At 31.7% G+C, this 72089-nt stretch overlaps 1 protein-coding gene and 1 long non-coding RNA gene across 5 annotated transcripts; one reads left to right on the top strand and one right to left on the bottom strand.

Moving 5' to 3' along the window:
- Nucleotides 1-29097: 29097 nt before the first annotated feature.
- LOC100788267 (IAA-amino acid hydrolase ILR1-like 4) lies at nt 29098-45207 on the bottom strand. Its single transcript, XM_006602303.4, has 6 exons — nt 45085-45207; nt 31855-32313; nt 30762-30887; nt 30357-30671; nt 30081-30209; nt 29098-29558 (listed from the first exon to the last, which is right to left on the bottom strand). Exons 1-6 carry the CDS (start codon nt 45205-45207, stop codon nt 29178-29180), a joined length of 1533 nt encoding a protein of 510 aa, XP_006602366.2. The 3' UTR covers nt 29098-29177.
- Nucleotides 45208-60034: 14827 nt separating this feature from the next.
- Nucleotides 60035-63742, top strand: LOC100787723 (uncharacterized). Of its 4 annotated transcripts, none has more exons than XR_005889506.1 (5): nt 60035-61111; nt 61260-61539; nt 61665-61723; nt 61864-63144; nt 63521-63742. It is a non-coding gene; the product is annotated as an uncharacterized lncRNA (long non-coding RNA). The 4 variants fall into 4 exon arrangements; XR_419466.4 differs by having other exon boundaries at nt 60060-61111; nt 61864-62167; XR_005889505.1 differs by having other exon boundaries at nt 61260-61723.
- Nucleotides 63743-72089: the final 8347 nt, after the last annotated feature.

Raw genomic sequence — 72089 nt, 5'->3', positions numbered from 1 at the left:
CTCTGACACACACCTCACATTGGCAGATTTCTAGACAAATAATGCTTGGAATTTGAACCACTTGAATCAGCTCCTACCTTCCCAGTATGTTCATCTAATAAAGGATATAATGGTTCCCCTTAACCTAGCAGGGAAAAACACAATTTGTTGGAAGAGGAACAGATCTAGGATTTATTCCTCTGGATTTGCCTATAGCTGGGTCATGTAGTTAGATTCAACTACCTCAGACCCTCTCTGGAGGAGGATTTGGCGTGCCCTCGTGCTCGAAAAGCTTTGTTTCTTTACGTGGAAAAATTCTCCAGAATGCACTGCCTACTAATGTGAAGAGAGTTACTTGTCATTTGGCTCAAAAAGCCTCGTGTCCCAGGTTCTCGGTTGACAGTGAAACCATTTTTCATGTGCTTCGGGATTTCTTGCACTCACGGGAGATTTGGCTATGTATTGGTGTGGCGTATCAACCTATCATGAACTATTACCATCTTAACAACTGGATTTACAAAGTGTTGTATCATGAAGAAGTTGAAACATGATTAAGGTTTGCTGGTGGGCATGGCGTTGGAGGTGTAATATTATCTTTAACTCCCAACAATGTTTTATTTCGCATGTGTGTAGTATGATCCAATCTAGTGTGGCAAAGCATTCTTGGTTTGTTGGAAAAGATGTATCCAAGAATTAGATACATTGGAAATGCCTCGACTCTCCACTAGTGAAGTTGAATATGCATGGGAGTCACATGAATAATTGCATGGACGCTAGAAGGGTTTTTCGAGATTATAAAAGATCGTGGATGGGAGGATTTTAGAAATCATTTCCTGATGGGGACTCAGATAGGGCAGAGCTACTCGCGATTAAGGAAGGTTTATGCTTGGAATTATGGGCATCGACAAATTATTTGTGAGACTGATTGTAATGAAGCCTCTAAAGTCATCCAACCAAGAGATACTAGCTAAAAATTGTAGAGCACATCTTCATTATGATGTTGTTCAAGAGATAGTGTCATTGATAATGCAGAATTTAGACTTTCAAGTGATTATGAGACAAACAAATGGTGTGGGGCATGCACTTGCGGGATGGGGTTCTTCAGCACCCCCAATGACAAATTTATAGTTTAAGACCCCAACTGGGGTTCTAGTTCTTCTTGAGCTTGATTTTCTTTTTTTGTAATCTTGTTTTCTTTTGTTTTCTACTCTACAAAAAAAAAAGGTAATATATATAGTCTTATTTATTAATGAGTTTTTAATATATATTTTTGTTCAAAAATTGGTAAAAAAATCATATTTTAATATTTACAATTATAAACTAAATTCTGGTGGCTAAATATAATCATAAATTGTCAATATATTATTATTTGTTTAGCGCACACTCATGAGAAGGACTAAAGTTAAGGATCAATTTTAAAAATTAAGGTACTAAAAAAAGGAAATTTAAATTTGGGGAACTAAAGAAAACAAGGCTCCCAATTTGAGGAATTAAAGCAATAATTAAGTCTTTTTTATTTTAAAAATAAAAAATAATTATTAGGTTAATTAAGTTTTTAGTCCCTTAAATTTTCAGATTTCAATTTTTAGTCCCTTAATTTTTTTTGACTAGTTTTAGTTCTCCATTAATTATTTGTTAGTATTTTTAGTTTGTCTAAAAAAATGTTCATTTTTAGTTCTTCCAATATTTTTATTGCTCAAAATTGATTCATGTTTTTGTCCCTTTTTAGTATCTCGTTTTTTTTATTTTATATTTGAGACTAATTTTGGGTAATAAAAATAAATGAGGGAATAAGAATAGACAAAAAATTTAAAAAGATTAAAAATGTTGATAAAAATTAATAGAGAACTAAAAGCCATGGAGATTTTTATGGAATTAGAATCTGAAAAAGTTGAGGAATAAAATTTTAATTAACTTATTATTTTTTAATTTTTTTTTATCTCATTGTATATTTTCATTACAAGAAGTGAGACTCTTAAAATAAATGACAAGGAGTGAGAAAATATTAATGAATCGAAAGAGTAATTTAATCAAATATTTAATTTATCTAAAATTAAACATACTAATAACTCTATTTAATCTTTCTACAAAACTTTATACAAAAATTATTTTAAGAATTTAATTAAAATATATTAATAATATAAATATTTATATATTATCATTTAATAAAGAATTATCATATAATTAAATATTAATAAATTTTATGATAATTACTTTAAAAATTAATCTATCTTAGATGAGTAAACATGGTAAACAAGGCGGATTGAGGTTGGTTTTCCTAGTCCTTAGCCTCCTGAAAAGTGAGGTGAGTTTTAGTTTAAGAAAGATGGATCTGAAAAATTTAAACTCAACCTCATCCTCATTGAGTTTAGGAAAATACACTTCAATTTCCTAAATTTAATTAGATCATATAATAATTATGTTGAAAGGAAAATATACATAAAAAATAATAAACAACAAAAATATTAAATATTAACAGATTTTTTTTAATTTTTTATATTTATTGATTTGTTTGTACTGTATATAAACAAATAGATAAATATAAACAAACTATAATTTAAAATAATTAAAGTAAAAAATATAATTTGTATAGTTTATTACCCGAACACAAGCACTGATATATTTTTATTTATGAATTCACATGCTTTACATATTCATGTATTTTATTTATGGATTTGTTAACTTATAAAATAACTATTGAACTTATACTTAATTGCGATAGATACACTCATACACATCTGGGTAAAAGTAGGTGTTTGAGAGTTAACATAGATAATCAAAGCTTGTTAAACAAGATTTTCATCAACGAGTCAAGACATGAAAAAAGCCTGACGAGTAAATCTTTGTTTAGAAGTACAAATGTGGGATGAGTTTACCAGTGTTAGCTATGTTATGACTCTAAATAATTAAGTTTTGTTAGTTTATTGTACTTTTTTGGTTCATTTATTGTAATAAAAAATCTAAATTACTTTAAATTAGATCGGTTTGAATTAAATAATAACTAATTAGATAATAAAATATAAAATCCAATCAATAACGTAAGACTTGAATAATTTTTATTGTCTAATAACGATAATAAGATTTCAACTTAAGATTTATTTAAATTCCTCACTATATTAAGTCATTAAGTCGACTCTATTGAATGTAAAGACTTAAACAATTTGCATGAAGTCATAATTAATACAAATCTACATATAAATGAATAAAATTAGATTAGACGATTTTTTTTTCTCTCAAATCAATTTAGGACCTCTTTCATTAAGTTCTTTTAAGTAACTTATAATAAAAATTCTTAAAAAAAAAATAGAAATGTTTTCCTAAATTTTTTATTTTTTTTGCTTTTTTCTTTCTGTTTTGAAAATTTCCTGTAATTCTTATAATTTTTTAATATACTTATAAGTTATAATTAACTAAAAAACATTAATTTTTTTATATCTCAAAACCACCCTCAATTCAATCCATATGCATGAGGCAGGTACAAGCTAATTAAGACTTGGTATGGCAGCTTCTCCTTACTAGTGAAAGACACATGGTCATCTAAAACGGACGAGCATGCATGGATGGACACCACAGAAAGACATATGTACAAAAATTCAAATTAATGAATGGCCTTATTATATACAGACAATAGATAAGGGGATACGTAGTTTCTCTGCTTTGAAAAGGTAAAGAATCTATCTGGAGATCGGGTGTCAGAACTGCCCCATTTCCTGATTCACCATCCGTGCGGTCCATTTACAAATGGCTAGGTGGCTATGCCCCGAATTTGGGGGGAGTCACACCTCACAAGATTAATTGTAACCTTAGTTGTCTTTAGGGTTTTTAAAACTTTGAGAAATACGTAAAGTAATACTCTGTCTATGAACCAAAATGACTGATTGATTTTAATTCTTGAAAAAAATTTAAATTGGTTAATATTTTTATTTTTTAATAAGATATTTAAATATTTATTTTAATTGTATCTTCTAATAAATAGTATTCTTTTGAAAGACTTAATGATATATTTATTAAAATTAAAAGAAAAAACAAAGACATTTTAATAAAATTATTTACCAATAAATGTTAATTCCCTTAAAATATTTATTTTTTTACCTATCTCAAAAATACCTTAAATATCAATCATTTTTAGACAAAGAAAGCATCATTAAAGTGAGATTCAATACTTTACCACTTACGGTTAAAATAATTTATTTAGTCTCGTTTACTGGTGCACTATAATATATATAATTTTTTCTTACAGAATGCACTATAATATTTGAAATCCCTATTATTTAGCCATATTAACATACCAGTAGTCCCTCATAAAAAAATAAATAAACACAAATCATGGCTAGTACAAAAAATATGACTTTTAGTGACAAAATTATAATTAAACAATAATTATATTTCATTTGTGACTAATTTTTAGTTTGTCACAATTATTATTCATAACAGTGACTAAATTATAAATCGTCACTGTAATTTCATCAATAGTAACAAAAGTATACAATCATAAATAATTTTTCACTAATATAAAATATTAATGATGAATTTGTGTCTTTTATTATAAGTTCTAGCGTTAATTTTCATGAATGTTATATCATATTAGTAATTATTGCAAAAATAATAACTTATTTTTACTAGTGATAAATTTTTTGTCATTAATTATTTGAGATATATTTATTTATTAATTTATAACAAATATTTAATACAATTATTATAATGATGAAATCTAATTTCATTATATTAGAAATAATTGTTTATTTTATATTAGTTGACAATTTCATTGTATTAATAGTTTGTAAAATTCTTTTGAACTAACACTAGTGATGTATGACGAAGCCAGATTAATCGTTGACTTAAAAAAATACTTATAATCTCTAACGCATGACAAAATAAAATATTTAAAATAGATTTTAAACAATTTGTACCTATCAACTTTTATATATATATATATATATATATATATATATATATATTTCATGCTTGTATATTATTTAATGTTTTATATAATTTTTTATACTTTATATGAAATTCAAATTAAATGTCTAATTTATGAGTATCTTTATCAAATATGATTTAAATTGAAAAGTTTATGTTATCAATCTTTTTTTAAAATTGTACAAATAATATTATGTTGTTTTTGGTAACTATCACATCGGTACTAAGTATTCATCTGCTTTTTGTAATGACTAATCTTTCTGTACTCTTGATCCATGTTTGAAACTACAAAACATTAATATATATATATATATATATATATATATATATATATATATATATATATATATATATATATATATATATATAAAGATATCTAATATCGAAGACAAGACAAACAGGTATATTTAATATTTAAATATACTAAATAACGTAAGAGTAAATTAAAAAAATATAATAATATTTGTATTTTTATTGACATTTTATTTTGATATTAAAAACTACTGTTATTTGCATTAAAAATTAATAAAAAGTAACATTATCAAATAAATATTTTTAGAATATTTTTTTACTTCAAATATTTTCAAAATATAAACTTATCCAACAATTTAAAAGTATACAAAATATTTAGTTAATAGTAACAAACTTACAAACAAACTGCTATATTTTTTAAAAAAATATAAATTTATATAAATTAAAATTAAACTTTTATAAAACCAACAGTTAAAACCCATGTAATCCACTTTCTTCATCCAATATTAGGCGTCCATACCCATATCTGGCGTTACAGATTTTTACGTTAAAAAAAATTGGGATAACTTCTGTTTCCAACTCTGATTCACCCAGCGTGTTGTTCTATGATCTGCCTCTCTGGCATTAAGTTCTAGTTATGTTGCGACTCTGATCTCTATCGTTTCAAGGTTTGATTTTCTGTTCTTGTAATGTCAATTCAATTTTTTTTTTTGGCATTTCCTACTCTCAAATTATTTGTTTGAAAGCTTCGCTTGTATCTGGGGATTGGGTTCTGTTTTCTTGCATGTCACTGTGGTTAGGCTGATGGCACGCACAAAGTTGATATTGTAAGTTAGTTGTGAATGATCATGCGCCTCATCTGTTCAAGATTTTGATGTATAATATAAGTATAAATTATTGATATTATAATGAATTTTTAATAAGTGGATATAAATATTATATTAAAGAAATATCGTTTATAACTATAGACTGTGTTGTTTCAACCTAGTGTTCAACATGATATATTCAGTGCGCATCCACTTTTGTGTACTCTTGTGCATGACACGTTGTCATAAGCTAAATCCATGCATCCAGTCTCAAGGATTGAGTATCACGAAAAAGGAAAGTGCACATATGTTGTTTTATTCAAATTTCATTTGTCTCTATTATATCGAAATAACTAACATTTGAATTCAAGAAAATGACAACATAGGATAGACTAGAAGACGTTCGAGGAATATCTCTTGAAAGGTCACTCTCAGAAAGGTCAAAAAGCACATAGCGTTGTCTGTCCTTCATATAAATCCTCACCATTAAGAGCTTGACACGTCGACCAATTCCTATATGTGAGACAACAGTCCTTTCAAGATAATGACACAAATCCTGCAACGGATATCTCACTGAAGTCAATAAAAAGAATTCTCCCTCAACGAAGCAACTAACAAAAAATGAGAAAAAGAAAGAACAATAGCGCAAGAAAAATACTTGAGGCGAAACTTTGTTATTATTCTTTGCAAAGCAAAGTAGTTTATAATTGTGCTTAATTGTATAGTCACTCTCTGAGTGTTAAAAATATTTGTAAAGTCAGGAGCTGTTTATTCTCAGTGGACGACCAGTGTTTGTCTCTGTATTACCTATATTATCCCTGCTATTGTGAAAAGTTTTAATCTTTGGTATACACACTATTCAACCCCCTCCTTTTAATGTGTTTCTTGCGGTTTCAGTTATTCTTTTCCGGGTCTATGTTTTGATAAATGTCATGAACACTACGTACCTTGGTCACATATAACACTTCTGCGAAGGGGTAACATGTAACAATGGATTATTCTCTTGTTGGGTTTTCGGAAAAAGGATTTGGAATGCTGGTTTTTATGCATTCTATTTCAGTATGTAGCTTGCATTGTATTTCCTTGTTAATTGAGCATTTATTATGCTATTACTAAACCTGTAAATAAAATCTTTGGTTAATTAATCCAAAAAACAAAAAAACATGATGGTTGATTGTTCACTGAAGTAGATATTGTTCGTTGTTGTTGTGGCTTCCACTAGTATTGCATACATTTTATATGATTGTAATAGAAGTATTTCTTTTTATTAAATGTAGGTAAAATATTTCTTAATTTATTTTGTATCTATGTTCATCTTCCCATTCTGTCCCACAGTCTCTCTCGTTATATTTTGTTTTAAGTTTATGTTTCTACTTATTTTCATTTTGAAGGTTTCCCTATTTCTTTTTTTTTTTCTCCTAGAGTTTATAGTATAGGACTATTACGTTGTCATGTGTGCTTTGGTGCCCCAAGACAAACCTTGTAATGTATTTTTTTAGTATGCTACTCATAGGATTGATTAAAGTTATTTCACTTTGCATTGTATCTAGTTTCCTATTTTAAGTTTTTTTTAAGGAACCTATTTTATGTTTGTTAAATTACATTGATTTCTGCAATTTATATTATTCTTATGCTTTAAGTTGTGGAGGCATGAGGAGTCTTTACATAGGATGGTACTTTTGATCTTTTATTTTATTTTTTGCTTGTACTGTATAACTAAATCAATTGTTAGAACTTTAGTTATTATTGCTCCAAAATTTCCATATGAAATCATATTGAAGACTGTAGAGGAAATGCATGCTTGATGTGTTTCATACACAACTACAAAAAAGTCATTTAACGACGGTTAAAAATGACTTTCAACGATGGTTCCAAATCGTCTTTATAATCAACATCGTTGAAAGCCAATATCATTAACGACGATTTAAAAAAAATTGTCGTAGAAAAATCAATGTTTCTAAGATGGTTGTTAGGTAACAATTGTCTTAAAAAACATATTTTTTAAGATGATTGTTATAATAACCGTCTTAGAATATACACTTTTTAAGAATTTATTACATCCAACAGATTTATGATTGTGAAATTGTATTCTTAAAGTATTAATTAACCATAAATAGAAGAATCACAAGCTAGAGTAAGATGCATATTATTTTATATAAGCTCTAGAGTAAGAGGTGAACTAGGGAAAAAGGAAACGGATCCATAAATGTCGATTTCATTAATTAATTGACTAGAACCAAACAAGACTAACCTCCAAGCACAACATAACAAAACACCATAATAACTTTTCCCGCACATGTAAGTTGTTTTTTTGAGTAATGAAACACTCATAAATAACCAGGATGCAGTAAGTAAAATAATTTGAGATGTTATCTTTGAAAGAATATGAAAATAAGTAGATATAACACATAGTGAGATAGAAATAACCTGGATTTGATTGGCACCCCTATCCAATAAGAGATCACATAATCTAAAAAGGATAATTCCTCAACAAGCATAATCATTTTCATAAAAAATGCTAATTCATAATCAAAGTTAATATTAATAACTTACAATTCTTTCTTATTGAAATCAACAGAACAGAGGTGAATAAAATTAGATAATGAAATTCCCATATTTTATAATATATCACACATAAAGGACTGCATTATTGGCAGCCACCACAACATGAACAATAAATAATCTATAATAGACTATGAAGCACCAACAGGCTTTACCAACATCCTGTAATTGTTGTCTCAATGACACTGAGTAGACTACAATAATACAAACAGGAACAATAAATTCATAATGCTTAAATTTTCCTCACAAAATGAAAAGTTAAATTTTGGCAAAGACTTTTTTACCATCACAGAGTTCAAACCAATGAGCAAATCATGCCCATCCTTAGCATCCTGATCAAATGCGTGACACACAGGATTCGAGTTACTGAAGTGAATAGACTTTATAGGGTCCTACACGCAACAAGAAACCTCTGATGAAGCAAATCCAAAATTCTTATATTAAAATTCATCAAATTCCAACTAGTTCTTTTGCTTTTCATTATATGATATACAATACTAGCTACTATATTTTTCTCTCCAAATACTTGTTTAATTTTGTATGTATTTTGCAAATTAATGATGAGGAAATAAAAGTTTACCATGCATCTTTTTGTAATTCCATGGGTTGACAGGTAGTCATATTTTTATTTTTAGCCATTTTTTAAGATATATCCATTTCCAAGATATGAACAAGAGATGTTGTTTTCATGGACTTTTTTTTCGACAATATAAATGATTGATAGTATTGCCTTAATTAAATTCATTTTCAATGTTAAAATTCTAAGAAAGATATATTTAATTTAAAGTGCAAAATACACATTAAAAGAGACAAACATCGTATCTTCACAAGTATAATTGTGAGTTTATTCTTAAGCTAGGTGGTAATTAAATGAATCTCTCAATTTTTTTATTTAATAATTAAGGGAATCATTATATATATATATATATTTTAAAAATAGTGACAATAGTAACTAGTCAAAATATTGGCATTGTATTTCTTTCCTTTTTTGGTAAAAAAAAACTCCAGGAAAGAGATTTTTTTCATATATTTTTAGTTAAATTATTTTATTATTTTATTTTAGATACAATTATTTTTTGAAAATGCATACTGAAAACAAAAATGTTTTAAACTGAAAAATAAAATTTACACACTTACAAATTGAAAGGTAGTTTCAAATTTAATTTCTTTAAATAAATAGGTGAGGTCATATCTCATTAATTAATAAATAGTAAAATATTTAGGCTATTCTATAAAAAGAAAAAAACTAAAATTTAATAATAAAGTTGGATAAAAAAATTGTTTGAAGCTTATAAGGGAACCGCTATCATGCAGGAGATTATTCAGAACTCATAAGGTTCAGAACTTGTGATGATGTATATACCTGCTAAAGTATCAAGTAGAGTTGATTTGCCACAACCAGAGGGACCCATTATTGCCAAGAGTTGCCCTGGATTAGCATAACCAGTTAGCCCTTGAAGAATTGATTTGCTGCGCCATGAATTTTTTGTACCATACCCGAAGGACATCACAGTGACTCTGGAAATATTATAGTTAATATAAGCAATTGATTTTATTAAAATATGATACTTAATAAAATAAAGAAAGATTAAAAAATTATAATATAACATTTTTATATAATGCATATATAAATTGGGGTGAATAAGAATGGTTAGAAAGAGCTAGTTGGCTAGCATCAACAGTTAATCTAATACGTAACTACAATAATTCTTCTCACCTTTGCTTGACTTAGGAGGATATTGGCTACTCTTTGCTGGTAATGAAGTGCAACATAAAACAACTTGCACCAGTAATTATGAGAAAATTAAATAAAAGCAAGATATATATATTGTGTTATGATGTTAGTGAATAAATCTCAGGCTAACATAAGAACCCTCCTCAGCTTCTTCACACTCCAAATGATTAGCTATTGTTGTGGGCCTGCCCGAAAGAAGACTATCATGTCTTGCAAGAAATTTCTGAACTTGCTCATTTAATTCAATTGCTCGAGAAACTATCCTCTCATTTCTTAAAAAAACAGAGAAAAGCAGTTGAAGGTACAAACTAAACATAGAATAAACTATCCCCTCCTTTCACAGACATACCTGTGTTCCTCTTCCGTCCAACGGGTGTATTTCCTCTTTGCATGAATGGGATTCACTTCTGCAGCTGCGTTCTCATGATTTTCGGCCATTCTTTTTGGAGTTGAAAGATCCAAATCTTTGGGTGCAGCCGGTGCATGGATGTGTTGTCTTCCTTATACAAGAAATTTGGACTCTAAGATACCTACCTATAGAAGAATGACTATCAGAATTCAAATTTCTAATTAAAACTTTATTGGACCTATTCTGCTTTGAATTTTCAACAGAATAGTATAATGTAATATATATATATATATATATATATATATATATATATATATATAGAAACAATATATACAGAAATATTGGAGGGATTAATAGTATATAACTAGAAGCAATTAGTCTCCCAATGAAACTTATAATAAACTAGAAGAAATTAATCTCCCAATGAAACATGCATCCTTACTCATACGTACAACACTACAACAAGAGATCAATGAAATTAGAAGGAGAGGTTGATTGATTGTGTCTTGGGGCTGAAAATTAAACGAGTATCATTATGTCTGCGGTAACGAATTCAATGTTTCTTATATATAAAATTTGCGTTCAATTATATATATATATATATATATATATATATATATATATATATATATATATGACCTGATTTAAAATGTATTTTATAATAAAACCTTAAAATATAAAAATTACATATATTTATAAATAATAATCATCAGCTAAGAAGAATAAATAATCAAGTTAATTGAGAAAGGATTTTTTTAATGGTATATAAAATCAAGTATTTTTAATTAAATAAATTTTAAAAATACTTAATTTAATTTATTGAATAAAATAAAATATGGTGGCAAGATTCTCGTGGTGGGGTTACATTCAAATTCCAGTTAACACATGATAGAGCAAGAAGGTACGTACCAACCAAGAGTGGCGAACGCAACGGGAAGCATGAGAACCTGGAATCCAATGTTGGAATTAAGAATATGAAAGGCTGCATAATAGGCGCAAGAAGCACTTAACAGGAGCAAGAAGCACTAGCAAGTACAACAGAGAAAATCTAGACACGAAAGTGTACCTGAAATTTAGCAACAGTGTCAGGAGTTTGAAGAATTCCTTGTGGATATTCTGCAGCTTCCTTATACTTGGTCTGAGCAAATAATTCTTGAAACCGCTTGTGATGTAAGCTCCATTTGAGCTTGTAGGCCTAGGATCTTCTTTATCAATGAATTCCTTTGCTTCTTGGAAGATGAATGGCAGCGGAATGGAGAAAGGAAGAGAGAGAGGAGACGCCACTTCAAGGAGAAGATGAGTCTAGAAGAAGCTCACCACCATAGGAGGCCATGGATAAGAGCTTGGAGGAAGAAGGAGATGAATGAAGGGAGAGGGAGAGAAGAGCACGAAATTTTGTGCTCTAAATGAGCTTTGAAATCTGAAGTTTAATATTCAAATGATCAAAGTTGAAAAAAATGCACACACAAGACCTCTATTTATAGCATAAGTGTCACACAAAATTGGAGGAAAATTTGAATTTCTATTCATATTTAGAAAATAATTAATTAAACTTGCACAGACTTAGTCACCAAGTTGGTATCTTTTTGCTAAAGAGTAAAGTATAGTTAAATTTATTATTGTACATAATTTTTTCATTCATTATATGAAATTTAATTTTTTAATTGTTATTCAAGCACTCATTCATTATTAAGGAGTATGTAAAGACATTGACTTCTGCAACAAATCTACTTGACCTTCTTTATAAGTAATTGATTGTGCTATTACTTCACTCTACTAGTTCTTTTAGTTTATTTTATTCAATTAACTGAAGAATTTATTTATTTAGATTCTCTCTGATGAAAATCTTCACCATCAACTTCACCATCAACATCCCTTAATTCCTTATTTTGTTATTTAAATTCTTGATCTCTCTCTTGTATTTAATCATGGACTAAAATTTCACTAAATAGTAATGTCACCTAAGAGAATACAAATTGAGTTTCTTCTATTTTATGTGATAAGTGTTTGCATTTATTTTATCTACCTTTAAACTCTTTGCTGACAATGCTATGAAAATCTAATCATATATCTTGGATGATGTGTTAGGCTATAAGGAAAATATCATCACCATCTTCATTTATTGTAGCTATTACTACAACAAAAAATGTCTGACACCGGTTTTGGAGGACTTTTAACATTAGTTTAGAACTGATGTTGAATAAACCGTTGTTGAAAGTGGACAACTTTCGACGATGGTTTAAAAACCGATGTTGAAAGCACCTTTTTACATCAATTGTGGCTGCAATTGATGTAGAAATTAAGCACAATTTTTTTATATTTATTTTGTTTCACAATGAACCCAACCTGCAAATTCAAAATAGACTCAGACACTTTCTACAAAAATTAGTATTCCAGGCAAACAAGTATATTTCTTTATATTAGGAGTATAAGTTTTTTATGATAAACTTCTTAACTAGTTCAAAACATAGAGATAAGACAAACAAATAAGAATGCTAAGACTTGAACCAAATTCCAGGTAAGTGTTATGACTAAGTGTATAAAAAAACATGTTTTCTACATATAGTGTTATATACATAAATTTGAACAAGGAAACTGGGAAACAGGACTACTAAGTGTATAAAGATGCTTAATTTTAAAGTTAAATATGAAAAAAGGAATATATATATATATATATATGAGATCTAGTTAATATTGGCGGCTATGCCTTTGGCACCAAAGTCAAACAATGAAAATTGTCACCATTTATCCACACATCATGAAAATTTATCCTCAACCTCTTCAAAACTAGTTTTTCTAATACCCAAGAAGGTTCTTGTTGCATGATGATGAACTTTCACTTAAATTGAAGACATTGCATCACAATGAATGAAAAAAAAATTACCAAAAAAAGGAATTAAGGCATAGACAACGCGTTTGAAATACAATAGTTTAGTCAAGTATACAGAAGATAACACAAAGAAAGTGATAATGAGTTTACATAACTTTTCCTAATTAAACAAGAAAAACAAATGGGAAAGGATTGTTCCATCTCACATTGAACTTATATAGGAAGGTTCAATCATTCTTATGTTGACAACGAGGATAATAATAACACCAAATAATACTAAAAAAGCAAGTATGAAGCACTTACGGAGTTAAAAGCTCTATAAAGAAAGGAAAACATACCATTGGTGACAAGAGTGAACACCAAAGTTCCAAGCATGACAATACCCAAAATTCTGAAAATTGTTGTGTTATCTTTTTCTTGAAAAGAAAAAGATATTCTATTGATACCGCTTATATTTGTACAAGAAGTGTTTAACCAAGCCAAACACCTTACATTAGAAATAGTACAAAGTGACCAAATAAAAGAAAGAAACAAAAGTCTAGTCCTTATGTCATTATGCAAAGAATTATATGGTCATATGCACTATGTGCAAGGTGCCCACCTATAAATTAAAGATGCCATGATGTAGGTGTATGCATTAGTCTCAATGCTTCAATGTTATGTTATCTAACAATGAATATTTGTTTGATATTTTTAAAATAGCATATTATTCATTAAAATAATGTAGTTCAATGAAAATATCAAATTGCAAAATCTTTTAGTGAAAATTACCATGCGAAACTACGTGGTTGAATCTTGTTTCATTCTTTAATTTTTTTTCTATTATTTAATTTATTAATTAAATAATGAAAAATCAATATTGAATCCGTACAATGTTGTGGGTAAATAAAGAAAATATATAATTATATTTTTTTATATTAAATTTGTATATTAGAAAATTATGATTAAAAATCATTGTTTTATTTTACTATAGCATGTAATTAAATTACTAAAATCCTTCTACAACAAGCTAGAGAGACAAAGGACCAATACATAAACTTATTTGTAGAGGCCATACAAAGTTTTGTTGAGTGAGGATGCATTTGTTAAGGTTTATGATATATATGAAATTACATTAATCATCAGATAATTTTTCATCAATCATCTTCATATTTTAACTTCTTCCTTTTTATCTTGTTAATTAGAGTCATTTCAATCAACACGATAAGAAGATTTGATTGGAAAATAGAACGAAATGGAAATAGAACTTTAGTTAATGTAAATCATGAGAGAAATCAAGCATCAAAATTCTAAAATTATTGACTAATAAATTTTTAAATATTATTGTGACAGTTAAAAAATCACACTATGTTAATTACGCGTGCTAAAACACATCCATGTTAGTAAGTATTTTTTTTGTGTTGAGTTTTGACTGTCATTATGTTAAAATTATCAACAAAATGAATTTTAAACTAATAAAAGGATCAAATTTAAAATATAAATGACTAAATATAATTTTTGAAAAGATAAAATTGAAACTATACATTAAGATAAAGGATCAAAAGTGTAACTTCTCCTAGATTATATAAAAAGTAAATTGATAATCATTTAAAGAACTCGTTAATTAATTAAAAGGATAAATTTTTTATTTTAAGATTTAAAATTATATTTTATTAGAATATGGGTCAAATCTAATTTATGAATAGTCTAATTTTATATAGAAATAAAATTAGTAATAATAAAATATTTCACGATAATATTAGTTAATTATATAAAATATGACTCATGAATTTATTTTATTAAATTAATATTTCTCTAATAGGTATATGCTATAATTTATTATAAATATAATTTTATTCAAAGTATATGATTTATTAAAAAAATTGTTAGGTTTGTATTAATTATTTAATATGATATCATTTCAAAAAATTTAAATTAGTTAAAAAATTTAATTGTGTTTTGGAAGTATCTCATTCTAAACGTAATTGTCTACCATATGTAAATTATGAATATTTCAATATTTTCTTTTATTGATCATTCAAAAATAATAAAATGAAAAATAGAGAAAAACAATGAACATAGAAATAATATATAATGAGGCTTGAAAAGAAATGTCTCTGTAGTAGACAATAAATAGTAAATTTTTTAAATAAAATTGAAGGGAAATATTTGGCTGAGAGATGGAGGATGAGAGTAGTTGTGTGGTTTCGGAAGATGATCCAAATTTGAGTACCAAAAAAGTCAAATTCAGATAGGGTGGAGAGGTTGATGAAGAGGAGATGGTTATTGATAAAGGAAAATATGAGGTGGCATATAAAGACAAGATATTGTATGTCTTTTAGTAGTGAAGGGAACAAGACATGGGGATTGGATGCAAGGGACAATCATGATTATAAGTGGAATATAAAGAAGGTTGATGGTGGGCATAAAGATTTGAATGAGTATAACAAATGTCCGAAGATCAGGGTGACTGATGAAGAACTCGTGAAGTGCGTAATTTCCATGCAGAGACAGGGGAGGGTCATGCTAAGGTGCAACAAAATTTGAAGGAGGTTTCAACGCATGCAACAAGGAATGACTTTAATAGAAATATGCCTTATCCAAAAGTAAGTGGGCCAAGTGGGGGTGCATGGTTATCAAAGATAACATGTATGAGAATAAAGAAAGTGAGGAGGAACGTAAAAATACAGGTGACATGATGTGGTATGAGTTGATAGATAAAGGCTTTATTGAAAAGACGAAACAAAAATTTCTGAAAAAGAAGGAACCAAATATGATTTTGGGTGAATTTAGCAACGTGAAGGGGGATCAAGAGGTGGCTATGTCAAATATAGGAGGATCAATGCCTCAAATATAGTAGAAGATGGAGGTTAATGCCCCTAATGCAAGTGATCTTGAAGGAAAGCAATCTGGTCTTTCATTAGCCAATTCTTCTCCCAAACTTAATGAATATTTAACGTGAAATTGTAGGGGAACTAATTCCCATGGTTTTGGAGGACTTATTAATGATATAAGTAAAGAATATGATTCTTCTCTTATGTTCCTTATAGATACTCATGCAAATAGTGAAGCAGCAGCGCAGCCTATATTTTTTCAAAATGAATTGGACTTTCATTGTAAGTTTATAGTTGATGCTCGAGGTCTTTCTAGGGGTATATGGTGCCTGTGGAGGTCATAATTCTGTCATGCACGTTGAGATTATCAACAGTGATGAGCAACTTGTTTATTTGAGGGTGGGGTAGACAAAGCAAGCTAAATATACGGTTTCTCACAGTGGTTTATGGTAGTCCCAGCTATCAGAAACAAAAATCTTTGTGTAATACTGTAGAAATGACAAATGAGGCTTGGGCGATAGTGGGTGATTTTAACACTATTCTCAACTCTCATGATCCTAGTGGAGTTTCTACTAATCCTTCTTGGAGGGGTGCACAAGATTTCCAAAGAATGATACAAGAGTGTGATCTAGTTGATGCTGGTTTCTAGGGTCCTGCTTTTACCTGAAAGATGGGTGAATTGTTAATTATAAAGACTCAAACATGCCCTTATTAATATTGATTAGCGTATCTATTTTCCAAGTGTGCTAGTTCTTTTGTCATTTTTCAAGTCTGACCATAGGACAGTGTTGATTAGAATGTCAAGCACACCATATGTGAATGAAAATAGGAGGCCTTTCAAATTTGTAGCTACTTGGATGACATATAAGGAGTTTGGTCCTTTCTTGAAAAACAAATTGGTAAAGAAATGTCGATTGGAATGTTAGGGTGCGCGAGCTCTAAAATGAATTGCGAAAGTGGAATAAAAATGTTTTAGGGGACATCTTCCAGCTCAAGCAAAAACTCATTTAAAGCATTGATTTTATTTCCCGAGACATCACTTGCCAGTTATTAGATCATCTAGAAGCACGGTAGAAAGAGATTTGGCTAGAGTATCAAGAGGTGCTCAAACAAGAGGATCTACTTTGGTTCCAAAGGTCTCGGACGAAGTGTCTCTCTTTTGGTGATCGAAACACTTGCTAGTTTCATGGAGTGCTGCGATCAAAAGAAGGAAGAACACTTCCAAAAAGCTATTCAGGATGATAATGGAAATTGAGTTATAGAGAAGGATGAAGTAGAGAGGTTAGTATTGGGTTACTTTTGTAATCTTTTTATTGATGATTCCCATTTTTATCCTTTTTGTCTTCAAGTAGCATTACCAAAGTTAGCTGATAGCCAATTGGAGACTTTTAAAATTGGATGTGACTACGGAGGAAATTCACAAGGCTTTATTTGCTATGAGAAATTTTAAAGCTCCCAGTGCAGAAGCCTACAGTCAATTTTTTACAAGATCCGATCCAGTGGACCATTGTGGGAGATTCTCTTTGCGATCTCATAAAAGATATTTTTGATGAGCCACTAAAAGTGAAGATGATCAGTGAAACTCTTGTAGCTCTTATTTCAAAGGTGTAACCGGTTACGTCTATGAAACATTTTTGTCATATTAGTCTTTATAATGTATCCTATAAGATAATTACAAAGATTATTACGACGAGACTTAGGAGAGTGATGAAAGAGTTGGCTAATTCGTGCCAGAGCAATTTTATCCCTAACGCAACACTGGGGATAATATTATTATTGCTCAGCAGGTTGTGTACACTATATGAAGAAGAAAGACAAAAGTGGTTGGATGGCAATTAAAATTGATTTGGAAAAAGCTTATGGTAATTTATCATCGACACCTTGAACGATATGATATCAATTTTCCAAGATTGAAGTGATTGAAGTGGGTGCAATGTCGTATTTCTTCTTCTCATAAGCAAGTTTTGTGGAATGCAGAAGTGCTTGGTTCTTTTCAACCAACAAGAGGGGTGAGACTAAGTGATCGTATCTTGCCTTATATTTTTATTTTGTGCATTCGAAGATTATTTCAGTTGATTAATCTTGCTGTGGAAACCTATTCAATTTTCTAGAGGTCGCCCCAAATTATCTCATTTGACTCAATTGTGTCGGGATCATGTTCAAAATGAAAAAATCAAGGCGGTTTCATTAAGGGTTTCTCACGTCGCATTGGTCATTGTTCTATCGTTCATGTAGCGCTTTGGCCTATATATCATTTTTGGGCTTTGCATGGTTGAAGAGCTATTGATAGCATTATTCAAAGTTGATTCTCTCTCAGCAATTTTGCTTATCACGTAGGGTTGTTCGAATTCATCAGTGTTTTTACATGGTGGACAAAATTAAAAGGATGAGAAGCAACTTTCATCGTTGTAGTTTTGTGCATGTTATGAGATGGGTGAATAGGATGGCAGAAAGTTTTGCTAACTTAATTTGGTGTGTCTCTTCCAACTAATTGTAAAGTGTTTGACACAACTCAAGTTTGGAATGGTTCCCTTAGTGTTTGAATGAGGAATTTTAAAATTTTATGAAATTTGAGTTGCTTAGATTTTATTTTATTTTTCATTTTTTAAATTTTTTATTTGAATAAATCAATTCAAATTTTTTTACTTTTAAATTTTGTTGTTTAGATAAGACAATTCAATTTCTTTCATATGCAAAATTTCATTTTATATTTTAAATAGATGAAAATTTAATATTAAATTTTATAGAAAATAAATATGATCTAATTTTAAAATATTTAATTAAAAAATAATTTTAAGTATTTAGTAATTTTCAAATATAAATATTAATAATTTTGATTAGGGTTTTTAAAATCAACCAAAGTCAGGGATATTTTTAGGTCAACACCAATCAGTGCTATTTTTGGCTGACATCGATTAGGATTTATTTTGTCAAAGTATGTTGTGAATATTTTTAAGCCGATATTGATCAGAACTATTTTCTACTAGCGCTATTCAGGTTTTTTAATAGATGTCGATTGATGATATTTTTCGACTAACATCAACCGAAAAAATAGTCCTTGTTATCCAGCGTTGACTAAAAAATATTCTTGGTTTATTGTATTTGAGTTTTATTGTTTGGATTGAATAATACAATTTCTACTTAATGTAAAATTTTATTTTTAAACGTGTTTTACAAATTAAATTTTGACTTTAACTTTACTAAAAATAAACATTAACCAATATTTAATCATCTAATAATTTAAAAAGTTAATTTTATATTAGATAATATTAAACAATTAGAAAAACAATATCATCCTTTCAATTTTGTTCCTGCAAGAACACATCTCAAAAAGCAAATGATGCACACAAGATTTCATGGTCAAACGTTGAAAGAGAAAACAAAAAGAAGCCTAACAAAGATGAGGTAGATGAGAAGGAACAAGAAAAGTTTGGTTTTGTGCTCATGAACTTCAATGAACATCTCCGCCGCTGCCGCGTTCAACCACAACCAGGTTCATCCATTTTTTTCAATTTCAACCAGGATCTTCTCTTCTCCGATGACGACTGTGCCACTAGTGTTCATTTGCCGATAAAGATTTTTGTCGAACATAAAGATGGTTCTCTGTCACCATTGGAGAAAGAGGCACTTCCGTGGAAGGGATTGTAATGTGATTGAAATTCACAAAAACACTGCACGAGTGAGAAAGCATGCTTTGAACCACCATGAGAGAAAGCAGAGTGAAGCTCACGAAGGTTGTGGGTGGAGTGTCAAGTTAGAGTTGCAAGATTATGGAGGCATAAATCGCAAGAGACTTGAGCAATTTCTTAGAAAACGAAATTGAAATTCATTTGATTTTGAGAGAATTTGAAATTCTAACATTTTAACTGATTAAAACATCCTATAAAAATACCATGCACAATTTAAATTTCTTTTCAAATATCCTATCCAAATAAGATATCTGAAGCAATTTAAATTCCGTAAAAAAATGAATTACCTTATTAAATATTCCCTTTCAAACACACGGACACGGTAGTGATAATTACCCAATAGTGACATTTAATAGATTTCTTGGGTTTAAGGGGTGTTGCCCCAATCCTTTCAGCCAAAAAATGCTCATTACAATTCTTGTTGACGGAGAAGGTATTCAATGGTTAAGAGATAAGGGAAGATGAGAAAAGGTCACACATTTGACCTTTACTTTTAACAAAATTACATTTATCGATAAAAAAACCTCTAATGCAAAGTACATTAAGAATTTACTTTTCTTTCCTAAAAAAAATAAAGAATTCGCTTCTATCTTTTTTTGCTCCTAATAGGTAGATATGAAAAGAGACTATAAGAAATAAGTAAACAAGAATCCATTGAAAATAAATATTGAAACCGCTAAATTTTCTAATGGACAGAACGGAACCGCCTTTAAACCAGTCAGAATGGCATATTGAGACCTTTCGATCATTTATCCTATAAGTTGTAGTTTATAAGGTAGAGATCTAATCAGCTTGCAGTGTCGTAATTAATGTAACAGCATTTATCTTATAAGAATAAATTAAATTTACCTTGTTAATTGGTTGTTTGGTATAGTCTGTATTGTGGTTGTTCTGGTTCAATATGAATGACAGTGACGAGCCAAGCATGCCAGGCATGGTAACGGGACCACCATAAGCATTATCACCGTCCTATTACTTTTTTCTATGTACTTGTTTCATGATTTCACCTGTTGTATACCTAAATGACATTAATTAGCTCCAATGTCCTATGTTGGTTGGCTGTGTTTGAACAAAAATTTTGTGCGCTTGCATTTCTCGTACCATCAAAACTTTATCCTATAGCTATTATTGCCGGAGGAATCTGGTTTGTGGTGACGTATTTATCAGTTTCCCAAGTTGATAATGATGGAAACAAGGGCTACTATTAGCATGTTTGGAACGACTTATTGGGACCATATATTCGACACCAAAATCATGTCAAACCACCCAAAGTTTACAATAAATGCTTCCAAAGGATGGGGATCGACATCAATGCAATGCAAAAGTAAACAAGCATTATATAAGCTAGGTAGCATGTATTGGATTAATGATAAGAGTTTAATTTTTTATACACTCTTACTATAAAAATAAGTTACTCTATCAACTAATGAAAACTTTTATAACCTTTGATTTCTGTCAAAGGCTTTTCCTAAATGGTAGATCTTATAATAGATGTAATATCATCTTAGAATATAATTTTCGACCTAATTTAAGCTTGTAAAATCGATTTATAAGGTGAGTTATCCCCTACTTACATATATTGTTTTGGCAATAGCCCTAGGGGGATTTCAAATTAGAAGTATAAAACATTGGAAATATAGTATTTAAACTTCTTTTTTTGGGAGGGGAGGGGGTCGAGTGGCAGAGTATTTGTGATAGCACCCTTGTCAAGCAAATTCATATGCAGCTAAAAAAGTAAAATAACCTCTCTGACAACTTCTTATATTAGAATTTTAGGGGATCTTTATAAAATACCAATAACCATTAGGAACACATTAGGTTAGATTATCAAGAAGAGTTTCAGAAATATCTAGATCCATAATGATTAATCAAACAAATACAGCGAAATCTGGAGAATAGTCACGAACAATTGGTTTAATCACCTTCCTCAACCAAATATTCTTATTCCTTATGGGACATTCATTTTCTCTTCAGATGGGGAGAGGAGAAACTATTTCTTGATTTGGTGTATTGGAGACCATAACTGTGCCTCAAGTTTTAAACCTATTAGGATTCTCATTATTCCATAATGAGGCAAATTGGTTTCCGTTCATTAAGTCCATATCAATTTTTTGTTGATAATCTAATAGGCTCACCAAATTAGATCACTTATATTGAGCCGGTAAAAAAATGTAAATAACTAATATAAATGTTATAATATAATATGTAGCCCACATTAATTAATTAATTAGGAATTATAAAATTCCTAACAATCTCCTACTTGGACTTCATATTAATTTTAGTCATTTATACTACAAAAGTCTTTAGGTGCACAACCATATGCTATTACTTTTAGACTTCCCTTAAACAATGTGGTCCATCTTATATAACAACAAAGAACCACTGTGGTTTTCATCACAGTCTAACGTGACTAAGCCACAATGATCACCGTTGTCACTTATACTTGATGACATAGATCAAATATGAATAAGTGGCATGAAAATAACATGCAATGTGATCTTATTCATGTTCATTTTCAACTAGTCCAAACTTTATTCTTTATAGATATCAATCCAAACACAACATAAATATTACAAACAAAACAAACTCAGAATGAAATGATAAACTTCAACTTTATTTCTGTAGAAAATCCAAAGAATACAAATATAAGAAAAGCATAGGATATAAAACACAAATGAGACTCCCACTAAACTAAGGTACTATTAGGAATTACACCCATATGAACAGTGTGCTCATGAAAAACTTTAGGTACCAAACCTTTAGTAAGTGGGTTAGCTAGTATGGAATCAGTCCCTATGTGTTTTATGGATTGCTTATTTTGAACTTTTTCCTTAACAACCAGAAACTTGATGTCAATGAATTTTAACTTTGTTGTACTCCTACTGTTGTTGGAGTATTGAACTGCTGATTTATTATCATGATAATTCCTCAATGGTCTTTCAATGCCATCAACCACGCACAAACCAGTGACAAAATTTCTCAGCCATATCCCACGGTTGGATGCCTTAAAACAAGAAATGAACTCACTGACCATGGTCGAAGAACCTACGAGAGTCTGTTTAGCAGACTTCCAAGAGATAGCTCCTCCAACCAACATAAATATGTATTCAGATGTGGAACATTTGCTGTCTTGACATCCAACAAAATCAAAGTTTGAGTACCCAATGATCTCCAAATTCTCAGACTTCTGATAAATGAGCATGTATCCTTATGTTCTCTTCAAGTAACGCATCACACATTTTACTGCTTTCTAATGTTGCATTCTAGGATTACTCAAATATTTGTCTAGAACTCCTACCACAAATGCTATATTAGGACGAGTGCAAACTTGAGCATACATTAGACTTCCTACTACTATCGCATAAGGAATCTTTCACATCATTGTTCTTTCAAGGTCATTATTGGGGCATTGTTTGCGACTAAATTTTTCTCCTTTGGCTATCGGGGTATTCTCCTGTTTTACTATCTTTCATACCAAATTTATCTAGGACATCATCGATATAATTCTCTTATGACAAGGTTAGGATACCTTGAGAGCGATCTCTTGGTATTTTAATACCTAACACAAAAGAGGCTTCCCCAAGATCTTTCATTACAAAAATTTTCGTCAGAAAATTTTTAGTCTCTTGTAAAAAGCCTATATTTCTGCTAGCAAACAATATATCATCGACATATAATACCAAGAATAAGTATTTACTACCACTGAACTTGTGGTATACACAACCATCAACTGCATTTTCCTCAAAACCATTTGAGGTAATAACTTGATGGAACTTGTAATACCATTGACGGGAAGCATGTTTCAAACCATAGATGGATTTGTTTAGTTTGCAAACCATAGACTTTGAGTCACATGATACAAAGTTTTCTGGTTGCACCATATAAATCATTTCTTCAATGTCACCATTTAGAAATGCAGTCTTAACATCCATCTAATGTAGCTCTAAATCATAATGAGCTACTAGTGCCATTATTGTTCTAAAAGAATCCTTTGAAGATACTAGAGAAAATGTTTCTTTATAGTCAATGTCTTCCTTTTGGGTAAAACTTTTAGCAACTAGACAGGCCTTATATCTCTCAACATTTCCCTTTGAATCCCTTTTGGTTTCAAATATCCATTTGCATCCAATAGGTTTCATACCTTTATGCAATTCGACAAGATTCCAAACATCATTATCTTGCATAGATTTGATCTCATCCTTCATGGCATCAATCCAATTTTGAGAGTTAGAACTACGCATAGCTTGGCAGAAGTTGATTGGATCATCCTCTGTTAAACCAATGTCATCCTCATGTTCTTGGAGAAAGGTAATATAATCATCTGGGATGGAACCTCTCTTCTCTCTAACAGATCTCCTTAATGACACTTCTTGAGGTTGTTGTATAGGTATTTAAGGGAGAACCTCATCGTTGTTTTGTTCTTGAACAATGGCATCAACGATAATTGGAATATTTTTTTCTATTACTAGAGTTGTTTTTTGAACAATAATAGCTATGAGGACTTGAGCACTATCAATAATTGGTTCTTCCTCAAAGAAAACATTTCTTATGTTCTTTTCCTTTCCAAACTCAACTTCCTCAAGAAATCTCATATTTCCTGTTTCAAAAAAAGATCTTAAAGTGAGATTGTAAAACTTATAACCCTAAGAGCGTTCAACATAGCCAACAAAATAACAGCTAATTATTCTTGAATCCAACTTTCTTTCGTGCGGCCTATAAGGTCGTGCCTTAGTCGGAAAACCCCAACCAAATATGCAAGTGTTTAATGCTTGGCTTTTTGCCAGTCCAAAGTTCATAAGGGGTTTTGTTAACTGCTTTACTTGGCACCCTATTAAGGATGTAAGTTGTGGTCTTTAAGGCTTTTCCCCAAAGCTACTCTGGCAAAGAAGAATGACTAACCTTACTTATCACCATATCCTTAAGAGTTTGGTTTTGTCATTTTGCTACACCATTCATGCTAGGTTTGTCTAGCATAGTGTATTACAGAACAATTCCATACTCTTTGAGAAAAAGCACAAAAGGTCTTGGACATTGTTCTCCTGATCTATCATATCTGCCATAGTACTTACTACCACGGTCAGATTTGATAGCCTTAATTTTCTTTCCAAGTTGAACTTCAACTTCAGCCTTGAAACTCTTAAAAACATCTAGGGATTGAGACTTCTCATGTATCAAATATAGGTAACCATATCTAGAGTAGTCATCTACGAACGAGATAAAATATTGTTGTCCATTCCAAGAAGGTGTTGGAAAAGGACCACAAATGTTCGTATGTACTAGTTCCAAGACATTTTTAGCTCTTTCGATACCTAATTTCCTCATGTTTGTTCATTTTCCCTTTATGCATTCAACATAAAATTCAAAGTTTGATAGATCTAAAGGTTCAACAATTTCATCTGACACAAGTCTCTGAATTCTCTGTTTAGAGATATGACCTAAGCGTTTGCGCTATAAGGTGGCTGAATTCTAATTTAATTTTCGTTCTATACCATGTGAGTTTTTTTGTCGTACTTCATTATAGGAACAAATAACATCTAGCGTATATAGATTATCAATTAAAGAACTGGAACCAATCAAATTTGAATTTTGGTAGAGACTAACTTTATTATTTCCAAATGAACAAGAAGAATCAAATTTGTCCAAACTAGAAATTGAAATCAAATTCCGTCTAAAAGACGGTACAACAAAAGTCTCAAATAAATCCAAATAAAATCCAATTTTCAATTGTATTCCAAAAGTTCATATAGCCTCCACCACAACCTTTTTTTCGTCGCCCATAAATATGAATCTTTCATCATCATTTGGCAATTGGCTCCACAGGCAACCCTGCATGGTCACACTTATGTGAGTAGTAGCATCAAAATTCACCCACCAAGTATATTTAGGTACAAAAGATAAATTAACTTTAGAACAAACAAGAGCAAAAGATTTACCTGTCTTTACACGCCATGTAGCGCACTTTGGACACTCTTTCTTCATGTCTCCAATTCTTGCAATAGTAGTAGCAAATAAATTATTCATCTTTTTTTAGAAGACCCTTCTACATCACCCTTAGTTTTCTTTTATTTTCTTATTCTAAGAGGTGGAGCTTAGATGAGGACTTTTAGATTTGTCTTTTTGCATCCTCTCTTCCTCTTGCACGCAATGAGATATAAGCTCATTAAGGGACCGTGTTTTTGGGTTTTATAGCTCACTTTGAATTGCCCAAAGTGTGCAAAAAGTGATTGAAACTAAACACACGAGCAGGTCTTCACCAAGCTTTAACTTAAGTGCTTTTGGTGATGCCAAGTAGACATGTAAACATTTTGCAGAACATAACCTTCACAAGATACCTAACACAACATTCCTAGTCTTTGGACAGAGAAATTAATTTGTAATAGGTACTCTCAACGCAATGATCAAATATTGACAATAAATTTTATCAAATAATAGTTTTTCTTTGGACCGACTATTATTCACATGAAAACACATTATAATTTCATACATTTATCATCACATGTACAATATTATTTAGCCAAATTGGGTCTTCCTTTGGACCAAACACAATTTGCATAAATAATTTCATACAAAAATCTATGTCATTTTAAACAAATCAATTTTCACAATAGGAATTACTTTGATAATATATCGTGTCAATCAATTTAATTAAAAAATTATTAGACATGCAAATAAATGGGAATGATATGTTACGGGTAAATTTACACCCAATGAAGATAGCAAAAAAAATATAAAACATTAATTACGACAAGTAAATACCATATCTTTTTATTATATTTAGCACTATCATTGATTTATACTTAAAACACAACAAGTAAATATTACATCTGTAAATAGCACTATCACAAATTTATTCTAGCATCACTAATAATCTATATCAATTAACCAATAATGCCAAAAAAAATTGAAATCCAATGCAATAATCCATAACTAAAGAAGTTTATGGCATCTTTATGTATACTTTCTTGTTTTAGTAATTCCCAGACTTTACAATAATAAAAAACAATTCATGTAATTGTGATGCAGCCGTATGCCGAAAAGGAAAAAGATAAAAGTGTAAAGGTACAATATGTGTTTGTATCCACCGTAATGAGTTTTCTTTCAAAAATCTTAAAGAAAAACGACTTTCGTAGGGCTTCCTCCAATATACAACAATATATAATCACATTTAACATAAGCAGAAGAAGCTGTGTATAAACCTAAATATGATGCCGAAAAAAACACTCGAATTCAAACCAAATATCCAATATGGAAATATCTAAATTTACGAACAATTAATACGTGTTGTTCAAACAAAAAAAATAAGGTTCATATAACCAAAGTGCTGCAACCTACCCTTCAGCGGGGGACGCAAAAAGGCCAAAATAGATAGGCCAAAGACGTTTGTTTCCAAGAGAGAAAACGAACGGAGTTGCCACCAACGTTTATTTGAGGAAAACGCTAGAAAAACCAAAAAGACGAAGGTCTGTGGATTTTGAAAATGAGGGTTCGAGAGCTGTTTACGCACGGGGAAGGTATTAGCACCCCACGCGCCTGGCACAAGGGACGACAACCTTTAATCGAGTGTGCAAAACATGATTTCAAAATTGTGTATTTTCCCTTTTTATATTTTTTTATGTATTTCCCTTTTTATGTTTATTATTTTTTTGGAGTCAACAAGGGTGTTGCCTTTGCTCCTATGTATCCTCAGGTGCGATGAGGAAATCAGACCTACGTAGTTCTTTAAGTCTAAAATTTTGTGTGTTGCATTGATTTTATCTATTTTGAAAGATTGATTTTAATTGCGAACAAAAGTCATTTAAGGCATTGGACCTCGAAACGATGTTTTAAACTTTTGAAAAGCAGAGAGAATCATTAAGGTGTTGGACCTTGAAATGATCTTCTCAAGTTTGAAAAGCAGAGAGAATCGTTAAGGCGTTGGACCTTGAAACGATCTCTTGATTTTTGATGAAATGAAGAAGTTTATGAATTGGTTTTATTTTGGTTTTTTTGTTTATTAACCTTTAATCCCTTAAAGATAAATTGCGGTACTAACGATCGGTTAAAACTTACTTTACTAAAGAAAAACGATTACCGATGATAGGAGAAGGAGATGAAGATGCATAAAACAATAAGAAGGCCCCTAAGGGTCCATAGAGTGAATTCAAAACTTAAAAATAAAAAACTAACCGGACGAAGAACGAAGAACAACCGGAGAATGATGTAGAAATCGATTACAGTCGCAATTCAGCGACATTTTAGCTTCTTTTTCTCTTCTTTTCTCTTCTTTCTCCTCAATTCTAGACCTCTGGATCTTAGAACCTCTTTCCCAGCCTCCCTTCATGCCTATTTATAGCAAAACAAGACATTTAGGGTGAAGGTAGCTCGCCCAGGCAAGCTGTTACTTCATTCTGAAGCAACCTTGCTCACCTGGGCGAAGCTGGTTACTTCACAATGAAGTTATTTTGGTGGCCTAGGCGAGTCAGGGGTCTGAAAAAGTGTAAAAATGATCCTTTTGCCCTCTCTTTTGAGTATTTTCCGCATTCTTTTTCGAAACGTCAAAAAACCTTACGGATTGTGCGACAACTGGGGTTAAGCAGCTCAATTCGGCTAGGAAGAATCAAAATGTTAGCAAATGAAGGTCCCCGGACGAAATTAGAGTATGACACAAAGCAATTAAGGTATAATAAGAATCAAACAACTTTAAATCCCAATAATCTAACAGTAATGGTGGCTCTGATACTAGTCGTTGGAATTTTAGGAGATCCATATAAAATATCAATAACCACCAGGAACACATTATATTAAATTATCAAGAAGAGTTTTATGAATACATTGATCCATAATGATTGATTAAACAAACGCAGCAGAATCTAGAGAACAATCACAAACAATTGATTTAAAGATCTTTCTCAACCAAATCTCCTTATTCTTTATGGAACTTTCTTTTTCTCTTCAAATGGAGACGGGAGAAACTATTTTTTGATTTGTGTATTCGAGACCATAACCGTACCTCAAGTTTTAAACCTATTAGGATCTTCATTATCCCCCATTGGACCAAATTGGTTTTCGCTCATTAAGCCCATATCAATTTTCTGATAATAATCTAATAGGCTCACCAAATTATATCACTTATATCGAGTCAATAAAAAAATATAAATATTATAATATAATATATAACCCGCATTAATTAATTAATTATGAATTATAAAATTCCTAACATCTTAAGCCAAAGAATTTGTTGAATTACAAGTGGTAGATATGTATTACAAAAGGAATGAATTTGTTGAATATGAATTGAATGAAAGAGCAAATGCTGCATGTATTGCAGCCCCGATGGGAAGCACATCTTCATCAATGAAAAAGTAAGGACTATGAGCAGGATGTATGGATCCACTCTTCTCATTTCTTGTACCCACTAGAACGAATGACCCGGGTACCTTTTCCAAGTAAAATGCAAAATCTTCACTCCCTGTGAAGAGGGGTGCTAATTCTATGTTATCTTCTCCAACAATCTTGCTAGACACTAGCCGTGCTAGTTGGTATATTCTCACATCATTTGTGGTTGGAGGGATTGTGGGATGTTCATTGCCAAAGAACTCAACCTCTCCAGAGCACCTATGTACTTCAGCCTGCCCTTTAATAACCTGCTCAAAAGAAGTTACAAACAAATGCAAATCCACTTTGAGCAATCTCTTTCTATAGTGTGAGCTCATATCTACAGGGCAAGCTTAGGAAGAAAGTTACGTTTTTCCTTTTATCAGCAAAGCTCAGGAAGAAAGTAAAGTGCATAGGTGGCCCCTTTAAGATTTAGTGTGCATTTGGGGGAGCATTTGCAAAATTAATTATGAACAAAATTGAATTTCAAGTGATGTGATTTATGTTTGGATGTTGTTTTATTCTAGAAGCAAGTTAGTAAGAAAACTCAATAAAAAAATTTGGATCCTACATAAAATCCACCAAAACTTGTTTCACTTCAAAATTAATTTCTCAACATGAAATCAATCATGTGAAATTGTGAATTTTCATCTAAATTCATGTTAACCAGTAACTTAACATGCTTTTGGTAACTCAATGTGAATCTAAACACACCCACTTAATGGGTACATATTCAATTCAACAGCTCAATAAAACAATATGGAGTGGTCGTAACCAGACAAGACATTTACCTCTTCTATTCTTTTCCTCAGTCCATAGAAGCTCTTTTTGCTGAATGCTCTATAAGTACCTCCAAATGTAGCTGAATCAGGGATTATGTCATGAGCAGACCCTGCATGGATCATGGCCACAGAAAGCACCTGCCAAATTAAGATCTTTGTGTAAAGATTTGTAGAACTAACAAACCACAAAGAGAATCAGGCATACTCATACATACTAATTAATGCGCCAAAAGTTTCATCTTGCAATGTTTTTTTATACTATTGAATTTGAGAATTTGACTCCACCTGAGAATCTAAAGGATCAGCCTCCCTTGAAACAATGTTTTGCAAGCTGATCACTGACGTTGAAGCAGCCAAAACTGGATCAAAACAATGATGGGGAACTCCTGCTAACCCCCCTTTTCCATTGATCTTTGCTTTGAAGCTTCCACACCCGGCTAAAAATTCTCCTGGCCGTGATGCAACGACACCTGTGGGATACGCTGCTCCTAAGTGCAATCCAAGAATAGCCCCAACATCTTGAAGCACCTGTTCTTGGATCATGTCTTTTGCACCTGTGCCTCTTTCCTCAGCTGGTTGGAATATTAGAACAACAGTAGTCTGCAAAATGGGAAGGAAAAAGTTTTTAAAGGAAGAAAGACATATGATATATCCTAAATTCTTAATGTTAATTTTCCAATTCCACTTTACCTGTAACATGTCTTGCATTTCTTGCAGTATCTTTGCAGCCCCAAGTAGCATGGCAACATGTGCATCGTGTGCGCAAGCATGCATTTTTCCATCTACTTTGCTCTTATGATCCCAATCAACCATTTCCTGTTGGCAGGCATATATGTCAATCTAACCATCAATTACTTGCCAAAATTGTCCTAGGAGATTAGAGCATTGGTAAAGAATGTTATGCCCCCATTCTAAGCTTAGTAAAAATGTAGAAAGTATTGCAATGGGATATACTAACATCAAATGATCAAATTCTTTTATCTCATTTAATCTCAAATGGGTCGCTTGCAATATAAATAAACAAGAGATTAGAAATCTGAGCAAAGCTAGAGTAGTGTAGGAGGAGTAAGAGGGTGCTACTTAATAATAATAATAATAATAATAATAATAATAATAATAATAAAATTTCTTTAGAAGCTGTGAAAGGAAATTAACTGATTTCACCCTTCAGAACATTGATGGAATACGGTGAGGATTTCAGTACAGATCTTAAATTAAAATTATGGCTACAACTTTCCAATACAAAAACAGTACTCCAGGTTTTACTTAGCAGACTTCAATAATAATAATCTTGCCACATTTTTCTTTTTCCACTTCTCAAAACGATTCTCAATTACATGACCAACAACCTCTTCAAAAATTAATTCATGAGCCATTCTGTTTCCTGTTTTATTTTGGAACAGTAAAATAACCCGCTGCATGTACTTCTCCGATTCAAACGCACACCAATACCCAAGTCAAGAGGATCATAAACACAATTGAACATCAAAGTAACTTCTTTTCCCTTTCTTTTACAATTTATCTCCACCCAGAAGAAATAACTAGTTTTTTAGGATCCTTTCCTATTCTAACAAAAAAATAATTACAAAACCAATCGGTAAAACTAAAACCAGCCAGAACTTCATACCCACTAACAGGACCATGCAGACATACTAATGATGTCCAACACATGTGTCCATGTAGCATCAACGGAGACAAGCTTGAAACAAAGAACAAAATAGACCTTCACATAAAAAAGTAACATAACATAAGACTGTGTTTGGTTTTTAAAATTGTGACAAACCTGAATTGGCAAAGCATCCATGTCTGCTCTAAGAGCAACAAAAGGAGGAGACCCAGAACCAATTTTTGCCACCACACCAGTCCCAGCCACAGGCCACTTGTAACCAACACCCAACAGGTCAAGCTCACGCCTTATGATAGCACTTGTTCTGAACTCTTCATATGCAAGTTCTGGGTGCTCATGGATTTCCCTCCTTATTCTCTTCATCCATTTCACCGTTCTGGGACTATTAGCTAGCTCCAGAATCTGCTGCTTCAGAGAAGAACTTTGATTCGAGAATTCATTATTGCTTGAAGGAGTTTGAAATGAGAAAGAGAAGCAGGTGGTGGGTAGAAACAGGAAGAGTAGGAGAATAAGTCTTAGATGATGGTCCATGTTGGCCAAGTGGTAGATATGAATGAAGGTGAAAAATGAAAAAATGTTTTTGTTATTATATATGAAAAAATGCTTGATCCTTGACTAGACTAGTAGATTTTATTATGTGCCACGTTAGAGAAAAATCCGACCATGCTTCTCAGTATTGGTTGGCACATCAATACTACTGCTTTATTCTTCTGGTAAAAGGTTATCGGATTTGTGTTAGTGATTTCGTGTCCTTACCGAACTGTATGTGTGCATTTTTTATGCCAAACTTTTTTTTTCTTTTCCTAAGTTGGGAAAGGATAAATTTAGTTTGTTTTCAACTAGTACTAGTTTAGTGATTTCATTCAAAATTGAGGTTAGAAATTAAGAAATGGATTGGTTGGAATTCACGTGGACTAAATTAAAATTTATCTTAATTAAAATAATTATAGTGGTATCAATTATGTTCAATTATTATAAGTGTACTCTTGAGTACGTCTATTGGTTATTGGAGTAATGGAGTACAAGGGTACATTAATTGGGTTTAAATGTTTAATTCATACGGATTTATCCGTGATTTAATTCGATTTAAACTGATATTGGATTTAATTTTTTAATTGTTTGAATCAAATTCGATTGAATCTAATTAAGACTGAATTACAAATGGATTGGATAATGAATTATAATTTTTTTAATCGGATCTAATATATATCATATAATTAAATTTATTATTATATATAAATTAATTATTTAATGCAAAACACATTTTAGCTTATATATAGTTTATTAAAAAGCATTCATGATTTTTTATTTTTTAAGTTATTTTTATTTGTCTTCATTTTGTTTATGTTTTTCTATGTTAATTCAATACTTTATTTTATCTAAAATAAAAATATAATATTAGCATTGAAGTCATTAATTTTATTAGTCAAATATTATCATAATTTAATTTTTTTAGTGTATTTAGTCATTATATACTTACACAGCTTCAAGTAAAAAAAAAATTATTGCACTAAATTTTTTTTATAAAATAAAAAGTATTTTAAAAATATTTAGACACGTTAACCCAATCCAACTTATCTCATTATGATAGAATTGATTTGGGTTGGGTTTATAAAAAAATTGCATAGACCCAATCCAACCCAATCCATAAACCTAATCCAACCCATTCCATAAAATTCTACATGGGTTGGGTGATAAGTTTAGCCAAACCCGATCCGACCCGACCCGTAAATATCCCTAGAGAGATGAATAAAAAAAACTCATTTTTTAAGCAAGGACTTGAATTCCAATCTTATAGATGAAAAAATATGGTTCAAAGGAGAAATTTCACTAAAAGTTACTGGCTAGATTTATTAATGAAGATTAATTATCAATAAAATCAATGGATCTTAAAAATATTAAATAAGATATTTGAATTCAACGATTAGATTAATAAAATTTAATTTATACAAAAATTTGTTATCAGAAGAAAAATTCTACTAAAAGTTATTTTTGAAGTAACTTCATCTCTCAATAAAGAGAGAAGGGAGGGGGAAATGTGCAAAGAGGTAAAGAAAATTAATCTTAACATAATTATACATGAATGCTAAAAATGTTTTAATTAGTTTTAATCATATAAATATCCATTTAAATATATTATTGGGTCATGTCTCTTCTTATGCTAAATTAATACAATGTTATGTCATTATAAAAAAATTTTATATAAAATTTATTACAATGATATGAAATTATACAAATCTAGTAAAAAAAACAAAGCAAATACAAATCACTGCTAAACGAATGTATAATTAACCGATATTAAAATCCAGTTCTTTCTTCTTTTTTGGTGAATAAAAATGAGGACTAAAAGCCACTAAAAAACACAATTTGAGTTGAATCCAATCCAATCCACGTCTCTCTCTCTCTCTCTCTCTCTCTCTCTCTCTCTCTCTCTCTCTCTCTCTCTCTCTCTCTCTCTCTCTCTCTCTCTCTCTCTCTCTCTCTCTCTCTCTCTCTCTCTCTCTCTCTCTCTCTCTCTCTCTCTCTCTCTCTCTCTCTCTCTCTCTCTCTCTCTCTCTCTCTCTCTCTCTCTCTTACATTTTGTCATCCCTAGTTAGATGGGCCAAATGTGAGAAATATTGTTCATTCTTTTTATTTTTGTTTATTTTTTTAATATAATTGCAACACCAAATTCTTTCTTGAAGTTAGCTCAATCTTCTCTCTTTTGTTCCCCAATTATGTTATTTTAAATCTCCAAGTGGAAGATTTCTACTGATAAAAATAAAAATGTAATAAAAGAAAGAAAGAAAAAATGCTAACCAGTTAGCAGAAAGGGTTTAATGTTCCTATTAGATCAAATTGATCGGACTAATTAACACTCCTAAATATTACACAAATACCACCATCTTACATATTACATTGTTTTTTCATAAATTTATGTGAATTTATGATGTTATAAAAGAGTTCAAGGGAAAAAAATTACTCGTATGGAGAGACAAAATAAACCTTGCTTTCAAAGGAAATAAAAATATAACAAAACCAAAAGAAAAAATAAAATAAATAAAACTTCAATCGAGTCGTTACCTAATGGGTCTTCCTATGCCTTTTCACTGCACCAGAATGAGTTTAGGGTTTTAATCTGTGTACGTATTATAATAATGTTACTTATTGTATTTAATTTTATAATAGAATTTTGTATATGGATTTAATTTTGTTCTTTCTATTACACAAATGTTTTCACTCCATTTTGCAACTATGTATTTTAAATAATTGAAGAAGTTGGCCATGGCAATTAAAAGTCTATTATTTTAATTAATAATATATTAACATATTAGTGAATAATAATAACTAATAATATAAAATTATGAATTAATGTAACGGGGATGGATCTTATTATGCTAGAATTTTACATAATATTAGTGTAAAAAAATTGTGTTTACCATTTTTTTACAAAATTTTATAAAACTTTTATTCAATATTTTCAGTTTTTGACAAAAATTTATTTATTTTTTATTAAAAATAAAACATTTTTGTATAATAATCATATCATATTATCCAAAATTCTTGTACGAAAATACCTAATCTCAAAATTTTGTGCAAATTGTTTTGTCTTTTGCCAAAAAGTTCGAATTGGACTACTAAAGTATGATAGTATAAAGGCAGATAATAAAGGTAAAGAACGGTCCTGGTGAAGCTGTCATATACGGATATTCCCGCTCTTGCCACTGAGCATTAGAAAAATCTTAAATAACATATTTTTTAATGAAATTTTTTAAAGAAAAATTGAGTCACATTTTTTACTTAATAGATTTTTTATATAGTTTTTAATAAATTTTAATAAATAAAAAAAATTAAAAAAAAGTTTATTAAAAGATGTGTCATTTTCTTCAGCATTATGGAAAATATATAAATACGAAAGGAAGAGAAATTAATGGTCGAAAAAGTTCGTGAGTCAAAATTTGAGAATGTTGCTCAGTTGAAGCAATATAGATGACTCGACAAAAAACAAAAGGCAAAGAACTACTACTACATTGAGTTAAGGGTCTCTAATCTTCACAAAAGAAAGGGTCTCTAATAACTCAAACAAACAATTTTCTATATAAAAGCTAGCAACCATGCAAAAAAAAAAAAAAACATTTTAACCACGCCAAAAGAAAGGGCAACTGAAATTTTAAGGTGCTATTGGGAGTTACGTTTTAAAAAGGAGAGAAAAGAGAGTAAATTTTTTTTATTTATAACTTTTTTATTTCTCTAAAAAATAAATATTCTTTACTTAATAGTTTTTATCAAAATAAAAAATAGCTTAAAATAAACTTAATGTCTGAACTTTCCAAAAACAAATAAAACTCGTGGATCATGTGTGATGCCATTTATCTTGTATGCTCTAACTTAAACCACATGCTTCACTTTTGTACCAAAAGATATGCTTCGACTTATGCGGCTCCCTTCAATTCTTTGTGGCTTACTCTTGTTGTAAGATACCTAAATAGCTAAAATATTTGTATGGTTCGACATGCGCTTACATGATTCTTGATAGCAAGTTGCATTTTTAAAATTACATATGTCAAGGTTAAACAAAATTAGGGTAATCTTTTTAATCGAAATATACAAAAATAATTTTATTGTTGATAACATTCTTTGTCAATTAGCATGTGGATGATACTAATTTATAAAATGTTTGGATTCTCATAAAATTAAAAATAAGTCATATACGTATAATCTGTATTGGAGAGAAGGGGAGAGATTAAATTACTCCAAGAATAATTTTACGAGAGCTATTCTTCATTATAACTGTTGATTTTTTTTAAAATTTAATGATTAAGATTAACTACTCATTATAATCATTAGATTTTAAAAAAATGAATTGTGATTATGAAAAGTAATTCTTTCTTGGAGTAAGTATATATATATATATATATATATATATATATATATATATATATATATATATATATATATATAAAGAGATCAAATTATACTTTGACAAGTTTTACACTATTTTTATAATTTGATATATAATGTGATTTTTATTGATCCAACCGTTGAATTATGTTTACATATTACTAAAATTGTCTATGTCAAATTTTTTTGAAATTGAACAATATTAACAAAAAGATAATCAAATAATATATGTTTTAATATATTTTGAAATGTATATATTAGATTAGTTTTAATACATATGAACGAGCTAATAAATGATTTAGGATTAATATAAAATTTTGCAAACGTGATATATGTGAAATGAACTTTTAATTCAACTATAAATTTTAAGAAAACATTACAATTGAAAGTTATAAAATGATGTAATAATTGTGAAAATTATATTGATGTAATCTTGATCGCTCCTTTTCTCTCTTGTGTGTGTGAGAATAAATTAAGGTAAATCCTATTGTTTTCTTTGTAATATAAGAGTAATTATTTTCATTAAAAAATCGTCATTACTCTATATTTGTGATAGGTATATATGTCATTGTACCCAAATAACTCACGTGTCGTTTTTATTGGAAGAGTCGTATTCACATAAGAAGACAGAAACTAGTGTTATGATTTACGGATGAGTGTTTTTATTTTCTAAGCGCCGAAACAGACTTTCACAGATCCCACGATTAAACAAATCATACGTGAGTGTTTTTATTTTTTCTCTTTCTTTTTATGAGGTCCAGAAATGTGTTGTTGTTTAACATCAAAGAAATGTGTTAGTGTTAACTCGATGAATTTTGTTATGTATACTCTTCGGGTATCTGTAGTGTATCTTCGCTTTTTAGTTTTCTTGTGGATATATATAGCGATGAGAAACTTCCCGGGACCCAACCATGCTGTCTATGCATGTGCTTGGCACGGAAAATAAACACTTTTTTCTTAATTTCTCATGTAAAATTAGATATATTCTGCTGCCTAAGTAGACTATTCTTGATGGTGCTGCCCCATAACAACAGAAAGAGATGAAAATGAAAGTATACATATAATATGATATAATAAGCTCATCTGTATATTCTTAAAATAAAAAAAGTAAAAAAAAAAAAAAAAGTTCATCTGATAACGGGAGATTTTTGTCTAGCTGTCTCCCTATTTTTTATATTAAGAAAAACAGTTTCCAACAGAACTCTGGGTTGCAGCAAAAAAACTTTGGGACTTGTTAAACAGCAGCTGCTTAATTAAGCACCATGCACTTAACATGCCACTGGGAGCCAGTAAATAGCTCTGTATTATTGATAAATAATGTTTATATATATACATGAAAGTGAATATAAAATGTATTTATGAGATAATAAATAGTTAACGTGTAATGATAGGAGCCATTAAAATATGAAAAATTTAGGTTTAGTAGTATTTTTTACACATATGCTCTTGATTCTTTAAATTTGGGTCATTCTCCCCTTCTCCCTCCTAAATTGAAAATTATGTTTTTTACTCCTCACAATTCAAAAGATATTATTTTTTTTATCCCTCTTTGTAAACGTTATTAGAGACATTGCATATGTGGCAAAAAATATTAGCAGTTTTGAATTCGTAATTGATGACAAATTTTGACAGTCAAGAATTAGTTTTGTAATCTAATTTTTAATTATGATTTTGCAATAGTTTTAAATTTCCAGAATCAAGTAAAGAAAAAAAAAGAGCACTTATATATCCTCCATCCTCCTATAATCTCTAAACCTCAAAATCTATTATGAAACTATTACTAGTCAAAATATTTTTAATTAGTCAAACGAATCAAGATGAAAACTAAGTCGAAAGAGGTTATTGTGATTTTGAATAAAGTGATCAGATATGACCATCATAGGAGATGATTCGGCCAAATTTTTGAAAATTCAAAGGGAACTAAGAAGATAAGCGCATCAGAGTTTGAAAGTGAAGCTAAAATCACGAGCTTGTGGGTAAAATCATTTGAGAACATGAATATCCTAGGATCTAGGAAGTGGTTCCTAAAAAATCAGAATGAGGGAAATGTGCCTCACTGCTACTTAGCCAAAACATGAGTAAACTAGCTGAAATCAGTTCAGAGTGAAGGAATCATATACAAATGTGGTTTAGATTCAGTATTTTAGATTTTGCAATATAAATAGTTGTTTTAGAAATGCTTGTAAGGACCTTTGACAAAAACAAATCAATGCAATTATATTCCAATCTTTCTTTGCCAATTTTATTGTTTTCCTTTAAATTCAACCTTTACTTTAAATTTGGCCATAGTTTTGTTAAGCGTCACCCCAAATCAAGTGTTTTCTTTAGTAACTTCAGAGCTCACAAAAGGTCAAGAGGCAGATTTTTCCTCTTCACAACCAAATCGCTTGATTCATCATTCAAATTTTGGAATCGCATTGAAGCAGTTATAGCATAATCCATTTTAGCTAACCATTAAGATTTCTCACAACAACAAAATTGGCATGCCCAATGGACAATGTGCGAGTGAATTGATCAAACAATTCGAGTCACAAACAAAGTTTTACCAATCTATGCATTTGTGTTCTGGTAAGACTACTACTCGTGATATTGATCAACAAGCCACTACCCTTGGGGGTCAAGTAGGCGCAAATGGTTATGCTAACCAAGTTTTTCCTGCAAAGATAGGTTTAGCCAAAAGGCCTCAAAATGTTATTGGCCACATTGGTTTGCTGAATGCGACTCCATTTATACCCCTTTCTAGGGGGGAGGGGAAATTAGGCCCTAAATGTGGAAGTTAACAATGGAGAACCCTCATATGTCAACAATGGTGTTGGTTAGGATCATATTAGTTTTTAGCCACTAAGGACCACCATAACACCTCTAATTGATCCAAAACTCTAGCCGAAGCCAGGAGGAAGAATTTCGACATTCAATTGAAACCAATGGAGAGGCCCATGCATAAGAAGTCATATCCAAAGTGGGTAGGTCGTATGATGCATTGGCTGAAAGGGTACAAAATGCCATATTTCTCCATTTTTATGGTGAAGACAGTAAATCAACTGTCGAGCATATCGGCCAATTTACTACTCAAAGTGGTTAAGCTAGTTAGAATGAGTTTCATAGGCTACAACCTTTTTCTTTCTCTCTAACAGAGGTAGCTTTCACTTGTCACTCAAATTTACCACCAAATTTAGAGGCAAACTAGGCAAACATGGAGACATGCTTCCATGATTGATTTTGCAAGCCTCGGCCTAAAGTAACTACAACTAATTTGATGAACATGAGACAAATGATTGATAAATTAGCAATAGTTTATAGAAAGGTTTAGAAAGGCTGGAAGTCATTGCTCAATATAACTGCCAAAAGTAGAATGTGCAGTTATGCCAACTGGGAGTATGCATGCTTAGCTGAGGAAGAAATTGGTAGCTCAAGAATATGGTGACCTTAGCCAATTAGCTTCTAAAGCGAATCGCATAGAATAGTTCATACATGCAAAATAATTGAGGAGAGCTAACAAAGTGTGAGGATCCCATTTGATTTCATTAGTTAATGTTGATCAAGAAAACGGGGAGGCCTTTGACGAGGAAGTTGAGAGTATGGTTACTAAGATATTAATAGGAAAACCTTATTTGTGTTCAGCTTTGAAGCAAGGGAAGAATACAGGTATTGTTGGGGATGGAAAATTTGAGTATGATAAAGGACTAGCAAATTTGGCTGAAAGAGGAACACAAGATCATATCTCCTGAAGAGTTAAAGAGAAAGAAATATTGCAAGTGACATAATTCATACAATCATTTTACAACTAATTGTATTGTATTTCGGCAAGTTATACATAGAGCTTTAAAAGAAGGTCGCTTTAAGCTAGCCGATAAGGGTGTAACCGAAAATGGTAGTAGATACAGATCATTTTTCGAAACTAGATGTCAATATTGTGTCTTATTAGGAACCTACCACCAAAAGAAAGAAGATAAAATAGGTTTGGCAGCTGAAAGCAGAAAGGGAATAGGAGAGTAAAGAGTATATTAAAAGAACCTTAGTATTTGAAAGGTTGTAGTCGCCATTGTCCACAAGGGGTATTTGGGTACCTCACCAAATTCGTCAAAGTGTGATTGATCGGTTGGAACCTCAAATAGAGGGCACCTCTAGTGGATTAACATATCTAATTATTGGTCCTTAGATAGTTGATATACAACAAGCTATGAAGAGATAGGAAAAGACTCTAAAGTTTAAGAAACCGAAACAACAAATCCATGGTGAAATAGAAGTGGCTTAAGTGCCAGAGATTGATGATAACCCAATCCCACGAAGTAGAAGGAAGGTGGTTGAATTCAATGCTAAGAATAGGTTGAAAACTTTGCGAATGATTGTTGACAATGAGGAAAGAAGTCCATCTAGGATGATTAAGTCATCTACAAAAGCAGAGATAGGTCAATGGTCCTTAAAACATAAGAAATACGAAATAAAGTAAACTTGCAACCTAGAGTATTAACTTGTACTTAGAAGAGTAGGTTGTAAAAGGCCAAGGCTATAAACAAAATGAAGCAGACGTAGCCATGATTGCAAATTTGAAAGCTAGGGTGCAAGGAGAGACCTTAGTGGGTCAAGTAGCTCATACATTGGACTAGGCTTTCGGTAAGTATCCACCAGCCACAATAGGAAAATCAGTTACTTTGGCTGATTTGGCCAATCATACTCCAGCCGAAATGATGGATGCAAGCCAAGGTGAGAAGGGATACAAGAAAATTAGCCAGGCTTCAAAAGATAAGGAGAAGAAAGTGTGGCTTTAGAAGAGCCAACAAAATAAGACTTGAAGAAATTAGAAGATTCATTGCTAGAGTCATGGTTGAATGATAATGACTTGTTAGGTACTGAGATTGATGCTATAAGCTTGATACATAGTGAGTTATGGGCTAGTTCAAGTCAAAATGAGAGCTTAGATGGAGATGGCTGTTCAGAGGAAATCGAATGGGCCACCATTGGAGAAGCAGAGGCTAATAAGAAAATCACCATTACTTTTGACTATCCAACACTCAAAATGATCAAGCACTTGAAACCTTTTTACATAGCTCAAATAAATGGTAAAACCTTGTCGATATTTTTTGTGGATGAAAGAGCCATTTTAAATATCATGTCATTGACGACACTAAAGAAGCTAGGTAGAAGGCAGAAGGAACTAATTGCTACAAATATGAAGATGACCAATTTTACTGGAGGAGCTACTCCAACATTAGGTATTTTACTGGAGGAGCCATGTATTCAGCATTCTATATCGTGGGTGCCAAACCAGCATATTTTGTGTTGTGGAAGAGAGATTGGATTCATTTGAGTCAGTGTGTACCTTATGCTTTACATCAATAACTAATGTTCTTTGAAGGACACCTTGTAAGAATGGCAGAAGCCTTGTTTTATTCCCCTTATTTGGATCCTATTCAAGTTCCTAGTAATTACAAAGAAGGAACTTGGGAATCTTGCAACTTGACCAAGAAGAGGTTCTTCATAAATTGGCAGGCTGAAGCAGACCATCAATTGAGTTTATAGATAGACAAGCATCATCCGTGACTAAGGATACGGTAGCCAAATCGACAATGGTAGATGCTCAGAAGGAAGTAGATCATAAAAAAGAATTATTTCCCATTGAAAGGAAGTCTCCAAGTTTTGAAGCACAAAATCCTTTAGAAGAGATCAACATAGAGACAAGTAATAAGTTAAGGATGACCAAAGTAAGTGGTTTGTTAGCTGAAAAAGATAAAAATTGGCATATTGAGCTTATCACTAAATACAAAGATTTTTTTTTTCTTAGGACTATCATGAGATGCTAGGATTATCAAGGGAGTTAGTGGAGCATTGGATACCAAACAAAGAAGGAGCTAAACCGCATTGGCAACCTCCAAGGAAGTCTAATCCACAGCTTTTGCAATAGATCAAGGGAGAGATTGAGAAAATGTTGGGAGCTGGCTTTATCAGAACAACTGAATATACAAAGTGGCTATCAAATATTGTCCCGGTTATAAAGAAAAAATGGGCAAGTATGATTATGTATTGACTTTAGGGATTTCCATATTGAAATCCCTAAATATGAGTATGTTATGCCCATAGCTGACATATTAGTAGATGTTGCAGCCAAACATGGTGTCCTCACTTTTATGGATGGCCATTCTGGTTATAATCTAATTTTTATGGTTGTCGAAGATGTGCACAAAACACTGTTCAGATATCCTAGAGCTCTTAGAATATACAAATGGCTTGTAATGCCATTTGGATTAAAGAATGCGGGTGCTACATACCAAAGGGCAATGAACCTCATTTTTCATGACTCCATACCAAAGGGTAATGAACCTCGTCTTTCATGACTCCATCGGCAAGAGCATGGAAGTATACATTGATGGCATGGTAGTCAAGTCAGTTAATATGGATCAACATCTGGCCAATTTAGAACAAACTCTTTAGAAATGAGGGTTCATGTGCTGAAAATGAATCCAACTAAATGTGAATTTGGAGTATCAGCTAGGAATTTTTTGGTACACTAGAAGGGGATTGAAGTTGATAAGAACAAGGCAAAAGCAATATTGGAAGCCAGCCCACCTGAGAACAAGAAAGAATTACATAGCTTTATTGGTAAGATTAATTTCTTACAAAGATTTATAGTTGGTTTGGTGAGCAAAATGAAGGCTTTGTCACCCCTGCTAAAATTAAAGGATCACAAAGAATTCATTTGGGGAAAGGAACAAAGGCAAGCACTTGAGAGGGTTAAGAAAGTGTTAGCTGAACCAAAAGAGCAATTTATTCTTTTAGCCGATTGTTAAACAATGTCGAATGTAATTACACTCCCGTTGAGAAATTATGTTTGTCACTATTTTATGCTTGTAGAAACTAGAATATTATTTGTTGCCAAATGAAATATTAGTTTTGGGCAAATTTGATATTGTTAGACATTTATTAAATCGGCCAGTATTATAAAGGTGTTTGGTGAAATGGGCAATAAAGTTAAATGCTTACACCTTGACATATGTACCATTACGGGCTATGAAAGGACAAGTATTAGCTGACTTTGTCACCCAACATCCATGTATACCCATAAATGATGTATTCAAATTGACCAACAACTATGTTAACCTACAACCTTAGATTTTGAATTTTGATGGCTCACATGCACAAGAAAGGGTATTAATTGGGGTGACTATCATTAGCCCAACATGAAGAGTATGGAAATATTCTAGGTTGATTGATCTTGAATATTCTAACAATCAAGTATAGTATAAAGCACTAATATGGGGTGGACAAATATTATTACAGAAGTAAAATGTGCATGGATTTATGGAGACTCCTAATTGGTTATTTGACATATGAAGGGACAATATAAATGCAATATTATCACCTTAACAGAGTTCTATAATTCAACTAGGCAACTAATTAATCATTTTGTTGATGTAACAATAGAAAATGTATTCAAAGGAGAAAACAATGAAGGTAATAAGCTAGCCTAATATGCTTTTGGATACAAGAGGTTGAAAGATGAGGCTCTTGGAGTCAACCATAAATGAATATTGCATAATGAAAATTGGATCAGTAGACCCATGGCAACAGGAAATGATGGATTATTTGCAAATCCATCCAGTAAAGTCGAGTTCAAATTCAAGTAGAAGGCTATGAAGTATAATATGATAGAAGATGAGTCATATAGAAGGAGTTTCAATAGGATCCTGCTTAAATGCATGAATCAAGTGAAATCAATGCGGTTTATGAGAGAGATACATGAAGGACTATGTGGTGCTCATAGAACAGACCCATTTGATAATTAGGCATGGATACTATTGATCAATGATTACGGTCGATTTTTATCGTTATGCCAAGATTTGGTCCTTTACAAAAGACTCCAATAGAAAACATGCATGCAGTGGTTAAGCCTTCGCCATTCAGAGGATGGGCTATGGATGTTGTCAGCAAAATATATCAGCCTCATCTAAAAGACAATTTTATTCTGGTACCTATTGACTATTTTATGAAATGGGTCAAAGTTGAACCATTGGTTAGTGTAACTCAAAAATTGTGATTAGGTTCACAAACACAATATGATTTACAGTTTTGGCCTCAATTAATCACCACTGACCAAGGAACTATGTTTACTAGAGACAAAGTAAGCTCGTTCATATGACAATTCAACATCAAGCTGATACCAAGCAAATGGACAAACTAAATCCACTAACAAGATCTTGATTGACATTGTCAAGAAGAACCTAGAAGAAAATCCAAAAAGATGGCACGAAACATTGCAAAAAGAACTATGTCTTGCCGAAATACTCCAACCAAAGCAACTGATTTTACCCCATTTCGGTTGACTTATGGATATGATGTAGTCCTGCCTTTATAAACTAATGTGCAATCACTGAGGATAGAAAAAAAACAATGCTAAGTCTGGATGAATATCAACAAGCCATGCTAGATGAATTAGATGAGCAAAACAAAGATCGGCTTGTGGCAATTGAACAAATCCAACTTAACAAGAGAAAAGTAGAAAGGGCATACAATAAGCACACTAAGTTGAGGAAGTTTAGCGAAGAAGACATCATTTGGATATTCAATCTTACTTTTGGTGGCAAAAGATTTAGAACTTGGCAAGTGGTCCTCAAACTGGGAAGGATCATTCATAATTAGTTAGATTTTACATAATGGAGCATATTGGCTAGTTAATTCGAATGGAAAAAATTTAGAACAAAGTATAAATGATAAATACTTAAAACAACTTTACCCTTACATATGGGAAGAAGGAGAAAGGAAAAAAAAAACAAATTGTCAATAGTAACCACAAGCCGGTTACTTAGCTAATCGCAAAGGGTGTTTGAAATCAGACTTATTCAAAGCAAAAAATACATAAGTTCAAAAGGAAAGTCAAGGGTTGGCAATCGAATCAGTTATCATGTTATTCGACTCAGTTGAAGAAGTGTTAAGATTGCCTCCATCTCCTTCATCTTGATCTACAAGTCCAACATCAATGGTTGGGGCAACAATAATAGCATTTTGAGCAATAGCGGCAACATGAGCATTAGACACTTTGAGAACAATTTTGACTATGTGATCCATAATTCCAACTGGAGGAATGGACACAGATGGAGGAGCCGATGTGGATGGAACTGGAGGAATGGACACAGATAGGCATTGTCGCAAGTCATCACAGATTTTTCTGCCTTCAACAATGCCTATCTCACTTGTGCTCAAATCTTTCTCCAATCTTTCTTGTTGATGCAGCAAGTGCGTAATGTTGGGATCTAGGGAGTTAGCCAAAGCATATAGCGGAATGCACTGGTCCAAATTACCCTTGAGTTTGGTATTGAGAAGAGTGATCTTGGGGTTTAATTCAACTAGCTCTTTCTTGATCCGCCCTAACTCAGCTGTTAGATCAGCAATCCTCTTGTTAAGACGCTCTTGCTTAACTAAATCAACTTTTCATTCCGCTTCGGCAACTTGGGAGTTGGCAATATAAGTGGATTTTTGAGCTTGCAACTATCTTAACTGCTCTAGATCAGCTGCAGTAAAGTGATGTTGATGTTGGAGCATATTATGATTAAAGATCAAATTGCCAATAGCCATGTTGATATGTTTAAGCAATTGATTACTAGCCTGTAAAACGATAGGTGCTTTGGCCAATTTGGCAAAGGATAGTCAAATGAATGGATCAGAAGGAATGTCTTCTAACAGAAATTATTCTATATGAGAGAAATGGTCATCAATAGGAGATCCATATGATATTACTGGAGCAAAAGAAGTAGGAAACTAGAAGTATTTGACAAAAGCCTCTTCAGTAATGTTTGGCAAGACAGGGTGTGTGTAAGCTGATGATTGAGCAATAATTGGAGCAGGAGGCATGGCAAATGACTTAAAGGGCACATTGGATGGATCTTCAATAGAAGTAGATTCCTAAAATTAAAAGGTAAAAGAAGTAAAGGGTAAAAGTGGGTTAAGGGAGGCCATAGTAAAATAAAATAAAAGGTGTAGAAGTGGATCCAACCTTCAATCTTTTTTCGCTTTGGCTGAGAGTAGCAACCAATTTTTACAAACAATTGAGAATAAGAAACAAAGATTGTTGATGAAGAAGTAGGACAATATGAGGAATGGATATTAATACTTGAGCTGTGTTGGACAAGTGGTCTCAATAACTTAAGAAAGGGGTGAATTAAGTTTCAAAATTTCCCATTAACAAACTTTTAACCCCCTTCTAAATTATAGGCTCAGAATGTAGGAGAAGAAGCATCAATCAATTTAACAATGTTCTTTAAACATGCAAGACAAAATTGATTGTAATAACATAAATAAGATAAGGGAAGAGAGAAATGCAAACTCGATTTATACTAGTTTGGCCACTTCGTGTGCCTACGTCCAATCCTCAAGCAATCCACTCGAGATTTTCCACTATCTCTGTAAATCCTTTACAGACGTTGAACACACCTTGGGATCCCTCACCCTTGTGTTCAAAGATTCTCCAAGAGACAACCCGTCTCTTGATTACAATTCTCACAATCCAAGAGACAACCAGTCTCTTGATTACAACTAACTTTATGAGATGAACATAAAGATTTCTCTCCTTTAGAGTGGATGATACAAATTGAAGTTCCTAAAGAAACTTCTCTCCTTTAGAGATGATAATACAATTTGAAGTTCATCGATGAATTCTCAATAGATTTGCAAGTGTTTGCCCAAGATTTGTCAAGAGAGCATTTGGCAATTAAGTTCTCTTAGAATATCTTTCTCTTGCTTGTCGAAGTCAGACACACATATATATAGGCCCTTCGTGCCTTTTCAAAATGGTTTGAAGAGATCTGTCTTTTCAAAAAGTTTTTTATGAAATTCTCCATGGGTAATCGATTACAGGTTTCTGGTAATCGATTACACAGTTCTATTTTGAAGGGTTATGACTTTTCAAATTGAATTTCAAGAGTTCCATTGCTAGTAATCGATTACACATCAATGGTAATCGATTACCGTTTTTAAATTCAAATTTCAAGACCCTTCTAAAAGATGATTTTTCAAAATTATCTTTTGGTAATCGATTACACTGCCTAGTAATCGATTACCAGAGCCTTGGATGTCTTGGAAATACTTTGTTTTGAGGAAAAAGCTTGATCTTGAATTAATGTGTCTTCTGGTAATCGATTACACTACTTGGTAATCGATTACCAAAGCCTTGATCTCTTGGAAACACTTTGTTTTGAGGTAAAAGCTTGATCTTAAATTAATCTTAAAGCAATGCTTGTTTGTTGAAGCAACCTTGTATTAATCTTGAAGCAATGCTTAACCTTTGAATGTTTGTTGAAGTAATCTTTAAAGCAACCTTGTTTGATTATTCTTTGGCATCATCAAAATCGTGTATTCATACATTCACATTCTCCCCTTTTTGATGATGACAATTATTATCAAGTGAATTTTTTTCGACATCATCAAAACCTACATGATTCACATTCTCTCCCTTTTTTATGATGACAATTATTATCAAGCAAATTCTTTTTGACATCATAAAAAACTGCATGATTCACATTCTCCCCTTTTTTGATGATGACAACCATTTGTAGGTTAGGAGTAAAAAAATATATTTATCTGTATAGTTTACTCCCCCTTGATTTTGCAATGATTGCTTATATGAAACAGTTGAAGATTGCATATATTTCATATAAAAAAATGTCTCATAAACCCTTACTATCTTATCTTTTATTTATCTATCCCCTTTGTCAACATCAAAAACAAATCATGAGTAGAGAGGAGAAAAACATTCAGCAATTTATAATGAATTAAAAGAGTAGAGAATGTCATATCGTTCAAGTATCATTTCATGGCCTAAAAGAAAATGTTACCACTTGTTGGAATATATGAGAATGAAATGATACCAAAAGGCCTTTTTCACATAATTGATAAATACTTAATAAATTATGCTTAAGACCATCAATAAGTAAAACATTTTATGTGGAGGTAGAGGGATTCGTACCTATTTTTTTAACTCCAACAATTTTACCTTTGTTTGTTGTCTCCATAGATCACATATTCACTATCTTTGGGAGAAATATGAATAAACTTTGATGCATCTCTTGCCATGTGTTTGGAGCAACCGTTATCAATGTGCCAACTTTGCTTCAAGGAGTTCATCATTCATATAATCATATTTTGATTTTGGTACCCAAATTTTCTTGGGTCCTTGTATGTTAGTTTTTAGTAAGGATCCTTTTGGAACCCATACCATTTTTCAAATGCTACTACCATTCTTTCTAATATAACATGTTGATGCACTATGATCTTTCCTACCACAGTAAAAGCATGTTAACAAGGTAGAACTTGTCTTTTGAGTGAAGGCAAATAACTTTTCATACATCTTTTGCCAAATATAATGTCTAAATTATTTTTAACAAGAGTAAATTTGGCAATAGCAATTTTTAAATCTTCAATTTCTTCTTTGAATTTATCACAACATTCACATGAATGAGATGCTTTAATGTTTTCTTGTTGTAAGCATTTTGTAGATGATTGGTCTTTATCTATTGATTTTAATGTTTTAACTTCAGATTTAAGATTTTCTAACTCTACATTTAACTTCAAAATTTCCTTTTCTAAACTTGAAATGGTTTTCTTAGAATATAAAACTAATTTGGCAAGTATGATAGATTCTTTATGAAAGTCAATGAATGCATCTTGAAGTTCATTAAAAGAAATAGATAAGTCATTGTTAGAAGACATTACCTCTTCTTCACTTTCATAGTCTTTCGTCATGAGACCTAGATTTATGATTTCATTTTCTGAATCACTTGAAGAATCCATGTCATTATCTTCCCAAGTGATGTATGCTTTCTTTTCTTTCTTTTCTTTGAAATTCCTCTTGTCGGATTTTTCCATTCTTCTTTTAAAGACGGGACATTCGAATCTCATGTGCCCAGGTTGATCGCATTCATAGCATTTTGGGGCTAAGGAGGAATCTTCTCCTTTCTTATTTGGATTGATGTTTGATTTCCTTTGATTTCTTTTCTCTCTCAAAACCTTATTGAATCCCTTCACAAAAAATCTGAACTCATCATCTTCTTCTATTTCATTCAAGTCCTCTTTGTCACTTTCTTCTTGAATAGAAGATGATGAGGCTCTGAGTGCAATTCCTTTATTCTTTTTGTCATTCTCTTCATGTTGATGGAGTCTCATAAGTTCCATTTCATGTTCCTATATCTTTCCAAAAATAGTTGCAAGATACATGTTAGTAAGATCTCTTGATTCTACAATTGCTGTTACTTTTGGTTGTCATTGCCTGCTTAAACATCTCAGCACTTTGTTAATGAGATCTTCATTAGGAAATATTTTTCCCAATGATGCAAGATGATTAACTATATGAGTAAATCTCTTTTGCATATCTTGTATGGTTTCATATTGATTCATTCTAAACAGTTCATATTCATGTGAAAGTGTTTATTCTTGATCTCTTGACATCAGTTATGCCTTCATGGGTTACTTGTAATGTATCCCACATTTCTTTTTCATTTTTACAATTTGAGACTCTAAAATATTCATCCATGCCTAATGCAGAAGTGATTATATTTTTGGCCTTTAAATTGTATTGAACCCTTCTTCTTTCATCATCATCTCATTCTTCTCTAGGTTTTTCTATAATTGCATTTCTCACTATCATTGTAGGAATGAAGGGACCAATTTCAATGGCTTCCCATATATTTAAGTCAATGGCTTCTATAAAGATCTGTATTCGGGTTTTCCAATAGTGATAACCCTCGTCATTGAAAATAAGAGGCCTATTAATAGAATTTCCCTTAGGAAATGGAAAGTTACATGAGGCCATAATTATTCTTGAAGTTTTTTAACTTTAGACAAGAATCCTGCTTTGTTGGACAAGTGGCCTCAATAGCATAAGAGGTTGGGCGAATTAAGTTTCAAAATTTCCCACTATCAAACTTTTAATCCCCTTCTAAATGATAGGCTCAAAATATAGAAAAAGAAGCAGTCATCAATTTAATAATGTTCTTTAAACATGCAAGACAAAATTGATTACAATAACATAAATGAGATAAGGGAAGAGAGAAATGCAAACTCGATTTATATTGGTTCAGCCACTTCCTGTGCCCATGTTAAGTCCTCAAGCAACCCACTTGAGATTTTTCACTATCTCTGTAAATCCTTTACATACTTTGAACACACCTTGGGATCCCTCACCCTTGTTTTCAAAGATTCTCCAAGAGACAACCTATCTCTTGATTACATTTCTCATAATCCAAGAGACAACCAGTCTCTTGATTACAGCTGACTTTCTGAGATGAACAAAAATATTTCTCTCCTTTAGAGTGGATGATACAAATTGAAGTTCCTAGAGGAATTTTTCTCTTTTAGAGATGATAATACAATTTGAAGTTCGTCGATGAATTCTCAATAGATTTGCAAGTGTTTGCCCAAGATTTGTCAAGAGAGCATTTGGAAATTAAGTTCTCTTAGAATATCTCTCTCTTGCTTGTCGAAGTCAGACACACATATATATAGGCCCTTCGTGCCTTTTCAAAATGGTTTGAAGAGATCTGTCTTTTCAAAAAGCTTTTTCTGAAATTCTCCACTGGTAATCGATTACAGGTTTCTGGTAATCGATTACAGAGTTATATTTTGAAGGGTCATGACTTTTCAAATTGAATTTCAAGAGTTCTATTGTTGGTAATCAATTATACATCAATGGTAATCGATTATAGCTTTTAAATTCAAATTTCAAAACCCTTCTGAAAGCTAATTTTTCAAAATTGTCTTCTGGTAATCGATTACACTGCCTGGTAATCGATTACCAGAGCCTTGGATTTCTTGGAAATACTTTTTTTTAGGAAAAAGCTTGATCTTGAATTAATTTGTCTTCTGATAATTGATTACACTGCCTAGTAATCGATTACCAAAGTCTTGATCTCTTGGAAACACTTTGTTTTGAGGTAAAAGCTTGATCTTGAATTAATCTTAAAGCAATGCTTGTTTGTTGAAGCAACCTTGTATTAATCTTGAAGCAATGCTTAACCTTTGAATGTTTGTTGAAGTAATCTTGAAAGCAACTTTGTTTGATTATTCTTTGGAGGATTAATCTTGAATGTTTGTTTGATTAATCTTCAAAATCATGTATTCATACATTCACAAGCCGAAGGAGGATTACGAACAACCGATTTCTAAGCAGCAACAGACCTAGTAGTCCTCTTGAATGTTAAAGGGGATGACTCTAGGGAAGTTGTGAATGTATGGATACATGATTTTGATGATGCCAAAGAAGAATCAAATTAGGTTGCTTCAAAGGATAAGCATTGCTTCAAGATTAATACAAGGTTGCTTCAACAAACAAAGTCTTGCTGCAAGATTAACTCAAGATCAAGCCTTGCCTTAAAACAAAGTGTTTCCAAGACATCCAAGGCTTTGGTAATCGATTACCAGGCAGTGTAATCGATTACCAGAAGACAATTTTGAAAAATAGCTATTAAAAAGGGTTTTGAATTTGAATTTTGAACATGTAATCGATTACTAGATGTTTGTAATCGATTACCAGCAACAGAACTCTTGAAATTCAAATTCAAAAGTCATGACCATTCAAAATATAATTGTGTAATCGATTACCAGAAAACTTTAATCGATTACCAGTGAAAAATTCAGAAAAAGCTTTTTGAAAAGACACATCTCTTCAAACCATTTAGAAAAGGCACGAAGGGCCTATATATATGTGTGTCTGATTTCAGAAAGCAAGAGAGAGAAATTCCAAGAGAACTTCATTGTCAAATGCTCTCTCAAAAACTCTTGGACAAACAATTACAAATCTATTGAGAGTTCATCCAGGAACTTCAAATTGTATTATCCACTCTAAAAGAGAGAAATTTTTCTATTCTTCTCAGAAAGTCAATTGTAATCAAGAGATTGGTTGTCTCTTGAATTATGAGTTTCCTGAACACAAGGGAAAGGGATTCCTTGGGTGTTCAGAAGTTTTAAAAAGGATTTTTACAAAGATAGTGAAAAATCTCAAGTGGGTTGCTTAAGGACTAGACGTAGGCACAGGAAGTGGCTGAACCAGTATAAATCAAGTTTGCATTTCTCTCTTCCGTTATCTCATTTATGTTATTGCAATCAATTTTGTATTGCATGTTTAAAGAAAATTATTAAATTGATTGCTGCTTCTTCTTTTGCATTCTATGCCTATCATTTAGAAGGGGGTTAAAAGTTTGTTAGTAGGAATTGTATGACTTAATTCACCCCCCTGTCTTAAGTTATTGAGGCCACTTATCCAACAGAAATGTCTTCCTCTATATTTTCCAAGTTAATTATTTTAATTTTATGTTTAGCTATGAAAGGAAAGTGTTAGCTGAATAAAGATAGGTAACAGAGAAATCAAAATACAAAGATACAAAGCAGTACCTGTGTGTGGAGTTGGTGAAGGATTGATGGTGATTCCAATTGATGGGCTCTTCTTCTTCTTAGCCAAAATAAAGGCTGAATGAGAAAAAGGTTGGGGTTGGCTTGGAGTGTTAATAATGAGATCTAGTTGAACATGATCATTGGCTTGCAAAACATAAAATGGAAGACCTTTCGTGAAAAAGGCATCCTTTATGGCAGGCCACCAATTAAGAAAACTAGTGGTTTCCTTGGGGTTAGGCAAACATAGATGAAATTTAAAGAGGTTGAGCATCCATTGGGTTAGTTTAGTGATATGTTTTACCTCTTCAACAGAAAGAGAAAAACAAGAAGTAGGTGAAGTCATGGTTAAGAAGGCCATAGGGGGTGTTAAGTAAGATCAAATTGATGAGCCACAAACTGCAGGTTATAGGGTTCCACATAAATCTTATTATACCTGAATGTAGGTTTGATTCCACAAAACAAGTCCCTAGCTGACAGGATGCTACCCCAGTTTGTTGTTTGTACAGATTTGGCCTCTAAATTGGTAAGAGGATCCATCTTCAACCAGTCAGGAACGACATGGTCAATAGAAAATACATAGTAATCCAAAGTTACAGAAACCATAAAGGACCAGTGGCAATGGATATGTTTTTCTTAGCTTTCATTCTTTCTAAAAGTAGAAAGATGGATTTATAAAGAGGAGCCATGAATAATGATAAGTGTCATATTTCAATTATTTTTGGGATTAAAATGTTAGCACCTATCTTTCGATTGTAATAGTTTTCTTATAAACTTCCCTTAAATCTAGTTGTTTTATATATATTGTACATTTACTAATGGTTTTGTTTAAATATGGAAGATTCATCCATGACTCTATAGGTTTTGATGGTTATTTGTTGGATCCAAAAACCAAGTTAAAAGAAAGGGAAAAATGATCATTTTTCTAAGATTTTAGATAACCATTTGCCCAGGCTAGCAACCAGCTTGCATGGGCTAATTAAGTTTCTTCAGGCCTAAGTAACCAACTCGCTTGGGTGAGTGAGTACCTTCAGCACTAAGCAATCAACTCGCCTGGGCGAGTTGGTCTAACAACTTCTTCTCTTTTTCAATAAAAAAGACATCCAAAGGAAGACAAAAATGGACAGAACGAGAAGAATAAACGAGAGGGAACATGCAGCAAGGAAGAAGGAGTGAGAAAGTGGATCCTGAGCGTTGTAGAGTTGTGACTGTGGATCACATCTTTCATCATTTCTTCTGTTGATCTTGTGCTTTATGTAATGATCGGCTAGTTTCTTCGAAGGATTGGATGTAATCTTCGTATCCTTATGTATCTCTTTTGATATTTTGTATATGTATGAATCTCTTATACTCATTACTAGTGATTTCATTTTGTTCGTAGTGCTTAATTCTATTTTATCACTAGTTTCATGAAATTGGATTTTAAGTTTGACTGAGAAGTACTCTCAGAATTTGAAATTAATGAATTTACTCTTTACATTACATTGCTAGGAATAGAGCATAATATTTTGATTGCAAATAACACGAGATTATGATTGTAATGCTAGGATATTCATTTCATATGCGAGGGATTGATATTCAGTCAATATTATTAGGATTCTCGAGTGCGAGGGATCTATTCGGGATAATTTAATGTGTCCATTAGTAATGTTAGAAAATGATTCATATATGTTAATCTTATTAGGATACTGAGGGTATGAATGATGAAATCCAATCCTACGTTTTTCTTGAATTAATTAAATTCATTATTATTGTTTTCGTAATTTTACGTATTTCCAACGCACTAAATACCGTTATTTTCGTTATTCTGTTACTTTAGGTATTTTTTCATTAGTTAGACAAGCCTATGATATTTCGATTGAATTTGTACATAACTATTAAACTGATAACCTTTATCCGAAGGAATGGACTAACTCAAGTCTCTGTGGAGACAATCTCTTTTATAAAATCTGTAACCTGCGACAATATTGGTACGCTTGCCAATAGTCTAACAAATAATACCCCAATTGCTTTAGGTTTGTCTGATTTAAGTAAGATACACAAGGGCCATACTCAGAGACAATAGCTATTAGAAATAATGGCACATGAAATCACTAACCAAATTGGTTTTAAAACAATTTTAGACCAAAATGAAATTTTATCGCAAAACCTTTTCCTTTATAATCTAATTGATCCAATAGAGAAAGACATGTTGTAAACACCCTTATGCTTTCCCTTAACACAGATTATGGTTTAAACTAAGATACCAAGAAAATATCAACAACCAAGTGTTAAGAACCTTAACCAATAAGCAATAGAAAGTTGAAGGGATAAGAGAAAGAATGCACACACGGATTTATACCAATTTGATTTCTAGGAAATCTACATCCAGTTGATGCGTAGTGACCCACTAGGATCTTTCCACTACAATCTTTAAGTTACAATCAAACTCATAATCAAATTCACACTACAAATGCCTAAACTCTTGAAAAGATATCAAGATCTAAACCTACATGAAATAAACCCACTACATGCACACAATTGAGAATCCTACTAAATGAAAGTGCAAATTAGAAATGCAGATCAAGGAATAATTTCACTTGATATGTGAAGAATGTGAAATTTTGAAAACATATCCTTTGTAGTATCAACTTCTATTCATGATAAATTTCAAAGATCCATTGCACTCATTGAAAAAGATGTTTCCAATCAAGGATCAAAGTAGTGATGACACTCAGAGGTTCAGAGAGTCTCTCAACCAAAATCACAGTGTAAAATATGAGAGCAAAAGTGTCACTCTCGAAGTTCTTTAAAAAACTTATTTTTATATCCTTAGAACCAAAATAGTCGATTAAGCCATAGAGATAGTCCACTAAATTGTTCTTCACATCACCTAGGTTTCTTGATAATAGATAGTTGATTATATCACCATATAGTTGACTTTTTTTGAAGCGGAAACTAATGAAACGTGACATAGTCGATTAGATACTAAAGATAGTTGACTAAATGCAAACCAATCCCAATTCTAAAAGACCAAACGGTTGATCTTGTCTACTATATCAGCATATAGTCAATTATATTGATGCATAGTTGAAACTTAATGATTTTAAAAGCTTAAACTAACTACCATGGATCAATGCAATACCAATCATTTTGAGCGTGTTGAATCTACATATCCTAGTCTAGGATGCATGTATGCATGATATCACACACAATCAAGCATAAGTAATAACAATCATCCTATTCAACTGGTGTTTATAATATTTACAACTCATCTTCAACAAAACTAAGAGGTCTTAATAAACTCTTCATGTTTACAATAGCTTTTGAAGAAGATCAAATAAAGTACTTATAGAACCATAACAGGAGAAAAACATTGTGTTTTGTGTTAGAAACAATGCATGTTTTCTTTAAGTTAGTCGTGATGAAATAGGGGTAGCCATTTGTGGACTAATCAAAAGAACACCATATGTATTCAAAGGGTTGGTTGAACAGGGAAGGAATCTCGTCACCAACGATAAGGAAACCCAACATAGTGGCCACATCTTGCAGCGTGATGGTCATGAAACCGAAAGGGAACACAAACATGTTCATTGTAGTGGAGCAAAAGCTTAAGAAGCTAAAAATCAAGGGGTAATTCAGCTCAACATCATGAAAGGTCAGATTGATAGTGTCAAAGATACCCCATAATTTTAATAAACCTCTTTTACAACATTTATTCTTTTGAGCCATCTATAGTAAGGGTCAAAACCTCAAGACCAGGTTCCCAAATTGGAGGGAATAAAGCTTATCTGAAACCAAGAAGTAATGGGAATTAGATAGCTATCATGGTGAATGTAATGCTCAAGAAAAGTGATGATGTCGATCACGTCATCAACACAAGGATGAAGGTAGAAATGTCCTTTGTGGGCCTTGAGAAGGTTGATAAAGCCACCAAGAGCTACAAACTGCTCTTGATATTCCTGACTATTCAAGAAGCTAGAAGAGGAAGACAATGACTCATCATCAGATCCATCGCCATATTCATGAGGCTTCGATTGGGAGCTATTGGTGGAAGCCATGGTGAAATTGAGGGAAAAGATTAATAGAGGTGAAAGAAAAAGAGAGCATGGATTAGGGTAAATCGGATGGTTCAACAATAATAAAACAAGGCTATTTAAGGTGATAAGACTTGCATAGGTGTAACAACTAAAGGTATTAAATGTAAAGTCAGTTGTGAAGATTAAAAGTAAGGAAAAGATTAAATAGATATATCTTGACCCTTCACATGACTAATCAACATCAAGATATAAGGGGACATTTGTTACCAATTGAAATTTTTTTCAGTTTATCAAATGAATCGGGATGAAAACTTAGCCGAAAGAGGTTGTTGTGATTTTGGATAAAGTGATAAGATATGACCGTTATAAGAGATGATTTGGCCAAATTTTTTAAAATTCAGAGGGAGCGAAGAAGATAAGCGCATTAGAGTTTGAATTGAAGCCAAAATCATGGGGTTATGGATAAAATCATTTGAGAACGTGAGTATCCCAGTATCTAGGTAGTGGTTCCTAAAAAATTGGAACGTGGGAAGTGTGCCTTGTTGTTGCTTAGCCGAAACATGAGTAAACTAGCCGAAATCTGTTGAGAGTGAAGGAATCATGTACAAACGTGGTTTAGATTTTCAAATATAAATAGTTGTTTTAAAAATGTTTGTAAGGACCTTTGACAAACATCCAATCAATGCAATTATTTTCTAGGTATTTTACAGTTTGTCTTTTCTGATTTTATTGTTTTCCTTTAAATTCAGCCTTTACTTTAAATATGGTAGTATTTCTATTAAATTCACCCTGAATCAAGTGTTTACTTTAGTATCTTGAGAGCCCACAAAAGGTCAAGAGGCAGATTTCCCCTTTTGATGACCAAATTGCTTGATTCATCATTTGAATTTTGGAATCATGTTGGAACATTCATAGCCAAATCCATTTTGAATAAACATTAAGATTACTTGCAACAATAAGAACAAGTCAAAAATTGAAATCGGTAAATCCAAAAAATCAATTCCCAAACATATCAAATGTTGAAATCCCCAACGCCAAAATCAATCTAACATGTGATCCTTCATCAATTCCACCATGCATTCACCTCCATTCAGCAATCATCATGAACTAGATGCATCTATTTGTAGATCTGTCACTATAAGAAGCAACAAAGAATATGAAGCGGGATGAATAACAGACAATGATTTGTGACATTAAGTTACAAATTGTTCTAATCCTTCTTGTCATCTTCACCTTCCTCTAGATGCATGATGTTGATAAGTGCTTAAATTACTTACTTTTTGAGTGATTTTTAGGCAATTATCTCTCTTTTAACCTTACTTAGAGTGATGTTTTAACTCAATTTATCTCAGTTTCTTAAGTAATTAAATTTCATGCCAATTGTTTAGTTTCTTGGTCATCTTAGTAATACGTCCCATTTTTTGTTGAAAAAGGAGATTGAAGATGTATAACACAATTTGGAGCTTGGTTATGAAGTTTGGAAGTCTTGAAGGGTCTTCAACGACAACAATTTGATGAAGTAGCAAAATCTTCGAGATAGTTAAGCTAGAATATATGGTCGACCAACTTGTCGCTTTAAATAGAAATTATGCTCTTGTATATATAGGTCTTACCCTCATTTATGGCATTATTCTCCCTCATTATGATATTTATCATTATGAATCAGCACTATTGTATTTGGAGAAAAGAATTACAAATCGTTTGTTCTTGGTGTTGTTCTTCATCTTCTTCCTTTTCATGTGCAATTTGGAACTACTCATGGTCATGAGTGGCTAAGTTCTTTAATTGTAAGGGGTTAAATCTAAAAATTTCTAAACTCTTTTGTATCTTTTGATATGGTTTAATATATATTTTGCATGTTTGTGTTCTATGTTAGTATTAGCTTGTTGTGAAATAGCCACCCATGGCACAATTTTTTACATGAGTGTTGTTGGGAAACACTTTTATTATATAGATCTAAAGTAATATACCCAATATGCTCAGTGTTTAGGAATGGAGTTGAGTTTATTGGTTATCTTTTGTCATAAAGCTTAAGGCTAATATCTTTGTTAAGTTGTTGAGGGATCAAGGCTTATGAAAGGTGCTAAGACTCTTTTTACCTATGGAATTTGGATTATGAACACTTTTATTGGTTGATTTTACTATGAGAATTCAAATGGAATATGTATGGTGTTATAATGAAGAAGAAAGTAAAGATTTGGTTATTCTAACCCATGTAACGTTTCTATCATATATTTTAACTTGTATCACAATTGTATTATTGCTATAAAACCACAAAAACTTCTTTTCTAGCATTCACAAAATCAACCAAATTTTATGTTTTTATTACTTTCTTGTGCTATTCTTTAGCCTACGTTAATATCTACGCAACATTACTTATATTATACAAGTCCCTTGGGAAAATAATACTTGTAATTGTCCATTGTACTACTTGATCGATTCAGTGTGCCTGCCAAGAGACGAACAAACATCCCCCTAAGGCTTTATGTCAAGCTATGTTATTGTTCCCCAAACCCACATGTTGTCGAAGCTAAATGCCACTTTGTCAAAGGTGTCTATCACCTTGCCCATGCTGGAAGATTAAACTCAAACTCTCACTAAGTTGAAAGGCCATAACCCTCAAACCCCAAGGATACAACCTCCAACAGTTTGAAATCCATAGTGCTCAATCTCCAAGGTTTTAAAAGCCACTTGCTTGATGTTATGGTGTCTCTACTGGCAGTGGGGTCACTCGCCGATGACGAAAGGGACAATACATTACTAAAGGGGGAGAAGTGAAATATCGCAATAAGCGAGCAACACATTGACCTACTATTGCTAGATTTGAGCAAGTTGTGAATCTAAGTATGAGGAATGCAAAAGCATGATGCATGGGTAGGAGAGAGCTATAAGTTGAACAAGATGAGGAAGGCTGGTAAGGAGGCTTTCACTACTACAAAAATTATATTTTTCGATGCGAAATTGATGACTGTTTTTAAGAACTGTTTTAAAATTAAATACAATGACAATTTTGTAAATAACAAAAGATATACAAAGACGGTTTATAAAAACCGTCTTAAAATTGAATGTTTAAAGCCAGTTTACTTAGAATCGTCTTTAAATATAGGGGTTCAAATAGGGTTTTGTTAAGACCGGTCTTTAAAATTAGTGTCTTTTTCCATTCATAACCATTATTCCTAAATCTTCTCCCCGTGACCAACGAAACCCTCTTCCGGAAACTTAATTTTGTGGCGCAATTCCAGAGTTCAAATTCGACCAAGAACAGAGCCCTATCAGAGAGCAACAGAAGCTTCCTGAACTCTTCCATCACCAACATGGACTCGACGGTGGCATCGCTAACCCAAACAGTTCTCAGGAACGAGAGCTGGCGCAAAATGATGTCGTCATTGTCGTTGTAGTCCTCAGCAAAAAAGGAAAATAGGGTTCCGGAGTGAGTTCCTTTAACTCTCGACTAGTTAATTAATTCGCACTCGCTCTTTTGTGATTTCCTTTAACTCCATATAGCTAGAAAGAAAGAAAGAAATAAAGAAAGAAAGAAGGAAATGGTTATTTCCTTCAACGGAACCAGGATTGGATTTGGTACGCTAGTTTGGGTTTCACGATTTCTGCATACTTGGAATCTCAAATTCCTATCTCGAATGCTAATTTTTCTTTTTTAGGTTTTGGCGTAGGTTGCGGTTTCGGTATAGTAGGGGGTTTCGGAGGTTTATGCCTTATTTTTGAACCATTTTAGACATTTCTATAGATTTTGCAATTTAATTTCAGTACACAATTTTCATAGGCACCAGTACTACTATATATGGGGGGGGTAGGGGTTACCAGATTTGTTTTCAGTGAGCTCAAAAGTTATGGAATTTTCATGAGAAAGGTCTACAGTTCAACAAAGGAGGACTTCGTGGCAAGATGGCATTCTTGGCACAAACTATCCTATTCCTGCAAAGTGGAACTGGACTTACCAGTTTCAAGTGAAGGATCAAACTGAAAGCTTTTTCTACTTCCCTTCCCTTCATCTTCAGAGAGTTGTTGGTGGATTTGGGGGTTTCATCATAATAAACAACAGGCCCATCATTCTGATTCCTTTTGATACCCCATATGGGGACTTATTGTTTTCATTGGAGATTGGTACACCTGCAATTATCTATCAGGTATTGGTTTTTCTTAGTAGTGAGTTTCCATTTTATGTTTTGAATTCTACTATTGGTTTTTCTTCCAATGAGTTCTATGTTGCACGGGTATTGGGATTAGGTGGTATGTCCTAATATTGAAATTGTTTTTGATTATTTTTGAAAGCAGATTTTGAATGGTGTTAATGTGTTATTCCCTATTTGGAAATTTGAAGCATGTGACAAGTTAGTGAACTTTTAAAATTAGTTTGAATAGTATGAAAGAGTAGCTACAGTGAATATTGAGGCTGAGCTTGAATAGCTCTGGACTGGAGGAATTATTATTGGGTTCTGAAAACATGTTGAAAGAAGAAATTGGCAGAATCTACAGAACCGGTGTTTATGTTTGTGAAGGAAACAGAGGTTTGTCTTGGATTTATGTGCCTTCGAGATTTTTCCACCATGGACAAGTAAAGTCTCTTATTCTTTCTTTCAAATTGCAATTTCTCTTTCTTTTTATATATTTTACTATAGAATTTCTCATTTATATGTTCTATGAACATGGACACTACTGTTGCTATACGCACTCTTGAAGCAACTTATAAGTCATTAGCGGATGCAGCTGCTGTTGAAACTTTTCTGAATACCGAGAAGGTATTTTGAAACAATTTCATGAAAGTGTAATTTGTGTATGGATTTTGAAGTTCTGTTGATGTTGCTTATCCAAAATGTTGACTTAGTCTTGATTGATATTGTTTTGTTATTTTTCATCAAATTCCCTCTTCACTTTGCAGGTCAGTGTGACTGGTGGAAATAGTGAGGTTGAAGCAGCAAAAGTTGGGCGTTTAGTTGCATCATCTTCACTTGTAAAGGGATGATAATTGAACTAAAGAAATCTTTTACATTTTTCAATCCGGCTAAAGTCTAATTATCCAACCTAATGTTTCATCAGGCTACTATATATGGTATAGACCCCAATTGGGGACGCATTGCTGCTGCAGCTTGTTACTCGGGGGTTTCATTCCATCAAGATTTACTTAGGGTAGAGCTGGGGGATATTTTACTAATGTATGGTGGGGAACCACAATTATTTGACCGGTAGGATTTCTATTTTTGGTTATTTTACTTGCACTTGCAAATTAGTAAAAAATAATAATAGTTTTTGACATTTTATATACATTCAAGCCTTGACACCAACCAATTGCCTTTTTTCTCCAATACCAGTTAGTCAATGTACAAAATCTGATGCTGTAAAAGAGTATCACTTTCCATTTCTATTGCATGAAGGAAACTGTTTACTTATAACATCAATCATTCAGCCAAATTATTAATATGTCCAGATAATAAAATAAAAAGCTTAAGAATGAAAGCATAGTAGAATAACATTGATCCTTTGATTAGATTCAGATGTTTTTCCATCAAACACTAGCATTAGAACTTTGTAGCAAGAAATTGCCTACTAAGTATGAAGTTTTACTTTTCTAATAATGTCACTGTCAACTATATTACTTTGTCTTCCAAAAGAAAACAGTTTGCTTCCTTTTCTTGTCAAAATAATAATAATTGCAATTTAATATTCAATTTTAATTGCTAAGATGATGCTTATAGCTAACAAATGTCAGTTCATGTAATTTATTGATCCATCATCCATCCAATTATCTTGTATATTTTTATTAGTATTTTTTATGTGCAACGTCTTCTTTTTATGTTGAGATAGACATAATTTATTCCAATAGTTGATTAATTTAGTCATTCATTATTAGAAAATAAATATATTTTAAGTCCTTGTATTTTAATCAAATTTGACTACCATGTTATATTAAGAAATTATTTCAAAATTGTGAGGATCAAATTCATTAATTTAAAATATGGAAGGAAACTTATAGATAGATCTATTATCAAGATACACGTTATTCCTATTCCTAATTGTAAGTTAATTTCTTTAGGAAACACAATTATATGGAAGAAAGAATACTTTCTGGAGAGAATGTGAATGCCTAGAATCTATTTGATTGAGAGTGAACATATAGATGGAGAAAAAGAGTGACATGGATACAATGAAAAGAGCTTGTGAAGTGAGTGCCTCACTTTCGAGAGTGAAGACTCTAATTTATATAACAGATTGATTTATGTTGATTTTGCTGTTATATTTTGTTTCTTTCTTCTCCCTGCTTATTTATACACCGACTGCCACTTCAGAGCTAAGGGCACTCTATGATGGATACTTGTTTTGAAAGGTTTTGTAAGTGTTAGTACAGTAGTGCTACAATACACATATTTCTGATAAGATGCTATGCTTATGCTTATGATTTTGACTGCAATATAGCAAATTTACTCTTGCAATAAAGGATTAATTCAATTGAGTTGTTGGTTTGGCATGCTTTTGTAAACTTCTATGCTATATTTCATCTATTTTCTCTTTAGTCTTATTTAGTGGTCTGAATCTTGCAGTGCTGGACTACACCATACAACTTGTAGAAATAGGAGTAGAGCACGATGCTCCCCTGGCATTGATCATTTTCTCTTTGCAGTATGCCCAAGTCAATCACGTCTATTGGAAATACAAGATGAAGCATATTAGATGGAAAATAACATCGAATGTATGTCCTACTTCTGTTTTAAGCCACACAATTTTGTACTTGGTTTTGGATCTTTACTAAAACACTTCTAAGATTCCTAGTGACTGGTAATCACTGAAATAATTGAGAATGGGCAAGAAAATAAAGGTAAGTGTGGGAAACATGGTAATTAGAATGGCACAAAACATACAGTTTGTATTCCAATTTTAAACAATTTATATAATTCAACTTGTCAATTATTTCTTATTCAACCATGCAATTATAATTCACCAATCAATTATTTCCCATTCAAGGCTTGGAAGGCATCAGACAGGGGATAGCCAGACATAATCGCTCACAAGGGAAGGGACCATGATCTAACCAATTGAAGTGTCAAAAGGAATTGCCAATTATCATTAGCTTATGTGACAAATAGCAAAGAAATAAATGACAATATCAGCATGGTTAGGACATTAAAAGAAGAGAAGAACAACAGTGAAGATAATAAAGATTTTGATTATATTCAAAACAACATCATAATGACAATGATAATAATAATCCCACTATAATTGTATAACATGTAATTTGTTTTTGCATATCCCCAAACAGCAGAGAGCATGAACCAATGCAAAATTGTACCCTTTTTCATGTCTTTGATATCCCATTTACAGAATTAAACTAAGCAGTAGCGGACTACTTCGAGTCCAACCACCGCAAATTGAATTCCCCCTAGCACCAGCACTATGTACAGGTAACACAACAACAACCCAAAAAATAAAAACCCTAAAAAAGCTGAGCTAAGAACTGGCACGGTCGGTGAAAGTGGAAGTTGTGGAAACCCTAACTGACTAGAAGTTGGGGAAAACAGAAGCCCTATCGACAAAAGAGGGTAGGACGCCAGCTACAAATTCAAACACCCAAACAGCACAGGTGAAAACGGCAGCTGAAACGACGACGGTGCTTGCAACGAAACCATCGATTGTTGCTGTTGTTGTTCTTGTTGAGGCTGAACCTGAGGCGATGGAGGTAAGGGAGAAAAGCCTGAAAAGTGCTTAGCGTTTGAATTGATGAGAGTCTGCAGATCGCGCATGTAGGCGGAGATGGGTGACTCAGTAGGCACGTGGACGATGGGGAACGACAGCAGAGGAGATAACAGCGTGGGGGGTTTGGAAAAGATGGAGAAGTTGTTAAAGGTAACGACGACAGAGGAAGTTGCATGGAAGCTTGAGATGTTAACTTTGTGGTCCTTGTGCGACCGTGAGCTGGTGGCCAAGGCAAGAGTCAAAGGAAGGCTAGGGATTTCAAAGTATATACACGCGACAGTGACAATTATGTAATTAGGGGAATAAAAACAACGACGTTTTTACATATAAACTCGTCGTCGCTTAAGTTCCCCCTAGTACATTCTAAGGCGGTTCTGTAAAACCGTCTTAGAATGTGTATCATACAAAAAATTATTTTTCTTAATTATGAAACTGCCACCGCGTGACATTCTAAGGCGGTTACATATAACCGTCTTAGAATGCGCGTCGTAAAAAAATAATTTTTTAGTAGTGATTAATTTTTGGAAAGTAGACCTTCCAAATGGGGAGATGATTATCATAATTTGTAAAAAGTTGATAGGTTTTTATCTATTGTATTTTTAAGTTAATAATTAAATTATATTTGCTTTTTTTTAAATAAAACAATAAAATTTAGGGCTATAAAGCTAAATTTTAATATTAGTTTTTTTTCCATTGCTTCGAATTTCATGTTTTACTTTGTTAGTTATACATGAGCAATTTCACTTTAAAATTTTAGTATATAGATGTTTTTGATATTTGTGTATCTTAAAATACTTTTTATGGCATTTTAAATGATTGATGAATCTTACAATTTGGGTGAGATCATACACAATGTGTTGTTATCTTATTCTTGCATCCATAACACACTATTCCAAATTGTTTGCATTACTGCACATGTTTTGGAGGTGATGTACATTGAAACATGGGTTTATTATTTATAATAATATTAACATAAAAAGAAATAGTTTGAAATAATATTTTATTATACTAAAATTTTTTATTTTAAATTTTAAAATTTTTATTTTTTATTTAAAAAAAGACATTCTAAGACGTTTATCTGAAAAATCATCTTAGAATCATCATTTTTTTATTTTTTTTATAAAAAAAGATATTATAAGACGGATCTTTAAAAAATCGTCTTAAAATATCTATATTCTAGGCCAGAATCCTCATTTTGTTTTATTTTTTTAAAAAAAAGGATATTCTAGGGTTCTTTGAAAAACCATATTAGATTGTAGACATTCTAAGACGATTTTTAAAAAAACCATCTTAGAATTCTCAATTTGTTTTAAAAAAAAACATTCTAAGATGGTTTTCAGTAAAATCATCTTAGAATGTCATTATTCTAAGATGTTTATTTGCCTAAAATCGTCTTAGAATGATAACTTTTTTAAGACGATTTTTTAAAAACCGTCGTAAAAAGTCTTAACTTTTCATGAGGTTAGCTTCAAAGACAGTTCAAAATCATCTTTAAATGGGTCAAAGAACCATCATCAAAAGCTTTTTTTCCGTGGTGTTTGGAGTTGGAGTTATAGTTGAACCCAACTCAAGAAACACTCAATAGGTTGGAATGCAAATAAGATGGTGACTCGGATATTTATGCACTTTGGGATTTGGAAATTTCAATTTTTGATCTAAAGATTGATTATTGGGATTTTAATTTCCAAAATAAATTTCTAGAAGATATTAATTAGTTTTGATATATTGTTTCTATGTGGTTAATTCATTTGAAATCATCAAACATAATTTTTTAAGTATTTATTATAAAAGATAAAAATTTTAGTATACATGACAATTTATTATTTAATAATATTAAATTATATGGTCAGCGTATTTAATATAAATTCTCATAATAAAATATGATTAAATTACTTTTTTATCCTTTATGTTTAAATTATTCAAATTTAATCTTTCTATTTTTAAAGTCATTAATTTAGTCTTTCTAACTTAAAAAAAATGCCCAATGTTGTCCTTTCATCCAAATTGACACTCACAACATATATCAGACCAAAGGTGACAACGAATAATTTTTAAAATTATGGACCAAATTTAAAACATTTAAAAATAGAGGGACAAAACTAAATAATAATTATAAAAATAATTTATACCTATGTGTAATCTTCAAATTAATAGTTTTATTTATCTTAAAATAGTTTTAGATTAAACTAAACAATAAAAAAACATTTTTTAAAACCCTAGTTTTATCGATTTTGGATTTGTTCGATCAATTCTTACCGGTGAGTAAGATTTTTAAAGTTAATTGCCTAGTGAATTGACTCCAGGGTTTAAAACAATAATTAAAATTAAAAAGGATGCATGAAAACAAACTTAATTGCTTTCAAACACGCTAGGGTCAGACCTAATGAAGTAGTGATGAAGGATTTGTGATAGATGCATATAAGGATTTAAGTTGGATCCGTATTGACGCCATTATACCCTAAAAAAAATTAATTACCATAATGTAGAGCTGTTAAAGTGGACCAAGATAACTCACCACATGTTTTTCAAAAACTCAGTTAATCCAACTTGACTTATTTTATGGCGAGCCGAGAAATAGCCAATCAGGCTCATTCCATCATTGACCGGTGGATTACATAGTTGACTCACATAAAATAAAAATAAATTCAAACATTTTTTTTACAAAATGTTAAAACAATTAAGTATTTAAATTTAAATTGTTAAACTAATGTTGCTCAATTTGTAATTGTAGAGGATATAACTACCAAATAATTAAGGAAGAGATATATGATAAATTTATAATTTATATATTTTTAAGTAATAGTATAATGATTTTTTTAAAATAAAAAAATAAACCTATGGGTACTTGTCCAACGTGACCCTAATTTTGATAGAGAAAACTCATTTTGATGGTGTTTGGGATTGAATTTGGGTATTGTCACTCTCAACATGAAAATAGGTCTGATTTGTTATATAAAATTAAGGTTTAGGTATGTAATCTCTTTTTAAGTCTGATTTGACCTTTCTAAAAGATTAACCCGACTTATTAATCTATATAAAAATCTACTCTAGATGTCCACACACTTATTTTTAAATAGGTCAATAAATTTATTTTTATTAATTTATGCGGTGAAAAAGTGGTGCCTTTCATTGCGCTATTAAAAATTATTTTTTTATAAAAAAGTAAGAAACCAACGTAATATGCAATAAAAAATAATAATATAAAAGCCATAGATAAGGCTAACGTAAAAAGGCTATATAGCAAGCCAATTCAACTTCTGGTTGTCATTGTATAATTAGTTTTTACACATTTTTATTAAAACAAAAACATATTACTAACGAGTAGGTGAAAGTGCGAGATAATTAGTGTTCACCTTACGGATTATGCCGTGAGTGGTAGACTAATAGTCTATTAAGTATTTTCTTATATATAAAATTATTAATTATTAATATTAAAAATCTGATCTTTATATTATGAATTGATTTCATTAATAGTATTATTCCTAATAATATGTATATTATTTTTATTATATTACACAAATAAATAGGTTCATCTATAACGTCTAATAGGGTTTTTTTATAAGCCTAAGCCTAACCTATTCAAATAAAAAGGTTTTATTGAAAGCCTAAGTCTAGCCTTTTTCTTAAGTCAAAAGACATTTGTGTATTTACACGAATTAGAACCCTTAATTATTTTAATTAGATGCAAATAAATACAAAGGTTAAAAGTTACATCTTATGCGATATCAAACCTTGACTCGTGTATTTATGTCTATATTTTCAAATTATAATAGAAATTTGTCATGATCTGATACAATATTGAAGATAAAGTTAAAGAATTCATTTAATATTTTGTGTCTGAAATTTATTTTGCATAAATTGTTTCGCAAGACATTCTCCTAGGATCCATTGAATCCTATGAAGAATAAATGAAGTTTAAGATCTAGAAGTTATTGAACAACATCAAAAGGCAAAAGGCACACTCTACTGTGACTAACCTTCTCTGACTCAAAGGAATGGTTTTTTTTGTTGAAGTGTCAACATGAAAACTCACCACAGTGGTTTTTCAACATGAAAAGGACATGCATTTAATACAAACATTAAATTGTTCCAACAACCACAAATATTAGACGTAAGCTCAAGAGAAAAGAGAAGAAGTAGATCTATTTAGAAGCAATGGACACTTGAAGATGAAAGCCTATAAATACTAGAAGCTTTGAAGACATGGGACATGAACTTACGTGCTAAAACCTTCAAATGCCTTTGTAAAAAGCTCTTTGTACATTATTGCAAAGTTTGAAAAAGCTCTAAAAACACCTTGAGAGAAAAAAAACTTAGTGCTTAGATTGTATATTCGCCGGTAAGACGATTAAGAGTTTGAAGACATGGGACACCTTGAGTTTGAAGGCTAAGGCCTATAAATATTAAAAGCTTTGAAGGCACGGGATACAAACCTACGCACTAACATTCAAATTCTTTTGTAAAAAGCTCTAAAAACATCTTGAACACCTTTAGAGAAAAGACTAAGTGCTTAGATTGTATATTTATTTGTAAGACAATTAAGAGTTAGTTAGTGTGCAAACAAACTATAAGTTTTTTGATTTGTTTAGAGCCAACAATAGCTTTATAGGATAAAGAATACTGGGTTGTGTCAAGCTTAGCATAGAGTTTAAGAGGTAAGAGCCAGAAGTGACAGTGACAAAATACTTATAACTTGTTAAAATTCATGGAACTTGATGGTTAACCAAAAGCTAGACATAGTCTTAGTGATAAAGACAAATCAGTATAAATATCAATGTCTTATATCTTTTTGTTGATCTCTTGTTTTAAACTGACCTGGGGTTTGAATTTGATTATATTTTTTGAAAAACTTATTTTGTTTTGCAAATTCCATTTCTATCGTCTAAATCTTTCTTACGAAAATCTATTATTTGTTTTGCTAAACTTATACTTCAAACGATAACTTTGTTGTTGAAAAGAAAGTTTTGCAATTTCTAAAATCATAATTCAACCCTCCTTCTTGTGATATTTGTCTTTACAATTTTTATTAATTAGGTTAGGCCAAGCTTTAAATAGGTCAACCCATAGGCCTTTATTTAAGGCCCAGCCTATTCTTACCTTACTCCTCATCCCGCCACCATACCCTTCCCACTATGGATATAATTATAATTATTAATAATATAATTATACATTTATATATAATTCTATTAATATATAATATGTAATTATTAATTACATAATTATGTTATTATTTTGTAATGACCTTTTGCCAGTACATGAAATTATGAATTATCTTAAGTAGAAGACTATTTTAATTCCTTTAAAACTCTTTGATTAATTTAATTATGAAAATAGTTGTAAACTTTTTGTGTTTCAAAGACCAAAAGCTAAAACACATGATATCAAGATAAAACATCACATGATATATATACATAACCAAAAATACCATGTGCCCTATGACACTCCAACATAACATGAACTAATACAACATCAGAGCAACTCAAATCTCCTCAAAACACGCATATAGACATGGTAATCCTATGAAGATAAACTTCCTAGACTTTGAGTTAATCGACATTATTCATAACACTAAAAAGGAAACAAGAAACAAAAATCATGTCTTCACATCTAGGTATGTTTATCCATGATGTCTCCAAAAGGCATAGGGTCACCTCTTAGCCATCTGTTTCCCACGTAAATTAGATATTAGATCATCCCAAACATGAACCACACGTACAACAACACAAGGATAAGTTTACTAAAAACAAACATACTAAAAAGGGGATAAAACTTAACAATTACAGCATGATCCACTATCATCACATATATAACATAACATGTAAAAATCATATATAAAACATAAGTCTTAAAATTTTCATAATAGGACATCTCATAATAATCATCAGTTCATCAACCATTACATAAAGGTTCAATCATCACCAATCCATCAATTCATCCACATTACTTTAATTCATCATCAATTCATCATTCACATCTTGTTCAATTCATCATTAATTCACCATTCATATCTTTCACAACAATCATGAATTCTCATCTAGTTCATCAAATATCATGAAACTTTTCATAACATAAGTTCTCATAATCAAACACTGACTCATCATATGAATGCGAATTGCATGAGAATCAAATAATAATATTTCAACTCAATTCATCTTATTAAACAATATTCATTAAGATATCAAAACATCATATTTTTTTCTCAATGTCATGTTACATACAACATCATCTCATCAACATCTCGTATCACTTTCTCAAAACATCATAATCTAATCAATGAACTAGCTTTGAAAGAAGGAAGGAAGAAAGGAGGAAACTTTAGGTCTAAGAAGAAAGCTTTTTTCCCACTCACACAACAACTCCACACCATCTATACCACCAAAACCCCAAAAAACCAATAGAAATCACACCAAAATCATGATAATGAACACTTTTATGAACTTCCAAAAGTGCTCATGGAGGGAAAACAAAAATCAAAGATAAGAATGGAAAGAAGGGAGTTCCTTACCACTGAACTAGCCCTCAAATATAACTCGAATAAAGAAGTGCTACAAGGTTCCTTGAGTAAAGGAATTAAAGGTCTTAAGCTCTCAAGTTCTTGTAAGGAAGGTTGTCTTTGAGAGGAAGAAGAGAGTGAAATGAGAGAACTTTGTGTTTGGGTTCAACTTAGAGCCAATAAAAAGCAGAGTGTATGACTCTTCCCTTTCCCTCTATTTGCACATCACCCCTTCCTAAACTCACCCACCTCATTCCTATCACTCAAGGCCCATTCATCTAAACCCAAACACTCTAAAACTTACTATTCACACCCCCAAACACGATTTTGCACATATGTAAAGATAATCATACATACAAAGCACCACACCATCATCTCATAATTAATTAATTAATTATGTCACTTAAATTAAATTTAATTACTCTTGTGAGCTAATTAAAACCACTTAATCAAACATTACGAAAAACATAATGTTACACGTCTTATGCGATGTTAGACCTTGACTCATGTATTTGCGTTGTATTTTTAGACGATAACAGAGATGTGCCATGATTTGATGCAACATTAAAGATAACATTAAAGACTTCATTTAATACTTTGTGTCTGAGATTCATTTTGTAGAAACTGTCTCACAAGATATTCTCCTAGGATCTATCAAATTCTATGAAGAATAAATGAAGTTCAAGATGTGGAAATTGCCAAACAACAAAAAAGACACACTCTGCTATGACAGACTTGCCTTGACTCAAAGGAAGTAGTTTTCTGCTAAAGTGATAAACACGAAAGCCAACCAGAGTGGTTTTCTAGCATGAAAAGGGATGTGCATTTTATGCAAACATTAAATTGCTCCAACGGCTACAAACATCAGACGCAAGCTTAGGAGAATAATTATATCCGCTTAGAGACAACGAACACTTGAAGATGAA

The sequence above is a fragment of the Glycine max genome, chromosome 18, assembly GCF_000004515.6.
Source record: "Glycine max cultivar Williams 82 chromosome 18, Glycine_max_v4.0, whole genome shotgun sequence".
Taxonomy (NCBI): Eukaryota; Viridiplantae; Streptophyta; class Magnoliopsida; order Fabales; family Fabaceae; genus Glycine; species Glycine max.
The sequence above is the reverse complement of the archived record's forward strand: the minus strand, read 5'-3'. Positions and strand labels throughout refer to the sequence as shown.

Coding starts and splice junctions, on each gene's coding strand:
- LOC100788267 (XM_006602303.4), bottom strand. CDS start 45,207: ATGAATGATCCTTCCCAGTTTGAGGACCACTTGCCAAGTTCTAAATCT. Junction 30,888..31,854: donor TGGATGCTTTGCCAATTCAG/GTTTGTCACAAT, acceptor GCCTGCCAACAG/GAAATGGTTGATTGGGATCA. Junction 30,672..30,761: donor AAATGCAAGACATGTTACAG/GTAAAGTGGAAT, acceptor CCCATTTTGCAG/ACTACTGTTGTTCTAATATT.